The sequence below is a fragment of the Podarcis bocagei genome, assembly GCF_964188305.1.
Source record: "Podarcis bocagei genome assembly, chromosome: 8".
NCBI lineage: Eukaryota > Metazoa > Chordata > Lepidosauria > Squamata > Lacertidae > Podarcis > Podarcis bocagei.
The window spans coordinates 20,807,021-20,879,109 of NC_138133.1; the positions used below are offsets into that span (position 1 = coordinate 20,807,021).

Below are 72,089 nucleotides of genomic sequence, written 5' to 3' on the forward strand. Positions count from 1 at the left end.
CATCCTTTTATATATTTGAACATGGCTATCATATCACCCCTTAACCTCCTCTTCTCCAGGCTAAACATGCCCAGCTCCCTTAGTCGTTCCTCATAAGCCATCGTTTCCAGGCCTTTGACCATTTTGGTTGCCCTCCTCTGGACACGTTCCAGTTTGTCAGTGTCCTTCTTGAACTGTGGTGCCCAGAACTGGACACAGTACTCCAGGTGAGATCTGACCAGAGCAGAATACAGTGGCACTATTACTTCCCTTGATCTAGATGCTATACTCCTATTGATGCAGCCCAGAATTGCATTGGCTTTTTTAGCTGCCACGTCACACTGTTGGCTCACTTCTCCTGCTCTTATGTAGAAACATATTCCATGGTGGTATCAGTTTTGCAGAGTTATTGGTTTCCTTGAGGATGATGCAGCTTTTGTTCTAGGAACCTGGTACTATCTTACCTTTCCCCCTGCTCCATGCAGAGCATGTTTCATGCTCCATGTCCAAACAGTTCATTCATTCATTCATTCATTCATTCATTCATTCATTCTCCCAAGCTTTTCCTGGGGGGGGGGGGAATCCTGCACTTTAAAGCTGAATCGGAGCAAACACCAATTCAGGTTTTCCATGGATTGACGTTTTCTCTGATCTGACTGAGATTTAAACAGAGGATTTTCATAGTGAACGCTCTGGAGGAAAAAAGAGACAAAAAACAAAACAAAAAAAACCCCAAACAAACAAACAAACAAACAAACAAACAAACAAACAAACTGGAAAGGGGCACTCAGACACAGAGGTTTAAATCACAGACCATTCTTGGAAGGAGTGGAGGAAAGGTAAGTGTGGATAAGCCCTCAAATGCTTTTCTACAAGGTGATGCCAGCCTAAGAAAAATGGCAGGGCCTCTTCAGTGGTGGCCCCACATTTGTGGAATTCCCTCCCCTGAGTCCTTGCTTTGGATCCACTTTTATGTAACCTTTATATGTGCCCTAAATACCCCCTCATTCCACCAAGCTTTTTATTTATCTTATTCCTGGATCTCTATTATGTTTTGTGATCTGATGTTGCTTTTATAGGTTTATGCATAGGAAAATAGGTTAGTTTGTTTTGTTTTTATTACCACCTTTATTGAAAGTTCCCTGTGAAGCCTTAGCTTGAAAAGATGGGACAGAAATAATTAAGTACATTAGAGACACATGAGTTAGAGTGGGGAAAATCCATCCCACTCCCACCCCCACCCCACCTGTCATCCAGTACAAACCATTTTATTGCACTTGAAGAACTGTAACTTTGGTGCCACAAATTGCTGGCTGCCCCTGATGAAAACTATCGTTTTCTAAGTGCCATGACAAACTTTATGTAGCTCCATAAACTAGGAATGGTCCTCTAGATGTTGTTGAACTCCAACTTCCATTAGACCCAGCCAGTCTGGCCAATGGTCAGGGATGCTGAGAACAGAAGTCCAACCACATCTGAAGTGCCACAGATTTCCCATCCCTGTCATAAATGAAGACTCTTTCTCTGCATTAAGCCACAACAGCTCTGTGTCACGTCTAGAACTGTTCAAGACTTCTGTCTTCGGTGTGGTTCTCCACTACTAAAACCAACTGGAGTTCTTGCCCAGATAACAAAATTATGAATTATTTTAAAGATGTTCCTGTGTCTTAGACTTCTGCTTTCCCAATGACTCAATCCCTGGTTCTTCTGGGTAGGGCTAGAAGTATTCCCTGCCCATTGACAGTCCCAGGCATGTCCAAAGTCTGTTTCGGGGGCTTAATCTGGCAGCTGTGGCAGCTTACTTCCTGGGGTAAAATCCTAAAAAAAAACCTCAACAACTTCAACCCTAAAAAAAGGTCGGCCCTTCCTTTAGTCAGCCCTCATGGTCCTTCACTTTATCAAATCTCACCCTCTTTGAAAGAAGTTTGGACACCACCATAGACAATATGGAGCTAGACAGAGCAATGGTCTGACTCAACATTAGACAGGTTCTTCTGCTCTTACTGAAATGAATGCAATCAAAGGTCCAGTGTCTTGGAGCTAAACTGATCAGGATCTTATGCATTGTTGTTGCAGCCTCACTCGACTGCTTTAGGGCAGAGCTTCTTAATGTGTCATTCCCCTACCATTTCCCCAAATTGCCACTCTCTGAAACTGCTCTTAACTCCATGGGGGACAAGGTACAGATAGCCAAGGGAGCCCCCTCTCACCTCCTCTTTAATGGCCTCCCACAAGCTGGTAAAGACCATTTTAGAAAGGCATTTGGGATGTGAATTGCTGTCTTACCAAATGGGTTTTTTAAACTGCCTCTGGTTGTCGAAGCATTTTTATTACTGCTGCACTCTATTATTTCCTATTGCTGTTTTAGTGCTCCATTGTAAGAGTTGTTTTAAAGTGTTAATTTATGGTTTTATCCTTGTCTTGAGCTCCATTGAGCTGTCTTGAGAAAAGGCGGGGGTGCAAATGTTTTAAACAAAAACCCATGTCATGTCTAACTTGATCCTTAAGGAGAAACCATTAGAGGAGCTGAGATCCCCGTACAAGAGGGGTGGCTAATTTATGGACCATAGGAGAGATCAGGCCCTCCAAGATCCCCATCTGATTGGGAAATAAAGCACACTGCCTGGTCTTTAGTGAGCACTCTCTAAAAGGCAGGACATTTTATCTCGCAAAAATCCCCTCTGAAGAGCAGGCAGAGAGATCGTTTATCTCCAATCTCGGTGCTAAACACCACAGTGCTGAGATCCGATATAAGCCTTCTCTGACTGCTCTTTTAAAGTAAAAGGCAGTATTCACCCTGCCCTAACTCACTCTGTGAGATCAGAGATAGAAGATGTCTCTGCTCTTTAGATACCCTTCAGAGCAGGAGTTGCCAATGTGGTTGTCTCCACATGTGGCTGGTCTACAATTTCCATCAGTCCCAGTCAGCATGACCACTGGTCTGGGCTGATGGAAGTAGTTCAACAATATCTGGAGGTAACAGCATTGACTAGATTTGCTTTGGAGTGTGATATTTGCAGAATAAAAGGCATCATTTCTAGCCCCCCTACCAGGGCTAGAGACTAACATGAGACTGCATGTCTGGTGAATGTGTGTGTCGTATGTGTTTGTTTTTGTGTGCGTACAAATGGTGATGGTGCATGTGAATTGAGTATACATGTGTGGCCTGCATGTGCAATGTTTGTGTGCATGTATCTGTGTATGTGCTGATCTTGGTCTTTCCCACTAGTGGCATGTGGCCATCAGAGGGATGCATGACTGTAAATGTGCCCCATGAGTCAAAAACAAAACAATTAGCTACCCCTGCTTTGTGGGTGCTTTGTGAGGACCACAAGAATTGTAAGGAACTTGTATTGCCTAGAATGTTATTTTTGTTCCAGACTTTGCAAATTCTGGATAAGATGGAATGTTTCAAGAGGTGGCAGAAAGATATTTCGAAATTTGTCTGGCAGGGCAAAAAGCCCAGAATCAAATTTAAAATATTGACAGATGCTAAAGAAAGAGGGGTTTTTGCCCTGCCGGACTTAAAATTGTACTATGAGGCAGCAGCATTTTGCTGGCTGAAAGAATGGATGCTCCTCGAGAACACAGACATTTTAGATCTGGAAGGTTTTAACAACGCTTTTGGTTGGCATGCATATCTATGGTATGACAAAATCAATAGTGCCTTTAAAAATCACATTGTTAGAAAAGCATTGTTCAATGTTTGGATAAGATATAAAGATCTGTTGGAAAACAAAACCCCTAGATGGGTGTCACCAGTGGAGGCCAAGGCAGTGAAGAAACTCAATATGGAGGTCGGATGGCCGAAGTATTGGGAAATTTTGGAACAGGATGGAGATAAGTTCAAATTACAAAGTCATGAGAAATTGAAACATAAAGTACAAAATTGGTTTCAATATCATCAGATAATGGAATTTTTCAAACAGGACAGGAAAATTGGCTTCCAGGTGGAAAAATCAAAACTAGAAACTGAATTGTTAGAACCCAGTACTAAGAATTTATCTAGAATGTATAACTTGTTGCTGAAATGGAATACACAGAACGAAACAGTCAAATCGGCTATGATTAAGTGGGCACAGGATGTTGGTCACAACATTATGTCAGCTGACTGGGAATGGTTATGGAACACCGGTATCAGATTTACGGCATGTAATGCCTTAAAGGAAAACATTATGAAAATGGTTTACAGGTGGTACATGACCCCAGTCAAGCTGGCAAAAATTTATCATTTGCCCGATAACAAATGCTGGAAATGTAATGAGACTGAAGGTACTTTCTACCACCTTTGGTGGACATGCCCGAAAATTAAGGCTTTCTGGGAAATGATCTATAATGAAATGAAAAAGGTACTTAAATGTACTTTTCCTAAAAAACCAGAGGCCTTTCTCCTGGGCATTGTCGGCCAATTGGTGTCAAAGAGGGATAGAACTTTTTTTATGTATGCTACAACAGCAGCAAGAATACTTATCGCGAAGTATTGGAAGACACAAGATCTACCCACTCTGGAAGAATGGCAGATGAAAGTGATGGACTATATGACATTGGCCGAGATGACAGGCAGAATCCACGACCAACGAATAGAGACGGTGGAAGAAGAATGGAGAAAATTTAAAAGTTATCTTAAGGACTATTATAAACTTAATGAATGTTAAAGTGTTGTGGTTCTCAGAAACAAAGGGATACAGTGATACAAGGTCAGAATATGGAGAGGACTAAGATGACAGAGGTTGGAAAGTAACAATCGGGAGTTGCTATAAAATTATGGACATTGGGATGCAGAAAGGGGGGGTATGGGGAAGTCCGAGAAAAGAGGTTTATGAAAATAGGTGATGAAATTATACATGTATGTTTGTCCTTTTAAGTGTTTGTTTGTTTTCTAAAATTTTGTAAAACCAATAAAAATTTTATAAAAAAAAAAAAGAATTGTAAGGAACTAAAAAGCAACCGATATGGTGGAATACTCTCTCTACATTAAAGTGCCCTCCTTTTTATTCTGGACTGCCTATGCTTAAGGACGCAAACAATTTAAATCAATGTGTGATTTATATTGACTTGCAGTAGTGTTGTGCTACATTTAAGAAAGATGTACAGTATCTCCGGTTACGTACGTAATTCATTCCAGAGGTCCATTCTTAACCTGAAACACCACTTTAGCTAATGGGGCCTCCTGCTGCCACCGCCACGCAATTTCTGTTCTCATCCTGAGATAAAGTTCTTAACCTGAGGTACTACTTCTGGGTTAGCGGAGTCTGTAGCCTGAAGTGTTTGTAACCCGAGATGTTTGTAACCCGAGGTACCACTGTACTAGGAATCTAAGGGAAGAGAAGAAGGGAAGAACTGAAGCCCATAGGAAGCCATAGAATATCTGGTGAGAGAATTAGGAGCACACATTCTTGTCCCACTGCATTTCTGTTGGTGTTCTATAAACACAGAACTGACATTGCTCAAATTCAGAACCACTTAACAATACAGAATGTTTGTGCTTCACCCTTCTCAGCTACCTAAAAGAAAACTTACCTGTTTCCTATGTGTAATGATGAATGAGCTTTGGCCCTCATTTACAGCTCACACAACTGCCCAAGGTATGGACGTTTCCTTTTACACATTGTACTATGCGGCACAAAGGTTTTCCAGCTAGATGAAAGGGTCTCAGCCTTAAGTGGTCATTTTCTATTGTTTTTAAAGCTATCTTCAGATTATTTTTTGTACAGTTTTCATGCTAGGCTTTTGAATCACCTTGAGACACATGTAAAAGGCAATTCATAAATCATACTTCATAATCTAGAAATTATAATAATAATAAATTTATGGTGGTAAAGAAGACATGTGAGTCAATTCACACATCTGTGCCATCCGCTCCCACCAGCATAAAGAGCAAAATAGTTCTCATTAAGTAGCACACACAAAAAAAGCCATATGGCTTAAGAAGTGTAACTTAAAGGCAGGCGTGGTGGCTGCAGGAAAGGGGGCAGTGCGTAAGATTGGTCATTATACTGAACTAGCGTTTTTGTTTCTTTCTTGTTAGAAAACAAGTGGACTGATTAAAAAGAGTTGCACAATAAAGATTGATGACTTCCTTGAGAATTTCACAGATAATACCCAGCAATCACTAATGACTCTGGATATAGAGGCTTTGGTTGGAAACGTAATAGTTATGCAGTAGAGAGGAAAGCAATCAAATGGTAAGTTACAAATTAGGAAGCTTTATTCATGAGGGCCTGGGAGACTAATACAGGAGTGGGAGACAGAGACAGAGAGAGGTGGGTTGCTGTTATTTAAAGAACTCAGCTTAACTTGAAATTTAATAACAATCTTACTAAAAACAAGATTTGGAAGATGATAGAATGGGGATGGTAGTTCAATTTTTTTCAGTATGCTGGCCATGCGCAAGAGCTCTGTACATGCTGGGGCTTTCTCATAGTTTTCTAGAAGGTGAAGTGCATATAAAGGGAAATGCCATTGGCCATGTGTTGTCGTTCAGCAACAGTTGCATAATCATGATTATTTATTAAATTTCTCTACTGCCCTTCACCCGAGGATCACAGGGAGATTTACAGTAAAGGACACTTAAGTCCAGTCAAAGGCGATTGTGGGGTGCAATGCTCATCTTGGTTTTCAGGCCAAGGGAGCCAGCGTTTGTCCACAGACAGCTTTCCGAGTCATGTGGCAAGCATGAATAAATCGCTACTGGTGCACAGATTCACAGTATAAAAGCACAAAAATACACATGGTAACAAACAAATTGGTACTGGAGGAGACTCTTGAGAGTCCCATGGACTTCAAGAAGATCAAACCTATCCATTCTGAAGGAAATCAGCCCTGAGTGCTCACTGGAAGGACAGATCCTGAAGCTGAGACTCCAATATTTTGGCCACCTCATGAGAAGAGAAGACTCCCTGGAAAAGACCCTGATGTTGGGAAAGATGGAGGGCACAAGGAGAAGGTGACGACAGAGGATGAGATGGTTGGACAGTGTTCTCGAAGCTACCAGCATGAGTTTGACCAAACTGCGGGAGGCAGTGGAAGACAGGAGTGCCTGGCGTGGTCTGGTCCATGGGGTCACGAAGAGTCGGACACGACTAAACGACTAAACAACAACAACAAACAAAAGCAATAAACCCTCCCCACACACAGCTTAAAAGGCCATAGACTGTTTAATTAACTGAAGGCTTGGGAGAAGAGGAATGTTTTTGCCTAGTGCCTAAAGATAGGTAATGAAGGCACCAGGCAAGCCTCATTGGGGAGAGCATTCCACAAGCAGGGAGCCAGAAACAGGGAGCTAGAGGCTGGAAACAGCATTTATAAGTAAGTCCAGTGCTTTTTTCTGGGGGGATGCAGGGAGACACATACCCCTAAACATTTTGTGGATTTAATACTGAGGAGCAGTATTTCAATAGGCGTAGGAAAATGAGAGTACCCCTAAACATTTTTTTAGAAAAAAGCATTGAGGAAGTCATTGTTTAAATGCCACAGGTTTCCCACTCCTGCTGTAAAAGAAGGCCCTAAACACAAAAGTGCATGCTAGAGCAGTGATGGAGAACTTGCATCCCTCCAGATGTTACTGGACTTCAACTCTGTTTATTCTGGAAAATTGGTCCAGCAAGATCTGGAGGACCACATGTCCCACACTGCTCAAGTTTCGAGTCTTTCTAATGCACTCTGTTCGAAGGCATTTTGGAAACTGCAGCTAGTAAAAAACAACAACAAGGCAGACTGATTTAATACGTATCTCACATTAGCTGCAGATAAAACACATGCCACCTGTTCTTCATGAGTTCTGGTGGTCAGTAGCGTAGCGTGGGTTGTCAGCACCCGGGGCAAGGCAAGTAATTTGCGCCCCCCTAACCCATGGATTTTAGCACTCGAGTGCGAGCGCGCCCCCCCAGATGTTGCGCCCGGCCCCCTGCACCCCCCACGCTACGCCACTGGGGCTGGGGGCGAGCGAAGGAGCCAAGGATCCCCCCCCAAAGGCTCAGCAGGAATTTATTAAATTTATTATTTGCGGAGCCCCCGCGGGCTGAGGCAGCCGAAGCCCCCGCCCCTCGGGCGCCTCCCCGCCCCCTCCTCTCCTTGGGCTGTAGGTGGAGCTCCAGATCCGGGCTTGGCGAGCGCCTCTCCTCCTCCCGGCCGGGTCCGGGGGCTTCCAGCCATGCTCCGTCCTCGCCCCCCCCCCCACGGCTGAGACTTGCGCTGAGAGCCGGAGCCAGCGGCGCCCCCTTCTGCCGGGAGACCCTCACCCGCCCGCCGGCTTCCTCTCGGAGGGTTTTGGGGAGCGCAGGGTGCGGCGAGGCCCCTCAGAGCTCGCCTCCCTCCCAGTCAGCAGAAGCAGCCGCCGCCTGTGGCTGGGCCGAGGGGATACTCTTTCCCCCTCTGTAGATTCTAAAGCGTTGGTAAAAGTGATTGCGCTCTTTCACAGCATTGGTTTTATGTCCTTCACGTTCATTGTAGATTTATTGGATACCTTATTTGGGTCACTTTTTCTTCCCGATTTATGAGGCTGCTGGCAAAGGATCAAGGGTGCAGATATATATTGCTAGATATGAATGTTATTAAGGTTCAAGGGGGCAGATATGCATTGCTATTATATTAATGCTACTAAAACCAATTGTACAAAATAGTCCATTTCACATTCTAGTAGATAGAATGGGAGAGCATGGAAATACCATTAATACCAAAATGTCATTTTTTAAAAATGTATTGAACTTTTCCCCCTATAGTATTCCAATCTGTGTAAGTTTTATTTTGGGCAGGACGTGTGTACATGTTTCACTAAAGTGTTTGGAGATACACAAAACACTTTAGGTTGGGGGCTTGTGCCCATTTTAATTGCCCCATTGAACCCAAACCCCTTTGATGTTATATACCTCAAACCATCTAGAGTCCAGTTCAATCATTCTCTCCCTACACCAAGGATGAGGAAGTCTTTGGCCTTCCAGATGCTACTCAACTCCATGTCAGGATGCTGTCAGCAGCTCCCGGCTGGTTGCCCAGGAAAGTATAAAGACAAGGAAAAGTTTCTTTTTTATTTCAATCTTTACAGAGAGAGGCTGTAGAATGCAGCCTCTTGGATAACGGTGGTGTCCCAATTGAATCTTCACCCCCTATCTCTCCCACTTCTTCATTCGTCTCTTCCACGGATGCTCTCTGCCTTTGAGCTCTTTGCTCTCCTACTTTTAAGGCTCTCTGGGTTCTGAGCGATGGAGGGGCTGAAATGCTTTCTAATGACAATGTGTCAGCCGGGTGTTGTTCTGGCTCATCCATGATTTCCCAACTTTCCCCCTCATCTGCCTCTGAGCTGCTACCTCCCTCAACCCCCTGTTGTAAATCTATACTGTCTTCCTCTTCCCCCTCCCTGGAAGTGTCAGGATGGTGAGGAGGTCTCCACCATTCCTCCTCTGCCCAGTCCTTAACAATTAGTTTTCTTTAACAGTGGACACAGGTTTTCAGAATATACACAGCTCTTCTCCAGGCTTTGATTATGAGAGCAAAAATTAAACAGCCAATAGTCTCGATAAGAACTGGGTAGTGAGGTTGATGGTTGCAGAAGTTTACTGGCCATTGCTGTTGGCATGGAGATAGTCTAGGTTGAATGCAAACATGTCATTCTGATGTCATGTGTGATGTCACAAAGAGGATATGCTTTAAGTCTTGGTAAAGCCAGAAACAGTTAACAGTCAGACTGCATCTCAGCCCTGTCAAGATGGATCTCCATAACAGGTGATGAATAGTTTTATTTGGGGGATATATTAACTTTTACTACTGGGAAAAAGTTTTAGATTGGTTTGCCAGTTTGTAACCCATCAAGTTGAGGCCAATAGATATACATTCACAACTCTGTATACATCAAATAATCAACTTTATGTGTGACTTTGGGACGGATTCATACAACCACATTTCCTTTCTCAAGAAAAGTTGGAAGGTGTGTAATTTGAATGGCGATTGCTCTCTGCTCCCTGCTGTCAGGGTGCTGTCAGCAGATCCTGGCTAATTGCCCAGGAAAGTATAAAGACAAGGAAAAGTTTCATAGTCCTTTTAAATTTCAATCTTTACAGAGAGAGGCTATAGAACCCAACCTCTTGGATGACGGTGGTGTCCCAAGTAAATCTCCACTCCCCATCTCTCCTACTTCCTCATTCGTCTCTTCTATGGGTGCCCTCTGTCTTTGAGCTCTTTGCTCTCCTACTTTTAAGGCTCACCGGGTTCTGAGAGATGAAGGGTCTGGAATGATTTCAAATGATAACACCTCAGCCAGGTGTTGTCTGCCTTTCTCATGATTTCCCAACTTCCCCCCTCATCTGCCTCCAAGCTGCAACCTTCCTTAACCCCTTGTTGTAAATCAATACTCTCTTCCTCCACCCTGGAAGGGTCAGGATGGGAAGGCGGTCTCCACCATTCCTCCTCTGCTTAGTCCCTGACACTCCAATATCATCACCCTTGATATATATAAACTGTGCAGCTGAGAGAAAAAGAAATTTCTTATTGCAAAGCCCCTTTGGTTAGACTGTAGCAACATGAGACGTGTATATAAGACAATTTGCATATGGGGAATTATTCCATATAAATAGCAACCCTAAATGCATCTGTGCAACAGGTTCTATTGATTGCAGTGAGATTTACTCATGAGTAAGAGGATTTCAGCCTGAAACTAGTTAGTCAATTTTATTGGAAGCTATACAATCCAGTTTCCCGCCCCGACTGCAGTAGCACAGTCAGAAGTGAATGACAGTGCTGGTATATTGCACTATAAATAAATAATAATGTTAATCTTAAAGAGAGGGGGAGAGAGGCAATTATAGCTTAGCCTTTACATTTAGCGTGCATAGCCTGTGGCATTTTAGAATCCATTGGTGTATGAAGGATAAATTGCATTCTAAAGCTGTTGTTCTTAGCTTATAATTTAGGCAAGAGTCACATATACGTTAAATAAAACAGAAAGAGAGGGGGAGCATACATGCAGGACCAGATTAAAACAACTGAAGGCTCTGGGCTGGGAGACAATGGGAGGCCCAAACTTAATAGCATCTGACCGTGAGAAACAAAACTTTCTTCTTTTCTTTATCTACTCAACAAAAGTAGAACATTGCTGAAATTTTAGGACTGATAAAAAATTGTTTATAAATTTATAACCTTTACTATATTTGCAAAAGTATGGAATTATTGAAGACACATATAGGGGAATCATATCTTTGTTATGACATTATGTCATGTACGAAGTCGGAACAATTTCTTTCAAGCACTTTTGGATGCAAAACTAAAGTATATCATTAAAATCAGTTAAGTCACAGGTTATCATTTTCTGTGCAGAGAATGCTTAGTGCAGACAACCAATCTTGGAAATTGTTACTCTGGAAATTGATATAATGCCTGTACAGTTTGTAACCATTAAACACAGGAGCAATCTGCCCCCCCCCAAAAAAAATTCTCCTGGAATTTTATTTGTTACACACCTTGGGGGCTGAAATTTTCTTCTTCAGGTGAGCTTGTTTGACGTACAGGTGGAAGTGCAAGAGTTAATTGACTAGACTAAGGTCAATATCCTTTGGATACTCTGGCTCAACATCACAACACCATTGTGAATCTGTTCCTTGGTTGCTTGCAGGTTCACCATGTTGAAGAAGGTTTATTCTTGCCCAGGAAAAATGTAAGTGCTGATTGCTTCCACCTGGCCAGATCTCCATGGTAGCTGCTGAACCTGTAACTGGTATCTGGCCAGGATGTGATTGTCTTGGCTATATAAGGAGGGCTAGACCAGCTGCTGCTCAAAATTTCTGCTGTGTGATTCCTACCTCCTGGTTACTGCTGGACTATGTGTTGTGCATGGAACTACATTTGAACCTGCAGCCTAGATGTGGACTTTGCTGTGAGTTTTGCTGTGCAGGACAGGAAGGTGCCAAGTCTCTATCTAAAGGAGCACAGTGGTATCTTGATTCTCAAATACCTTGGTACTCAAACGCCTTGGTTCCAAAACACTGAAAACCCGGAAGTAAGTGTTCTGGTTTTCAAATGTTTTTCAGAAGCCAAACATCCAATGTGGCTGTCGGCTATTGTTTCTGGGGCACCTGCACCAATCAGAAGCTGAGCCTTGTTTTTCGAACATTTCAGAAGTCAAACAGACTTCCAGAACAGATTAAATTTGGCGCTTTTGTTTTTGCTATTTATCTTGTGTTTTTGTTTTTGAGGCTTTTTCGGTTAATTTGTTTTTGTGACTGTGTGGAACCCTGTTCAGCTACTGTTTGTTTGTTTGTTTGTTTGATTGATTGATTGAGTGAGTGACTGCAGAAATGGATAAAACCCCCTTCATCCAAACAATAACTATCATCAGTGCAGGTAATGAATTATTTTTTTTAAAATAAAATTTATCATCTACAATACTGTCTTATCTTGTCTTGTGAAATAAAATAAAATACTTCCTGCTTAAGTAGTTGCACACATAGGCTGTTTTACCATCAAACATTGCTTTGAGTGAAGCCCGTTATACTTTTCATACCTTTCAAAACTAGTTCATTGTGTTTGGACTTGGACTTGCAGTTATGCATCTTACATCCATACCATCATTCTTCATTTTCCATAAAACTAAGACACTATTTCCCTGTGTGAAAGCCTAGTTGTCCATCAGCACTTTTACTGTCCAAGTATTTTATCTGACTTGATTGACTTGCTACATCTCTCTCTCTCTCTCTCTCTCTCTCTCTCTCTCTCTCTCTCTCTCTCTCTCCCTGAAACATAAAAAATGACCTCTTCTCCATCCCTCTGGGAAGATCTGGTGAATCTGAAGCGCACATGCATTAGCAATTCAGTCCATTACTTTCAATATTGCTTTTCGAGGGTGAACATTAATATCCTGTGAATAAAATAAATGAAGTCCCTTATTCTCTAGTTCAATACTTAATGCTGTTTTTAAAAATTAAATAACTTTTGCACATGTGGTTCTTCTGCACTTACACAAATACCAACCGCAGGGAAAATGCAGTATATCATTCTAAATGAGAAAACATAAAAGGTACCTGGAATGCTAAGAACATTACTAAACAAGAAGGATTCTTCACAGTTCTCTTAAAGAGCCATGAATTTTAATCTATATATCCATATCAGTAAAGGGAAATTATGAAACTGATAAATTCATGCTGTCTTTTATCAGGGACGAAAAGGAGCCACGTTAGACAGCCATACATCTTCTGGAGTTGCCGGCAGTCTCATTAGTGTGCTGTGATATTCATTATATAGAACATCATAAAGATGAAAGCTTTTAAATGAGAAAGTAGCTTTCAGTTCTATCACCATAAAGCAACTATGATTTATTATTCAAATTGATATAAGTACTACGAAGGGTAAGTCAGGATGCTGACTTGCAGGGAGGACTTGAAGGTACTAAGCTAGAACCCAAACAGTTTGCTTGATTGACAGGAACATTGGTGCAATTCCAGGTCTTACTGTGCCATTAACACATTTGCTGACTGTGGCAAGCAATATATTTCCTGCCAAAGAAAAGAACAGGTGAACAACTGGCAATAAATCCCAGTATAAGGGAATACCCTATGACCGGCCTTTTAAAGGATAGAAAATCACAGAACATTCAATAAGAATAAACTCTGGAAAACCACATCACCTTTAATATTTCTTTTGACCAAGGTGCATAGGACATCCTCATGATTCTCTTTCTCTCCAATAATGCTGTACCCATGCTGTGTTCTCCATTAAAAGATGGCAGGGGACTTTATTATTAGGGCATTGTAAAATATATGGTATGCCAGACTCACATTATTGGAGAGGGATGCGGGCGGCACTGTGGTCTAAGCCACCAAGCCTCTTGGGCTTGCCAATCGGAAGGTCGGGAGTTCGAATCCGGGGTGAGCTCCCGTTGCCTTGTCCCAGCTTCTGCCAACCCAGCAGTTCAAAAGCATACCAGCACACATAGATAAATAGGTGCCGCTGCGGCAGGAAGTTAAATGGCGTTTCCGTGCTTTCTGACACTCATCATGGTGTACTGTTGTGCCAGAAGCAGTTTAGTCATGCTGGCCACATGACCCAGAAAGCTGTCTGTGGACAAATGCCGGCTCCCTCAGCCTGAAGCGAGATGAGTGCCACACCCCATAGTCAAGTTTGACTGGACTTAACCATCCAGGGATCCTTTGCCTTATTGGAGAGGTCATAACATAAAAATATCATGCAGAACTTTATATAGTAAAATCTTTGAAAGCATACAGAGGCTTACTTGCTAATGTTGCTAATGCTGCAGTTTCTTCCATTCCTCTTAATTAAGGGCTATGCTTAATTAATGAAGGACAAGGGTTTATTTCTCTCTCTTGCCTTTGTACCAGGCTTTTATATCCCCCTCCCTGGATCCTCTTCATTAAGCCTTTGCTGATGCTGCAGTGCAGCTCATGATGTCATTAGCATGCATAAATGTGGACTGGGCTTGGGCCTAGTGAGATGTGCCACTGCCATCTTTTTGGAACCCACTGCTTGGGATGGGTACATCAGTTCATTTTGGTTCCTCTCCATTTCTCATTTGCCTCCATACCCTCCAACATCCTGCTTATCAAAATTGGGACACTTGAGGGGGGGGGGTTGTCCCAATCTCTGGCAGGAGCCAACTGGTTTTGCTTAATTTTGTGCCCAACTATTTAAGGTTTACAATCTTGCCATTCTCTGGGTCTGATCACCTGAGCACCTGGTGGTGTTTAACGTTACATAGTATGATGCTGTCTCTGTTACCTGCGTCAGTCAACTTTCTGAAGGCACATCTTTCCCCCCGTCTTTCCTTGATTATTAAAAATAGACACTGTCTTGTGTACATTATAATGCTTTGTTGCATTTCTGTACCTTTCATTGCTGTTCTTAGTAGTTGGTATCAATGGTTTAATTGTCTATTTTGTGATATTTGTGCTTTTAAAATGTGCTATACACAACTTAGATATTATATATATATTAAGCGGTATCAAAATAGTCTTAAATAAAGGAATAAATTATTATGATATCATTGATCTACATCATCAAGCCACAAATACATTTGAAGTTATTAAGGGGTCCCCTTTACTTTGAAATAGCCTTCTATATATTCCACCCCAGGGTTGAAGTGGTTTTGCTCACCAATACTTGGGGCATTTTGCCTAAATGGCTATGATGGTGCTCCATCTATGAACACCATCAGTCTAGTGTGATCCATCAGGAGCTGCTACATGTAGAGTCATGACATAGCAGACAGAGTGTTGGACTAGGACCTGGGAGACCATGGTTCAAATATCCACTTGGCTGTGAAGCTCACTGGGTGTCAGGAAAGAGCCAGCTCCAAGCAAAGGTTTGCAGCCAACTGCAGCAAGCAGCCAGGAACAGAGAGTCTTTGATATTAGTCAGGCAGGAGAGAGCCGGTAGCTGCAGACTTCAGCTCTTCCTGACCTTGATATTCCAGCTGATAAGATAGTAGCTGAGAGCAGGCTAGAACGCAGTCAAAGCTCACCAGAAGCACAAATAGGCATGAAAGAATTCAGAGACAGCCTGTCGGAAAAGGAAGTGGTGGGAGACGATCCATTAATTCCGAGAAGTCGGCGAATGGGAGGGTTGCAAGATAGGAAGCAAAACAAAAGACGTATGGTTCATAAGTTCAGTATCTTCTGTCGACATCATAAGGAGTCTTCAGAAGGCTCATCTTGAGTAATGGTGCCAGAGGCTTTGTAGAGCTGTCCGGAGCTACCTGTTTGTTTTTTTGCAATAACGCCATCCTTTTAACTAGCTATGCTTACTGTGTTATCAAGCTGGGAACCTGGACTCCTGACACTGGGTGACCATAGGCCAGGCATAGGCAAACTTGGCCCTCCAGATGCTTTGGGACTACAACTCCCATCATCCCTAGCTAACAGGACCAGTGGTCAGGGATGGTGGGAGTTGTAGTCCCAAAACATCTGGAGGGCTGAGTTTACCTATGCCTGCCTTAGGCCAATCACTGCCTCTTAGCCTAAACTACCTCACAGTTGTTGTGGGCATTAAATGAGGGGGGAAACCATGTATGTTGCCTTGAGCTCCTTGGAGAAAAAGGGGGGATATAAATGTAACCAATCAATATTTTCAAGAAGTGTCAAGATGGGCAGGGTATAAATAATAAAATTATTATTATTATTGGGTTTCACAGATACCAATAAGAAGGTGATTCACCCTATGGAGGAAACAGGTCTCCACAATCTAACCTTGGTATAAAGAGGAGAAGCCCCATCACATCTTTCCAAATCTGGGCAGCTGAATTATACTAATGATGAATCAATATCAATCGGATTACATGAAACACATAGGCTCCAATATCACAGCTATGTTCAAAGGACAAAGCTGAAAGGAGGTTGAAAAACTGAAGGTCTGGCTGATTTCAACTGCAGGGGAGTGAACACAAATTAGGAATTGGTCCAATAAGATCTTTATAGCCACTCCTCGCCAAGTAATCAAGAGCTTATATGCTTAAAATCTCTGTTCCACTTCCCAATTAGAAAAGAGGTAATTTTATTCTAAATCTTACTCTAAAATTGGTTCATATTACAAAATCTCATTTTTGCAGCAGCATAAGGAAAATTAGCTATATGAATAGTAATATCACATTGCTACAACCTACAAAATCACAGTAGTTTTCCAGCACAGAAATATGGTTAACATTCCTCTTACCTAGGGTCACCTCTCTCACATATGCCATTTTCATACATATTGCTTATAAAACAAGTGAGGGAATAAGTGAATTTTAACTAGCCCCAACAGTAAAGTATGCCCTTGCAAGAAAACTATAGCAAAAAGTCTGTAAGTGGGCAGGATCCATAACCCCTTGGTTCTCAAGCCTGAACTTTAATCAAATTCTGGCTTTCTATAAAAAAAAAAGTTAGAGAAACCCTTTTGGGGGTGTGGGGGAGGGTCTCAAATTTTAAAGCTGTCCAGCACAAAAATCCAGTTTGGCAGATGATATCCATTGTGTGCCAAGGCCCCGTAACCTGCAGTTCCCTAGTGGATAATAAATACACGGACACAAGTATTTAGGTTTATAGGTTCAAATAGGCCACAACTTAATTGCTTACAGATGTGTGTGGTTTGGCTTAGGCACTGGGTGAAGCCAGGCTATATCTTGACTCCCACCCATCTGCAGGGAGTCCATCTAAGGGTAAACCACCAATAGGGGGATCCCTATGACTTACATCAAATAGGGTCACCCTGAGAGGTCCCTGTTGGGGTTGTGGCATGGCCCTAGCCCATGTCTGGGCTTCAGACAGAATCCACACCCCTAGATCCCTTTAACAGGGTACCCTTATTGAGGAAGGGCAGGCGGAGACTACAACCTCCCCTCCATCCAAACAAAGGCTTGCCCAATGTCTAACCTCACAAAGTTATGACAATTGCTACAAGGTAGGCGAAAACCAAATGGCTGGTGTCAATTTGCCAAGTGGGGAAAAACCCAACAATATGGCAGCTGTCAATTGTCCATAGCAAGGTCATATCAGAGCAAAGTATGAAAAGAGGGTGGGTGGGTTGGGAGATCTGGCGAAGGGTGCAAGGCAAAGGCTCCACAACCACACTGCAGTTTAAGATTCCTGCGGCCACACCTCCCACCGGCATTGATTGGGCAGCAGGGCCACCCCTGGGCGGGGTGACGGCAACACCGCCTGGACAGTGATGCAGGTGCGTCAAACTCCACCCGCCCTGCACCAGATCACTGCAGGGGCCCTGACGCCTGGCTGCAACACCGCCCACCCAAAAACGTGAGTGGACCTGGTGCCGACAGAACTGTGGAAGGTACATACCACAGAAAGAGCAGGGTGAATAATTGTTTCTGTACACTCATAGTTCTCTCTATAACAGAACAGACAGCAATGATGGGTATTGGTGACAAAGTATTGTTGGTGCTGGAAAGGCAGGTCAGCTGCAAGGGTGAACCCAGAGTGATTCTACCTTACCTTTCCTAGGTATCTGTTATGCTCTAAGGGAGCAATCCTGAACACAAGAACCGGGCTTGGAAATCCACTCCACTTCCCAGTGGGGAGGAGTTGTGGTTGACCACGTGGCCACGCACTTCCCTCTGGGGGCGCGGGGACGAAGTCCTGTGTCCCCCATAGGTTCTCAGCCATGTCATTCACCTGCCAGCCAATCAGATGGCTGGGGGGGCATGGCCGGGCCCCATTTAAATAGAGCTGGAGAGCTTCCTTTTGGCTCACTTCCTTGATTGCCTAAGCCAATACCGCTCACATTCTGTAACCAATAAAGTTGTGGCCTAAATTTGCCCAATAACATTAACCTAATATCTGTGTCCTTGTGTCTTATTCATCAACGAGGGGGTGGTCTCGGGGTCCCCACATGCAGAAAGCAGGCATAAATTTAGCCAACACAAAGTTACAACAGATCCAAATTCCATTTCAGAGAAAGGGTGCTGCTAGCTGATCTGGCCCACGCCTGTCTGATGGAAAGCAAGCCTTTGAAATATAGTTTGACTTACACCACTCCTGTTGCCGGCTTCACCTAAAACTTAAGTTCCCAGATCACGTGCTCATTACTTTTAAAAAAAGCAATGCAGAGGAGACACATTTTATGAGATGAATATGATAAGATGGAGATCAATCAAAGTGCAGATTCGAGAGTAGAGCCTAATCTGATCCGTGAACTGGTTGAGATGGTGCAGATCAGGTGATTCTGCATTGCTTTTTGTCAAACTGGCACTCTGTCCCTACTGAGATTGCAAGCTAAATAAGCCATGACTGCATCATTCCAAATTGTGAAGATTGTCCATCACGCTAATAGCTGGGGAAAAAATGCTTTCTGTGATGAGGATGGAAAGAAAGGGGAAAGCAGTTACTACTGCAGGAGACTGCACATCACATTGAAACATAGAAGCCCAGAGTTAAAGGAAGCAGTCATTCCAGGGGCCGTCAATGTAGCTATTCTTGTGCTCATTGTGAGGTGTGTGCTTAAGTACCTTTGTGATCTGTGGCCATAAATTGGACAAGAACTGTAGAATTACTGTCTTTGTTTAAATAGTTGATTGTTACTCAAAAAGCATTAACTGCATTTTTATGCTGATGGCAAAAGACTTTATAGAGATAATTAAAGTGAAGCTTCAATTTTCATTATCTCCTTAAGCATCCTCTTTCTGCAATCCAGATTAGATTTAATAGAGCTATTTGCATGCACATTTGATTGATTTGAAGTTTTCAACCTAGAAACAAATTGCCATTGTTAAAAGTTATTGACATGCATGTCCAATCATCAAAGAGCGCCAAAGGAATGCTCTGGTTGAAGCTAATGGGCCAACCATTGGTGGGGAAGCTGTGAGGATTACACGTCTCCCTTCCACAGTTTCCCTCCATTTGCTGACCTATTGAAATATCATTAGCATTCTAACAAGACTTCCCCCCTCTGAGCTTTAAAGTCGAATCAATAGCTTTACTCCTGTACTAGTCACAGATTGACTCAACTAAGTAGTGCTAAAGGGATTTTCATTGAGTTTATGAATTGCTAGACGTTTCAGCAGAGGAACAGCCAGACTGGTTCCAGATATTATCACAATCAAATAAAAAACCAACTGATGGGTTCAAATCATGCTTGCCAGACTTGTGACACACCAACACAAATGTAGCCTGCTGGTTGAGTATTGTTGACTTGCCTGACTCTACCTCCACCCTTTTGTCCCCTCAAGGAGGCAGAATAATGGGAATCTTGTTGGGCCAGTCGTAAGCCATGCCTGTTTCTTTCTAGTTCAAAATATAATTCCCAAGGTCACCATCCTTCATCCATTTGCCTCCCACACTTCCTCTACAGGGTCTTTCTTTGATGTTACCAATCAATCACCTCTGTCACTCTTGTTGGCAGTGGATCTAAGCCTCTGTCAGATCTCATAGCACATTTTAGAGTAGAGAGGGTGGTGTGGGAAAAGGAAGGAACAGACAACTGCATGTTTTCTCATCTACTTCCCCATTGGCTCCCCTACTCTGACCTTTGACCCCAGCTTCCACAGAAAAGTGTAGTGCTGTGAAATGGTACATATGATTCCCCCCATGGTATTTGATCTGTGTTAGTTCATGGACATATGAAAGTCTCCTGAAGATAATGCCCTCATCAGCTGAGGAGCATGCATCTGTAGACTAACCCACAGACTAACAAGAGATAACTCTGGTTTGAAGGACATACAAAATGCAAGCCTCTTCCTGGAACCTTTCTTCCCCACTTATCACAGTCATTTGAAGTTCTGGCTGTGGTTACTCTTCTTGTGGATCTACTGTGCATCTCATAATTCCTGGTCATAACAATGTGCAGGGTTCTAATTGCACAAGGAGCTGTACTCCTTGCTACAGATGTTTGCTTGCTGATGTGTGAAGCAGCATAGATTTAAGGGAGGAAGTGTAGCTAGTGAGATTGGTTCTGCTTTCTTCCTCTTCACACGAGAGAAAAATACGGTATATCTAAACTGGGATTCAGTTACCCTATTATTTAAATATAGATAAAATAAACATTTTTAAAAACAAACAGACATGATAAAATGTCATTTTACCTAAGCAAAAAAGTTTTAGACACCAAAAACAAGATCCACATGAAACATTAAAAACATATCCAACCAGGGATTCCCTGGTCCTGAATGGGGTAACCGTGCCCCTGAAGGACCAGGTGCGCAGCCTGGGAGTCATTTTGGACTCACAGCTGTCCATGGAGGCACAGGTTAAATCCGTGTCCAGGGCAGCTGTGTACCAGCTCCATCTGGTACGTAGGCTGAGACCCTATCTGCCCGCGGACTGCCTTGCCAGAGTGGTGCATGCTCTGGTTATCTCCCGCTTGGACTACTGCAATGCGCTCTACGTGGGGCTACCTTTGAAGGTGACCCGGAAACTACAACTAATCCAGAATGCAGCAGCCAGACTGGTGACTGGGAACGGCCGCCGAGACCATATAACACCGGTCTTGAAAGACCTACATTGGCTCCCAGTACGTTTCCGAGCACAATTCAAAGTGTTGGTGCTGACCTTTAAAGCCCTAAACGGCCTCGGTCCAGTATACCTGAAGGAGCGTCTCCACCTCCATCGTTCTACCCGGACACTGAGGTCCAGCACCGAGGGCCTTCTGGCGGTTCCCTCACTACGAGAAGCCAAGTTACAGGGAACCAGGCAGAGGGCCTTCTCGGTAGTGGCGCCCTCCCTGTGGAACGCCCTCCCACCAGATGTCAAAGAGAACAACAACTACCAGACTTTTAGAAGACATCTGAAGGCAGCCCTGTTTAGGGAAGCTTTTAATGTTTGATGTATCATTGTATTTTAATATTCTTTTGGAAGCCGCCCAGAGTGGCTGGGGAAACCCAGCCAGATGGGCGGGGTATAAATAATAAATTATTATTATTATTATTATTATTATTATTATTATTATTATTATTATTATTATTATTATTATTATATTTCAAGCACATGTCTATATTTTAAGGGTGTTGAGGAGGAAAGTACAGTTTCCAGGAAGGCATGTGCTTTACAGGAAGTTTACAGCAAGTCATGTGCTTTGAATATGCATTCAATACAGTGGTGCCTCAGGTTACATACGCTTCAGGTTACATACGCTTCAGGTTACAGACTCCGCTAACCCAGAAATAGTGCTGATATTGGCTGAGATGACTGGCAGAATCCGTGACCAGAGGAAAGAGACGGCGGAAGAGGACTGGAAGAAATTTAAAATCTATCTTAAGAACTATTATAAAATTGAGGAATGCTAAAATGTCGAAGTGTTGAGAGAAAAAGGGATACAGTGACATAAGTTTTAAGTCAAAGAAAAGATTAAGAGAACACATATTTGACAAAAATTGTTTAGAAGCTGCTGAAATAATTTAGTAAATTGGGATGCAGAAAGGGGAGGTATGGGGAAGTCCGAGAAAGGAGGGTTATGGAAAAAAGGTCATGAAATTATACATGTTTGTTTGTCTTTATATTTGTTTGTATTGTTTAAAAAATGTTGTAAAACCAATAAAAAAATTTATATATATATAAAAAAGAAATAGTGCTTCAGGTTAAGAACTTTGCTTCAGGATGAGAACAGAAATCGTGCTCTGGCGGCGCGGCAGCAGCAGGAGGCCCCATTAGCTAAAGTGGTGTTTCAGGTTAAGAACAGTTTCAGGTTAAGAACAGACCTCCGGAACGAATTAAGTACTTAACCCACGGTACCACTGTATATGGTGTGGATTCATCCCAACCTGGACAATGCCACTGACGTGTAGCATGCCAAGCCAATGGCTTCAAGTCACAAGAAATCGAGTCCTCCTCACAGAGGGCACGCGTTGCGGTGAGATCATTAGGACTGACCTCACTGTTTGAGTGGGTGGGAGTGATTGGATAGCCACAACAACCCAATTGGTGGTCCCTCGGTTGCTGGGCAAATCTGGCCAATGGGGAATTTTGTGTGTTAACCGAGGGACCTTTATATTCTGATGCACGTTGCATTGAGCTTCCTCTTTTCACCTTGTGCATCGGATCACCTGCGCACCCTCCCTATACTTAGGGTCTTGCTATTACCTTGCTATGCCATCGTGGGTCATCTGCTGTTGGGGCAGGGGCCCAGTAGGAATTTTCCCATTTGGCTGATTTGCCGATGCCACTTGGGTTTCACCTGCCACGTAGCAAATCGTCACAACTTTGTAAGCTTTGGCGTTTCGGCATTGGTTCAAGGTTGTCTGGAGCCTCCAAAGTATTCTGTTAAAGGAATCCAGGGATTCGCCATTCTTTTGTTGACCCCTTTCGGAGGGTAGGGCCACACACGAGTCCCTGGGAGCATTTGGGGTGAGCTTGAGTCTGATTTTGGACTATTGCTCCTTCACGGTGTTTACCTGTACTGACGATATGGTGGGGCCCAGTCGTCAGTGCTGCCTTGCAGGTGCAGCTAGTCAGGAACCAATGCCTAAAGAAACCACTAATCAATAAAGTTGCGGCCAAAATTATGCCAATAACCTAAAACTAAATTCCATGTCAATTGTGTCTTTATTTATTGGGAAGCTCCTGGGGATTTTAACACGCAAAGGAAATTCCAACTAAACATGAGGAAGACCTTTCTGATGGTAAGAGCTGTTCAACAGTGGGACAGACTCCCTCAGAAGGTAGTGGACTCTCCTTCATTGGAGGTTTTTAAGTAGAGGTTTGGTGGCCATCTGTCATGGATGCTTTAGTTGAGATTCCTTCATTGGAACCCTTGCAGCCTCTTCCAACTCTTCAGTTCTATGATTCTATACTTCTAAGTATGATAATTTCTGATCCCATCCCAAATACCCCTTCAAGCACTGGGTTCCCTGCTGTCTTAGGTTACTCTGTCCACTCATCCTTACTGTTCCCTCTGTATGAAACTACCTTCCTGGACATGAATGCAGAACACTGTTATTCATTTCCTTCAGAACCTTTTCCCGTTGCCAAAAAGCCAAGCTGCCGATCTGTCTTAAAAGCCGCTTGTTTCTTTGGCATCCAAAAATACTGCAAAGGAAAACACCAATCCATTTTTGGCTCTCTGCATAGTTTCTTCCAAAACACACTCACACTCAGTTGTGGATCACAGAAATGCTGTATTTGGTCTGTATGGATGTTTAAATATTAAAAAGAGTCCCAGGGCACCTTGCAAAAACAAAACGAAAAGCAATAAAATCCACACTACTGTGAAAGAAGTTATTAAAGGTTTACAGTCCTTCTGTATGCAGGCATAGCTACCTAATGTAAATACTGCAATTCTGCGTGTGTTTATGCAACGTATGGACTAGGGCTTACTCTCAGGAAAGTGTGCATATGACTGTAGTCTAAATGCATGATTTTGGACTAAGGTTATACAAACAGTCCTTGATATATATATTTTCTTTTTTACTTCTGTTGAAAATTTATCTTTCTTTTAGTGGAATTCAGAGTTTGGTTTAAGTGCTGCTATACTCTGGTGAGGAATTGGTCAACTTTGGTTTATCTCAGCTTCTCATTTCAATCCTAAATTCAGTTCTCCACATTTCAAACAAGAGTTTCCATTTTTAAAAAGACGCCCCCATAAAAATTATTCCACATTTTAGTGTGAATTTCTCCTAACACACACATTTTCCCAAAGCAACTTCCCCTGATATAATGTATTTTAATGTCATTTATTTATGATGTGTGAGTCTTTGTACCCACTTTAGCCTAGTATATGCATTTGTGTCCACGTTACTTAGCTGCAGAAAAATCAGAGAAGTGTGCAAAAATCAGAGAAGTGTGAATTAGGTATCTTTGGTCTTAAATGCAAATGGAATCCAATTTCCTCTCCACTCCTAGCCATGGCCTTTTCTCAAGCTGCCCGGTAATGGTGGAATTCGCATGATGGAAGTCCCCACATTGGTTTCTTCTAAGAGAATTTCATTTGGGCTGCATATTAAAATGAAGAAACTTAATTCATAAATCCTTGACCAGAAGTGGCCCATCCCAATTTGCAAGGTGGGAACATGGTGCCCTCTGCCCTTTCTGTGCCCTCTCCCATCACAAAATTCCACTGGAAAGTTCCCTGTCTTGCTGAACTCAGTGAGATGGGGGAAGTATTCTGCAAGGTGTGGAAATGGTGGGTTCCCACCTCTTGTACTTCCACCACCTGAGGTGAGTGTTTCACCCCACCTCATCTGCCCTGGACAAATACACTGCTAGCTCTATGTATTTGTCCAGGACAGATGAGGCTCTGTCCTGGACAAATACACAGACTAGAAACTTAACTATCACCCTGCTCTTGCACTTCTATGAGCAAGCCACTACACTGTGTCCAAAATGCAGCCTTTGGGAAATAATACATTTAGAAACACAGATTTAACATATCTAAATACATAAAATATTTAGCCACACAAAGTACATTTGGAAATTCATAGACAGAGATATAAAAAATACATATTTAAATACAAACGTTTAATGTGGGCATGGGACAGACTTATGAATGAACTGACAGAGAGAATAAATTGGCAATCTGTCCATCCCCATGTTCTCCACAGTATTCCTCCTGTCAGAAACTGGAGTCACACTGTAATAGGCTCCTCTCCCATGATCACAGACTTACAACATTACCAGGCAGCAGAGAAAGAAGCTGCCATTCAGCTAATTCTGTACTGCTAAAGCCAATGCTAAAAATGGTCCCTCGGTCTAATGGAGCAGACAAGATCTAATACAAGATGAATCTCTCTGATGCTATGCTTCCCAGAAAGGCTGAAACCTTCCAATCAATCAGGATTACACAGTTTAATAATGACCCCTGTATATTTCCTGGCAGTCTTTCATCCCATGCTAATAAGAAAATATGTTCATCAGATTTATAAAAACAACAACAACAAGCTATTAAGAAATATTGAAGGATTTTGTCTTCAGCAAAACAAGAAGCAATCGGTTAGCAGGCAATCAATAATTTATTGGAAGAAAATCCTAACCCCCCCCAAAAAAATCCATAATGTGCTAGCTTGGATGTTGGCAATCTCTGCTCATTATGGTCCCAGGTTCTTATTTAATGTGTTTTTAGCAGTCTGACAAATTAATCACTGAGACCATATTTTTGACAATGCCATAATCACATTCAATACAAATGTGTCTTTTGGTCATAGCTGCATCCTCTCAACTATCTTTTGCAAGCAGCACATGAAAGTAATGACAAAAAGGGTCCTTATTCAGTGAAGTCATTGCGAGTTACTTTCTTTGTGGCCTAAGAGCTGGGGAGGGGAATCTGGTTCATTCAGTTAGCATTCATATTCTTGTAGATTGCTTGGATTTCTAAGTTTTGGAAAACTCTGCTCAAAACATAACCAGGATGCCCTAATTAACCAAGTCTTGGATCTGATGCTATTAGAATTCCCATCTATTTGATGCTGCAGATGATTGACCAGCCAATAAATTGACCTGAACAAATAGTGGAATAGAAGTGCCTAGTAGCAGTGATCATCAAATCACACAACCACAATATTAAAGATAGTCCTGTTCAGAGCTTCAAAAGTCTGTTTTCAAAAGCACCTATTTCAAGTTTGACAAATCCAAAAGGGAACTAATTCAAGTTCATGTTTACCCTGAGTTTGGTTCACCTTAGTTCACGGTTTAGTTGAACTTCATCCGAATGATATTTGGCAAAAAAACAACAACAAAACAGCATATTATTTGCTTAAAAATATTAATGTAAAAAGTGTGAGTGGAAAATGTGTACAGTGGGATGGAACAGCGCACAACAGGACAGGATGGACATATGATCAAGTGTCGGCAAGGCCAAAATGAGAACTGTTGCTCTGTAAGTTTCCAATCACATAAGAGAATAAGGCCTACATAAAGGCAATTGTGCCAAAATGTGTCAGTTGTACTGAACAATAACACCGTTCATAGTTTTGGCATCCTCGAGTCATATTTATCTTTTTTCATTCTACCACATTTAGCCATGCAGCTAGGCCAGTATATCTATTAGTTGCTACAATATTTTGTGTGTGGATAGAGTACTAAGGTTTTGATCTGAGAAACGTTGTTCAAGGTACTTACCAGCTTCCCCCCCTTTTCTCCCAATAATACCATGTGTGATGTGATTGCATAGCATTTTGTGTCCTCCTTCAGTTTATATTATGCATTGGTGCTGGGGCCAGTGGTGTAGTGTGGGTTGTCAGCACCCGGGGCAAGGCAAGTAATTTGCGCCCCCTAACCTGTGGATTTGCACCCCCTAACCCGTGGATTTGCGGCCCCTAACCCTAACCCCCAGATGTTGCGCCCAGTGCGGCCGGCCCCCCCTGCACCCCCCACGCTACGCTACTGGCTGGGGCAGAGGAGCACACAACCCAATCCCATCACACTGTGAGTTTACCTGACTAAATGTTATGGGAAGAGAAAGCAGAACTGGCTGCTGGGCTGCTGCTTTCAGCAGGTGCCCCATGGCCCTAAGAAGAAAATAATACAATGCAATCTTCTTCTTCTTTGGCGATCACTCGTAGCCAAGTAAGATTGTCTTCCATAAACACGATTTTAACAATGAATCCATAAGTGACTGTGGAGGCCAATTCTGAACCCACACGTCCTTCCACAGTGGGGACAATGGTTCCCAGGCAGGAGTTGATCATGGTGTGGATTTGCCAAGCATGCCTTCCTTATAGCACATTTCTCCCTTGCATTCTGAGTTTGAGTGTCTTCAAAGTCCATGACACCTTTGGTAAAGGCTGTTCTCCAACTGGAGCGCTCGCAGGCCAGTGTTTCCCAGTTGTCGGTGTTTATACTACATTTTATAGGGAAACCCCCTTTAAGGGTATTATAAGGAAAGTGGGAGCAATATGTAGATGCCAGAATCATTATTTTTTACTTCCATAGGAGGCTATATCATAATACTAGAAGTTGGGACCATCCACTGAAACTAAATAATGGAAGATTCGGGACAGACAAAATACTCCACGTAGTGCATAGCTAAAACTTTAGAATATGCTCCCCCAAGAGGTTGTGATGACCAACAGCTTGGCTTGAAAGAGGATTAGACAAATTCATGGAGGCAAGGCCTCAGTTTCTGGTGGCACCCTGTGCAATGCCAAAATTTGCCTCTCACTCTCCATTCTAAATCATAGCTGTGGCATCCCCTGTGGAGCCCCTAGAGCTCTGCCTGTGCCCAGTGCGATCGAACCAATCACACTTCCCTAAATCCACCTCTGATGGAGGACAATCTTATCAATGGCTACTAGCCATGACACCCATGTTATAACTCTATCTACTGTTGGAGGCAGTATGCCTCTAAATAGGGGCTACAGGTGGCGCTGTGGTCTAAACCACTGAGCCTCTTGGGATTGCCAATCAGAAGGTCAGCAGTTCGAATCCCCATGACGGGATGAGATCCCGATGCTCTGTCCCAGCTCCTGCCAACCTAGCAGTTCGAAAGCACGCCAGTGCAAGGAGATAAATAGGCACCACTGTGGCAGGAAGGTAAACGGTGTTTGTGTGTGCTCTGACTTCCGTCACTGTGTTCCGTTGCACCAGAAGCGGTTTAGTCATGCTGGCCACATGATCCGGAAAGCTGTCTGTGGAGAAACGCCAGCTCCCTCGGCCTGAAAACAAGATGAGCGTCGCAACCCCATAGTCACCTTTGACTGGACTTAACCATCCAGTGGTCCTTTACCTTAACCTTTGCCTCTGAATACCTGCTGCTGGGAATCACAAGTGGAGATGGTTCTGTTGCTTGTGGGTTTCCCATGAGCATTGGGTTGGCCAGTGTGGGAACAGGATGTTGGACAAGATGAGGCTTAGATCTGATCCAATAGGGCTCACTTCTTACATTCTTACATTTGTTTCCTGGTAAGAAGCGACTTTGAAATGCCAGAAGAGTGCAAATTCTCACTTATTTTACAGCTTACATGCCTGGATGAATTTACAATGCCAAGTCTATCCAAAGTCCAAAGGTTAAGACCATGTTAAGACCTTTATCTCCATTTGCATATTTTATAATGGCTATCATTAGCTGATAATGAGCTGTTAGCTTTCATTAGCTCTTCAAATTATTGCCATTAGCTTACTCCAAGTCCTTCCCATTCCAATGTAAATCACTATTTTTGGATCCCCTTTCCTACTTTACAGGTCACTCCCAGGAATATTTGAGTCCCTGCTTGCTGCCGCCCTGGGAGGATTCCCACTTCATGCCAAAATGGATCGGCGGTATAATACGCTGGCAAAATAGAACAATGACTTTCTCTCTTGGTCCAGTAAAATTATCTTCAAATTAAATCACATTTGCAGTGCATGCCATGAAGACAAATGGAGAGCAAAATAATAATAATAATAATAATAATAATAATAATAATAATAATAATAATAATAAATTTTATTTATATCCCGCCCTCCCCCGCCAAGCCGGGCTCAGGGCGGCTAACAACAATCAAATAAACAATCAAATAATAACACATTCTAAAGATATTTCATTATAAAAATTAGTTAAAATCAAATTGATGGCAACCGATTAAACAAAATTCTGTGCAGGTTGCCAGCGGAGGGAGTCAGGCTGCGCCCTGACCAAAGGCCTGGTGGAACAGCTCTGTCTTGCAGGCCCTGCGGAAAGATGTCAGGTCCCGCAGGGCCCTAGTCTCTTGTGACAGAGCGTTCCACCAGGTTGGAGCCGCAACCGAGAAGGCCCTGGCTCTAGTTGAGGCCAGCCTAACCTCTCTGAGGCCTGGGACCTTGAGGGTGTTATTGTTTGCAGACCGTAGGTTTCTCTGTGGGGCATACCAGGAGAGGCGGTCCCGTAGGTACGAGGGTCCTAGGCCGTATAGGGCTTTAAAGGTTAAAACCAGCACCTTAAACCTGATCCTGTACTCCACCGGGAGCCAGTGCAGCTGGTATAGTACCGGATGAATGTGATCTCGCAGCGAAGACCCCATAAGGAGTCTCGCCGCGGCATTCTGCACCCGCTGGAGTTTCTGGGTCAGTCTCAAGGGCAGCCCCACGTAGAGCGAGTTACAATAATCCAGTCTGGAGGTGACCGTCGCATGGATCACAGTGGCTAGGTCAGGGCGAGAGAGATAAGGGGCCAACTGCTTAGCTTGGCGGAGATGGAAAAATGCCGCCTTTGTTATAGCTGTAATCTGCGCCTCCATAGAGAGGGAGGTATCGAAGATTACACCCAAACTCCTAACGGCCGGTGCTGGCACTAATTGCACTCCCGCAAGAGATGGGAGTTGCCCCCTCGATCCCATATCGTCCCGCCCCAGCCAGAGGACCTCTGTCTTCGAAGGATTTAACTTCAACCGGCTCCCACGTAACCATCCAGCCACAGCTTCCAGACATCTGGTCAGTGTGTCTGGGGCCGAGTTAGGATGGCCATCCATCAACAGATAGAGTTGGGTGTCATCAGCATACTGATGGCAACCCAGCCCAAAACTCCGGACAAGCTGGGCGAGGGGGCGCATAAAGATGTTAAAAAGCATCGGGGAGAGAATCGCACCCTGAGGCACTCCACACACCAAGGAGTGACGCGATGACAATTCCCCCCCAAGCGCCACCCTCTGTCCCCGATCAGAGAGAAACGAGCGCAGCCATTGAAGGACTGTGCCCTGGATCCCCACGTCGGCAAGGCGGTGGTCCAGGAGTTCGTGATCGACCATGTCAAAGGCTGCTGACAGATCTAGAAGAATCAGCAGCCCCGACCCGCCTCGATCCAGCTGTCTGCGGAGATCATCTGTTAGGGCGACCAGAGCCGTCTCGGTCCCATGGCCAGCACGGAAGCCGGACTGGAATGGATCCAAAGCAGATGTTTCATCCAGGAACCTACCAAGCTGTTCAGCAACCGCTCTCTCAATCACCTTACCCAGGAATGGAAGATTCGAGACCGGGCGGTAATTGGATAGATCTAAGGGATCTAATGATGTTTTCTTTAAGAGCGGACGCACCACCGCCTCCTTCAGTTCCCCTGGGAATATCCCGGTGCCAAGGGACAAATTGATGATATCCCCCAGGGGGGCCCGCACCTCGTCTGGACACGCTCTAATCAGCCATGACGGGCACGGGTCAAGAGGACAGGTGGTGGGCTTTCCAGCTTGGAGGAATCTGTCCACATCGGCTGGAGATATCCGGTCAAAGTGGTCCAATACTGGACCCGAGGACAGTCGAGGGGCCTCCAGTTCCTTTATTGTATCCAAATTGGCAGGGAGGTCATGGCGGAGCAACAGGACCTTCTCCGCAAAAAAGCTCGCAAATGCCTCACAGCTGTGTGTCGAATTGTTATTTAAATTTGGCTGTCCTTCGAGGGACGTTAAAGACCGAATTATACTAAATAATTGTGCCGGGCGAGAGCTAGCGGATGCAATGGAGGCCGAGAAGTAAGACTTCTTAGCGGCCTTCACTGCCATCTCATAGGTTTTCATAAAAACCCTATAAGATGTTCTTGAGGCTCCGTCACGGGCACCCCGCCATACTCGCTCTAGCCGTCTGAGGTCCCGCTTCATTTTCCGAAGCTCCTCGGTAAACCAGGGGGCCCGGTTTCTGCGGGGTCGCAGAGGGCGCTTAGGTGCGATCTCATCGATGGCTGCCAGGAGCTGGGTATTCCAGCCCTCAACAAGCTCAGTCAATGAGTCGCTAGGGGGAGCAAGGTCCCGCAAGGCCTGACGGAATCTATCAGGGTCCATCAGCCTCCGCGGGCGAGCCCAAATTGGCTCGCCACCTAAGCGGGGTGGGGGTGGAAAATCAATCCTGGCTTTCAGTGCGTAGTGATCAGACCATGGCACCTTCATTGAGGGAGACATGATCACATCTATACCGGCGCCAAAGATCAAATCCAGCGTGTGGCCTGCTTGATGTGTGGGGCCCGAAACAAACTGGGAGAGCCCTAGTGTCGCCATGGAAGACACCAGGTCCAGAGCCTGTGAGGAGGGAATGGCATCAGCATGGATGTTGAAGTCCCCCAGTACCAATAGGTTGGGGAACTCCAAGGCCCAGCCGGCCACCGCCTCCAACAGGCCTGACAGGGTGGCTGCTGGTGCGCTAGGTGGCCGGTACACCAGCCAGACAGCCAAGCTCACCTCGGAGCCCCACACTAGGCCAACACATTCAATGCCGGGGATCGATGGCGATGGCAGAGCCCTGAAAGAACAATCTTCTCGGATTAATAATGCCACCCCTCCCCCCCGGCCCACAGTCCGCGACTGGTGGAGGACGGAGAAACCTGGGGGCGCCATCTCTCGTAAGGTACCAGTTTCCCCTTCGCGCACCCAGGTCTCCGTCACACAAGCCAGGTCAACCCCCTGCGAGGTGAAGAAGTCTCGCAGGGTGGCGGTTTTTTTGCCTATAGACCTGGCATTGCACAACACCAGTGACGGAGGTGAGTAATCCTTGCTCACCCTACCTTCGTCCCTCGGGATGGGGCGCAGATTGGAAGGGGTACGAGCATATCCATATCTCGATCCCCTTCGCCTATGACATCTGCCCCCACCGCCATACCTCCCTCGCCCCACTACGGTAGCAATCCCAAGCCTCAAACCAACCTCCATTTACAGAATAGAAACAAGTCAAATCAAAAACAATTGTACCAACACAACAAATCCCCACCCCACTCAATAGCCAACCCCAAACCAAACTAAAACAGAACAAAATAGAAATACATCAATAAAAACCACCGTTCACGGTGGGACAACAAAGTAAAAAATAAAAACCCCTATAAAACATTTTAAAATATATAAAAACATATTAAGCATTTGCCGCGGCAACATCAGTGTAGGAATAAAATGGTGAACAATCAATCCTGCCTCTCCCTACTGCACTGTTCTGGGGTGGGGTGGGGAGTCTCCTATCAAGCCAATTTGGAGGGAAAGGAGTGTGGGAAGAAGAGGGAAAGATAGCCCGTCACATAAGTGGAAGGCCTTGCATTGCTACTGTTAATGGGACTTGTTAGCAGATCCTACAAGTGTCCCATTTTTCAGGGACAGTCCAAGAATTACAGAAGCCATATTGGTTTCTGATTTGATCCCAGAATGTCCTGCTTTTGCTTTGGATATCTTTATTTTCATCAGAGGGTATATAGTTATGTGACTCCTGAGCCAATGAGATACGTAACTATGCAACCTTTGGAAGACATCTGAAGGCAGCCCTGAATAAGAAGTTTTTTTAAAAAATGTTTAATGCTTTATTATGTTTTTATATATGTTGGAAGCTGCCCAGAGTGGCTGGGGCAACCCAGTTAGATGGGTGGGGTATGAATAAAAGTATTATTATTATTATTATTATTATTATTATTATTATTATTACTAGCATAGAATAGGACGTCCCTATTTTCATCAGAGAAATGTTGGAGGGTATCTGTTAGGTCAATCTGGTTATAGGAAGCAGTCATAGCTCAAGCTATTTTTTTCATTTAGCCCTGTCCACTCTGAATGGCAGGACCTCTTTGGCACTTCAGATAGGAGCTTTTTATATCACCTATTCTCTGGGTCTCTTGTAAATGCAGATGCCAGGGACAGAACCTGGGACTTCTTGCATGCCACTGAGCTGTGGTACCTCTTGACGGCATTCATGAGGACCAACATTTCACCATGTAATATATTTTTCAGTGCACGTGAAGCAAAAGTACTAAGTACAAAACCCTACATAAATGTGAGCCTGCTGGATCAACCCAATGGCCCATTTAGTCCAGCATCATGTTCTTACAGTGGCCAACCAAATGTCTGTGGGAGGCCATCATCATAGCCATCATGGTTAGGAGATTATTTAATAATCTAAGATAGCCAATATTTTTGTAAATCAAATTTGAGTGATTCTAATCAGTTAGACAGCATCTTAAAAAGCAGAGACATCACCTTGCTGACAAAGGTCCGTATAGTTAATGCTATGGTTTTCCCAGTAGTGATGTATGGAAGTGAGAGCTGGACCATAAAGAAGGCTGATCGCTGAAGAATTGATGCTTTTGAATTATGGTGTTGGAGGAGACTCTTGAGAGTCCCATGGACTGCAAGAAGATCAAACCTATCCATTCAGAAGGAAATCAGCCCTGAGTGCTCACTGGAAGGACAGATCATGAAGCTGAGGCTCCAATACTTTGACCATCTCATAAGAAGAGAAGACTCCCTGGAAAAGACCCTGATGTTGGGAAAGATTGAGGGCACAAGGAGAAGGGGATGACAGAGGACGAGATGGTTGGACGGTGTCCTCGAAGCTACCAGCATGAGTTTGACAAAACTGCGGGAGACAGTGGAAGACAGAAGTGCCTAGCGTGCTCTGGTCCATGGGATCACGAAGAGTTGGACACGGCTAAATGACTAAACAACAAAACCAATAGTACAAAATAGTCCATTTCACATTCTAGTAGATAATTGTTGGTTATGGGAGAGCATGGAAATACCATTAATACCAAGAGGTCATTTTAAAAAATATATTAAACTTTTCCCCCTATAGTATTCCAATCTGTGTGAGTTTTATTTTGGGCAGGACGTGTGTACATGTTTCACTAAAGTGTTTGGAGATACACAAAACACTTTAGGTTGGGGGCTTGTGCCCCGTTGAACCCAAACCCCTTCGATGTTATATACCTCAAACCATCTAGAGTCCAGTTCAATCATTCTCTCCCTACACCAAGGATGAGGAAGCCTTTGGCCTTCCAGATGCTACTCAACTCCATGTCAGGATGCTGTCAGCAGCTTCCGGCTGGTTGCCCAGGAAAGTATAAGTACAAGGAAAAGCTTCTTTTTTATTTCAATCTTTACAGAGAGAGGCTATGGAACCCAGCCTCTTGGATAACGTTGGTGTCCCAAGTGAATCTCCACCCCCTATCTCTCTCACTTCTTCATTCATCTCTTCTACTGGAGCTCTCTGTCTTTGAGCTCTTTGCTCTCCTACTTTTAAGGCCAGGTTCTGAGAGATGGAGGGTCTGGAATGCTTTCTAATGACAACGTGTCAGCCCGGTGTTGTTCTGGCTCATCCATGATTTCCCAACTTTCCCCCTCATCTGCCTCTGAGCTGCTACCTCCCTCAACCCCCTATTGTAAATCTATACTATCTTCCTCTTCCTCCTCCCTGGAAGTGTCAGGATGGGGAGGAGGTCTCCACCATTCCTCCTCTGCTCAGGCCCTGACAATTAGTTTTCTTTAACAGTGGAAGCAGGTTTTCAGAATATACACAGCTCTTCTCCAGGCTTTGATTATGAGAGCAAAAATTAAACATCCAATAGTCTAGATCTGAACAACTGGGTGGTCAGGCTGATGGTTACTTGGTTGCAGAGGTTTACTGGCCATTGCTGTTGGCATGGAGATAGTTTAGGTTGAATGCAAACATGCCTTTCTGATGTCATGTGTGATGTCACAAAGAGGATATGCTTTAAGTTTTGGTAAAGCCAGAAACAGTTAACAGTCAGACTGCATCTCAGTCCTGTTAAGATGGATCTCCATAGCAGGTGATGAATAGTTTTATTTGGGGGATATATTAACTTTTACTATTGGGGGAAAGTTTTAGATTGGTTTGCCAGTATGCAACCCATCAAGTTGAGGCTAATAATTATGCATTCACAACTCTGTACCCATCAAATAATCAACTTTATGTGTGACTTTGGGACAGATTCATACAACCATACGAAGAGTCAGACAAGACTAAACAATTAAAGAACAACAAATCAGTTGTGTGCATTTCTCATCTGACCTAATAACCAATCTGTTGACAGGTATCTACACTCTTAGTTGTGAGAAACAAACATGGACATTTGCTGGATCATCTCTAGATGATTATGATTATGATGATTGTAGGACACCAAATACTAGATAAGGTGGGCTGCAACTGGATGTGCACTATTGCTTGTGATATTTTGTTCTGCATGGTATATTTTTCCAATGAACATATTTATGAGAAAGTGGTTGATACAGAGATCATCTTGGTAGGGATGGTGCAATGTGCATTTCGAGTTTCTGAAAGACTCTGACATTAAAAACTTGTACATAGTATGCCATTTCTGTAATTGTAATGCTGTATTTCAGGAATCTTCAGCCCCCTGTAGAAAACTACAGCAAAATATAAAGAAAGTTGCGAGAGCTATTTATATTTTCCTCCAAGTCATTTGCAAAGCTTAATTAAAAGAAATCCATCAAGCCCTCTTCACTCTTTAAAAAGTGATTAACTACAACTCCAACCTAGTATAATTATGTCCTTCAGACTGTCTTCTTGGTGATTGAGACTTCTCTGAAATATATTAGAGAGAGAAAAAATCTCAAAATCCTTAAAAGATTTAAGGAACATTTAGCTCACAGATTGATTAATCAGAGTTCAATTCCACTGGTTTACACATATTTGAGAAAGTTCCCTTTTTTGTAGATGATGATTCCATTGATTTTTGTGGCGCTTCACAGAATAATATAGATGGGATCTGCTTGTTTCAAATGATTCTATCCTTCAAACATACGTCCTTGGATCAAGAAATAGGAAGTGAGCCCTACAAATGAATCAGACATAAGGGCATAACTCAGGAATAGGCAATAATGGAGAGTAGGCCATAAGGGGGTGGGACTCTGCTGATTACCTGGTTTCCCAAAATGGGGTCACTGTCGGTTACCAAGAGAAATAGGGCTGATCTGAAACTCCTGCCACTTACCCCACACTGAGTCAACTTTGATAACACCTTGACCCTCCAACTCTTGATAGCAGACAGTGACCCTACCCTGCATATTTTTTTATTATTATATGCAGAAGATAGGAGCTTTGATTCCCATCATTATGGGGCTGAGATGCCTACAGAGCTACCATTTCCAGTTTAGTTTAAGAATAAATCATTCTCCCCAGGGAATTCTGGCAATTGTAAGTCTGTGAGGGCAATAGAGGTTTCCTAACAACCGACAGCATGCTAAACAAACTACAGTTCCCAAGATGATCTGGGGGAAACCATGGCTGTTTAACATGGTATGACATTGCTTTAAATGCATAGTGCTGATGGGGCCTTAGGCTAAGGTGGGAGCAGGTGGCGCTGTGGTCTAAACCACTGAGCCTCTTGGCTTGCTGATTGGAAGGTTGACGGTTCAAATCCCCATGATGGGGTGAGCTCCCATTGCTCTGTCCCACCTCCTGCCAACCTAGCAGTTCAAAAGCATACCAGTGCAAGTAGATAAATAGGTATCTCTGCAGTGGGAAGGTAAACAGAGTTTCCATGCACTCTAACACTCATCACGGTGTCCCGTTGCCCCAGAAGCAGATTAGTCCTGCTGGCCACATGACCTGGAAAGCTGTCTGTGAACAAATGCTGGTTCCCTCGCCCTCAAGCAATTCTGCACCCCATAGTCACCATTGACTGGACTTAACTGTCCAGGGGTCCTTTACCTTTCTTAGCTTTAACTAGACTAAGGCATTTCTTTTATTTATACAAGGTATGTGATGAGTTTACAGGATAATATTAATCCTCCAAGCACTGTGAGAAGTACACAGAAGAACAAAATAGCTTTAGAAGTTTGCAGGGGAAATAGAAGACAGAGGGAGAGAAAGAGAATGTCAGCAGTATTGCTCCTACTACAATTTACCTCTCTTACTGCATTATGTTGGATAGAGTCCAGACTCAGCGATATGTCTTGGAAAAAATGTTCCACATTTTGTCTTTAAGCTAACTGTGAAAGCAGCAAGTTTCTCAAGGCCTTTATCCCTCCTCTTGTGCTGTACTTTTAAAAGCGTCTTTGCTGTTTTGGTGCACCCCAGTGCACCAATTTGATGTTATTATCAAAGTCTCAAAATAAAAGCTGCATCAGTCTGCACACAGGAGATTTGATCTCTGACAAATAAGTTTGTGTCACCACACTTAAAAAAACACACATCTCTTTCTTCTCTGGTCAGCTCTTGGTAGGCTTATTTTCTGATTTCTGGAGAATGGTTGCGAGCTATGAAGATGTGAAGAAATATTGTAAACAACATACACTGAAACTTGTAGTACATATTTTGCTTTAAAAAGCACCATTCTTTTTTTCCCCTTTTAAAAAAAACAACAACCTTATCCTCCACAAATTTGTCTAACCCCCTTTTAAAGCCATCTGGATTGATGTCTATCATCTCGTCTTGAGATAGCAAATTCCACATTTTAACTATGTGCTGTATGGAAAAGCACTTTCTTTTGACTTTCCAAAATCTCCTGTCATCCTTAGATTGTCCCATAGAAGGTACCATTTGCAGCATCCTGAAAAAAATGTTCACCACCACCACTGTCAATTGCAGGGGTCAGCAAACTTTTCCATTGGGGTCCAGTCCACTGTACCTCAGACCTTGTGGGGTGCTGGACTATATTTTGAAGGGGGGAAAAAGTAACGATTTTCATCCACCCTGAAGGCCTGAAGATGCTTCACTTTACCTGTCCCAGTTGTTATCCCAATAGGCACAGCTGGTGAAGGCAGCCCTGGTGAAGGAGCCACAGACAGAGGTAGGTGAACTGGGGTGTCGATAGAGCTTTTACCCACCACCTGCTGCTGCTTCCCATTCAGATGCAACAACCCACCTGAACGCCATGTGTGGAATGAAGGAGAGAGGCAGGCAGGCAGGCAGGTGGTAACGAAGGAAGCGTGCGAGGAAGTGGCGTGGAAAAGGGGCATGGAGAAAGAAGGAAGGGCGGACTGAAGGAGAGGGAGGAGGAGCAGGAGGAAAACGCAGCAGCCAGCAGCCAGCATCACACGCCACCTTCACAGTGCCACCCTGCTGAGGTGAGCAGGTGGGTGAGCTGACTCCCGCCATTCACGGCGCCCAGCGTGGGACGAGATCGCTCTGCCCCCAAGGAAAAAAGTACCACCGTGTGAGGGAGAGGGAAAGAACGCGTGTGCTGGTGATCCACACGGTGATTCCCGGACCCTCCACGGGCCGGATCTAGAAGGCAATCAGGTCTGATCTGGCCCATGGGCCTTAGTTTGCCGACCCATGGTCTATTGAAACTACTGGTACTACTGCTTTCTCCTTGTTGAGAACTTTGGTTGAAGGGTGGTATACAAACTTAATAAATAAATATCGTATTGGCCTGAATATAAGCCACACTTCCCCCCCAAAAAAAATTCCGACCGTGAAAAGTTAAAGTGCGGCTTATATTCACAACCTTACGACATCACTTCTGAAACAGCTGCTCTAGGTCTGTGGCCCTGCCTTGCCTTACAAGGCCGGAATGGAGAGCGCCATCCCTCCTGCCCAGGATGCCACCACAGGGCGCGGGGGGGGGGCAACAGTGCCCATCCTGCCCGTTGCTCCCAAGCCTCCCCAGAGCCGTGAGAAAGAAGGGAGGGGGGGAAGGCTGCCAGCAAAGAAGTGCTGCTCCCCCCGCCCCAGGAAGCAGCCCGGGAGCATGAGTGCCTGCAGAATTTTAAGGGAGTGGCTTATATTCAGGTATGGTCTCTCCCCTTCCCCCCCTTGATTTTTTTAAGTTGTGGCTTATATTCGGGTGCGGCTTATATTCGGGCCAATACGGTAAATAAATAAAAATTCAAAAGTCATTGCATGGTGGCACTGTCTCACTGGGTGAGTTCTAATAGATTATTTATTTAGCAAATTTTATATAGCCCCTGTTTGTTAATACAACTGCTAAGTGGGTTGCAAAGTCAACAAACCAATGTTCAAATTGTCCATGAAAGTCAAAGGTGCAATTTAATTAAAATCAACAGTTAAGATAAGAACAGATTAAAGCACACGTCAACTTCTGTATGTCTGGATAGGCTTCCATAAACAAAAGGAAAAATTAGCAGGTGCCTGCTTGATGCCAATCGGTGTCAAGGACTGGAATGAAGAGGCAGGCTTAATGGTGGAGATTGCCTCCCCATTCTCCTGTATCTGACAGGGGAGAGAGAAACAGCATTGAATTGCAGCCAAGCCAAGAGGGAGATAATGAGGCAGAGATGGGCAAGCAGCCAAGCTATGTGGAGTTAGGAGAAGTGAAGGGGGGGAGACAGAATAGCCAGGGAACACTTCATTAGACAGCATAAAGGATCCCCCATCCCCTAAAACACGACCGTCTTAAAGGGTACAAGAGCAATGTATGCAGAGGCGTTTGTCAATGGGAGGCTTCCATAGGGGTCATTGCTGTTGGAGAAGGGGAAAGGAGGAGGAGCCAGAGTGAGCAATTTCATTATGGAGGAAAGACTGGGATTGTTTGTCTGTTACTGCAGTGACTGAATAAATCATAAGTAAAAGCTTTCTTGTTTCCTCCTGGCTCCTTGAAACCATCGGGAGGGGAGGGGGAGAATTCTGACAGTAGGCTGGGTATTCTAAAGTTTCTTCCATAGCCATAGCCTCAACTCAAACAGTGCTCTCAAACATTGCCCTGGCTCTCTCTCCAGTTTGTAGCTTTACCTTTAGGTCACATCACTGCTACCTTTGCTCCAAACTCTAGCCTTTTCCATGGAGGGAGAGGGATCCACATATTTACTGTCTCTCACGGAGCCCATTAATCCTCTTTAAAGCCTCGTCACCCAGGCTACCATCTCACCAGAATAATGAAAAGCCTTCTAACACTTGCTAGATAGAGGGATCAGATGGGTCTGGTACCTAGCTTAACATCCCAAACTCATAACATTATCTTTAAGTGTCAGGCAGAAACATTAGTTTATAACCAGGCCTTTGGGTTGATTAAATAATCTATGGCCTATTAAATGTGTTTGAGGGAGAGGGGTTATTGGTTTATCTTTGTTTTTCGTTATGTATTTTGTGTTTTGTATTTTTATGTTGTGAACTGCTCAGTGATCTTCAGATGAAGGGCAGTATACAAAATTAAGAAGAAGGAAGGGAGGGAGGGAGGGAGGGAGGGAGGAAGGAAGGAAGGAAGGAAGGAAGGAAGGAAGGAAAGAGTTTGTGCCTAGGAGAGGAGAAGGAATAAAATATTGAGTTGTATGGAGATCTCCTTTCATGAACATTACCCTATTTGTGAATTTATTGTGCCTACCATTAGTTACTTTCAAAAATTACACCATATAAATAACATTCCCCACACAATGGGGTTGGGAACCATTGCAAAGTTGAGATTATTTGGAGGGAATGCACTAGCTTGTCAAGTGAATTTCTTAGAGTATCTCCAACGGAATAATTTGAATTGGCCCAGCTTTCTCTTTGGGAGTTAGGAGCAACTTGACATCTAGCTTAAACTATAGAGACAAATGAAAAAGAACAGTGAAGCATGTCACAGGTTTACAGATTCTGGACCATCAAAATGATGTTCAGAAATATTTCAGCCTACCTGGATCCTTTTGCAGTTATTTTTATCTATGTTTGTAGATGTTTCTGATGTGAACATGTAAGCTGAGCACAGTATTTTCTCCCTGTGGTATAGAACCTAAGTAAAGATCTAAGTCCATCCAAACCATTCTCCTTATCTCAGGTATATTATGATAGTTAACTAGGTGTTTGCCCACAGAAAGAGCAAAGAAACACTATTTCCTCATGCAAGAGGCTGAACAAATAGCAAGATCTTTCTTTCATCTCAGTAACTATTTGAAGTCAATGTGGAAGACGTTAGAGCTACATTTAAGGATGTAAGAAGGCAACATCTTCCATTCCACGCTGAAATTGTGGCATGAAGCCCTGTTTCTTTTCTGCTGCAGTTCATCTTCCATAAAAAACCTCAATCAACTAGATACTAAACTTGCTGTCTGCTGTGGCAAAATTATGTAACATGTAATTCATTGTGTAAAAGACATTATTATTGTTATTCCACTCCATTCATTTCAGTGCAAAGCAAATGTACCTGTTGGACTGATTTTTGTTCCAGACATGGCAATTTCCACTCTTGTTTCTGTCAGAATTTTCCGACATCCCTTACACATCATGAATGCATAGTCTTCCACCTATTACATAACCCTTTGCTTTACATTTCATTACTTTTGCCAAACAGTCCACATACCCTTGTGTCAGATTTCTAATTATCATGTGCTCATGATGATAACCTGGAGCACTCTGAAGACATGCAATGTTAGGGTGACTGAATAAGGTCATTTTCAGTGGGAAAAAAAGCCACCTGAGTGATTTTTAATTTCTCTACATTGTGATACTCTCCAAATGCCTTTTGACTGGCCGGTGTTACACATGATCTGGTTGATTTTGCCACGGTCCAGCACATAGGTTAAGAGCATGGATCTCTCTATGAATTGGACCTCATACGTAACAAAAGATATTGGCTCAGGGGGGAAGTCCATTCAAAACCCAAGATGCATTTCAGTCAGCATTGTCATGGGGCCATCCACTTTACCCATTGCTCAGCACCAGCAACATAGGGACATAAAATGATCCTGCAGGATCAGGCAAATGGCATATCCAGTCTAGCATCTTGCTCTCACAGTGGCCAGCCAGATGTCTGTGAGATGTCTGCAAGCTGGAAATTAACCCAATAGCACTCTGCCTACCTGAAACTCCCAACACTGGTATTCAGAGCCACACTGTCAAATCCAGCAACCCACAACAATCTCGCTTCCGAGCACAAGTCATAGTGTTGGTGCTGACCTTTAAAGTCCTAAATGGCCTCAGCCCAGTATACCTGAAGGAGCATCTCCACCCCCATTGTTCCAGCCAAGTCCAGCGCCAAGGGCCTTCTGGTGGTTCTCTCATTGCGAGAAGTGAAATTACAGTGAACCAGGCAGAGGGCCTTCTTGGTAGTGGCGCCCACCCTGTGTAATGCCCTCCCATCAGATGTCAAAGAAATAAACAACTATCTGACATTTAGAAGACATCTGAAGGCAGCCCTCTTTAGGGAAGTTTTTAATGACTGATGTTTTAATGTATTTTTAATATTTTGTTGGAAGCCGCCCAGAGTGGCTGGGAAAACCCAGCATGATGGGTGGGGTATATTATTATTATTATTATTATTATTATTATTATTATTATTATTATTATTATTATTATATATCACAAACAGGGGAGATCTTCTCACGTTGCAACAAGACTGCAACAAACGGTTACACATGAGGCCTTTATCTCTTCACTGGCATTTATTTATCTGCTTCCATAATGAAGAGTAATCAGGAGAAGAAGAAAGAGACAGTAGGAAGAAGGACAATTATCTTGCTGCTAGAAACTCCTGAGTCTTCAGGCTGTATTAAACTTGCTGCCTCTAATTAGTATCAGTCATACTTCTTAGATTCCTTTGTAGATCTTCAAAAAGAGCCCCTACTTCATGTTGCATTTCCATCTCTCTGAGAAGCTTCAGGTGGTTCTGGGAAAGGTACATCTCAACTGATATGACAGGAGGCTTTACAAAAGGAGAGGTAAGTATCACAAACCAGCTTGAAAAAGGAGGAGAAGAATGGGGTGGATGGTTATGTAGTTGGATGCAAGAAAATGAGAGAGATGGGGAGGAAATAAGAAAGAATAATAGGCAGGTAGCTAAAAAGTAAATGAAAGGCAAATGAGTACTTGCTGCTTCCTGATAAATGCACAATAGAAATGTCTCCAAAATAAGAGCAGTTTTTATGATATCACTATTTATAAAGTCCCCTATTAAGTCAGACGTTTTGGCTAACCTTTATTATCCTATTTCCAAAGCATCTTTCTGCTTTTCCCATCCAAATTGCCCTCAAATGAAATTTCAGAAAACAGGTATATTACTACACCTATTTGTGAGGGTATAGCTGTTCTGTTTTTTTTACTCACTTTTGGAAGTTTATGACATGTCACAAACGGGTGTAGAGCTGTCCGAATATTATCCTGCTTCCTTTCTGTTATCACGATGGATGATTTCAGTAGTGTGTGTGTGTGTTTCCTTTTTTTGTAAGGCATTGTCAATGTAAAGCAGGAGGATATTTTGTGTGTGAAGACAAAACAATACCTCTACTCAGTTGCTCTGGACCAGGATGCTGTGATTGAAGGATCTTAGGCGCCCAAGTGGTTTCTAGCAAGCTTAAAAACCCAGAGCACCTCCTTATTTAAAAATGACATCTTAAAGGGTCTGTCAAACTGCTCCAGGCATTCCATTCCACAGTACATGCTGAGTTACTTCCCTGTCGTTTCATCTTGAAACCAGTCAGAATTTTTTGAAGCATATTCTGCAAACAAACACATGTGTTCTTGCCCTTGATCTTAACCGGGGGGGGGGGACGAAGGCGACGAAAACAACTGCAACAGAGTACTGTGGATTTACAAGCAGATGATAAATAAAAATTTAAAATAATATTGGACCCACACCCTAGGCCAATCCCAACCTCTCTCACCACCAAAGGAAAACAAGTGAATAGCAAAGAACCTGTGCAAGTGACGCTGACACAAAACCCCACATATATTAAGTAAAATAGAAACATCACCACCCGACCCCCACTCACCTCTCCCCTCCCCTTCACTCCCCCTTTTCTTCCTAATGTCTCAACAAGCAAAACTGGTCTGTAAAAATGTTACTTGAAAAGAGAGAGAGAGAGATTGCACATACTTTTTTAGACCAAGAAAATATTTAATAAAAATACATTTTAAAAAAGAAATAATAATAATGATGATGATGATGATGATGATGATGATGATGATGTGGTACCTCAGGTTACAGACGCTTCAGGTTACAGACTCCACTAACCCAGAAATAGTACCTCAGGTTAAGAACTTTGCTTCAGGATAAAAACACAAATTGTGCGGCGGCAGTGCGGCAGCAGCAGCAGGAGGCCCCATTAGCTAAAGTGGTACCTCAGGTTAAGAACAGTTTCAGGTTAAGAACAGACCTCCAGAACGAATTAAGTTCTTAACCCGAGGTACCAATGTAAATAATAATAATAATAATAATAATAATAATAATAATAATAATAATAATAATAACAGACGCAAGAGAAACAACTGCAGCCTTATGTGTGTGCTGTTGAGATGGTCATATCTGTATTTTCATCAACTGTGGTGCTTGCTTAGGATAAAATGTATGAATGCCTCTTTCAACAACAGCTATCAAAACATGCACCCCTCAAGGGCCAGTCACTGCTGTGTGTGACTCCTTCTTGGTCATCTATCAGCAGCAGATGGGAATGCAAGAAGGCATTGTTCCTTATCCCATCCTGTATTCCTTGCACTGCTGCCATTCTGTTGCAGCTTGTCTTCCACCAAAAGCTATATTATTCATCTCACTGTCTATTGGGGCAAAGTTATATAAATTATGTCATTATGTTGTTCCACCTCATTCATTTCAAATCAAAGACAATGAAAATGGGGTGTAGTCAGTTGGATATCATTTGTGTACTGATAGCAGCAGCAGCAACAACAACGACAAGCAATTGCATTTGCTGGATTGATTTCTGTCCCAGATATGGGACAAACAAAGATATGTTTAATTGCTTTTTAATGATTATTTTTTCAATGTTTTTAGTTGTTTCAGATTAATCTGCTAGCCACCTTGGGTTCTTCTCTTGGAAAGAGGAGGGGTATAAATATCAACAAGAACAAGAATGATGTATAGATGGTACTTAACTCCTGTAAAATTAGCAAAGATTTATCACAATAGTGATAATCTCTGCTGGAAATGTAAAGAAAAAGAAGGTACCTGTTTCCATATATGGTGGACCTGCCCCAAGGTGAAAGACTTCTGGGAGAAGATTTATAACGAACTGAAAAAAAATGTTGAAATATACATTTATTAAGAAACCAGAGGCCTTTCTTCTTGGAATAACAGGTTTGGAACTGCCCAAGAAAGATGTTAAATTATTTTTGTATGCCACATTTGCTGCTCAAATTTTATTAGCTAAGAATTGGAAAACACAAGAAGTACCAACTGTGGAAGATTGGTAGATGAAGATGATGGACTTTTCAGAGCTAGCCGACCTGACTGGAAGAGTCCACGACCAGAAGGAGGAGGACTACCAGGAAGAATGGATGAAATTTAAAGACTATTTAGTTAAATATGTTAAATTAATTGGAAAGCTTGCAAGTACCAGATAGGCTTAGGATTTAAATTTATAATGTGATGAATTAATATGTTTAAAGTTGAATTGTTAAGAAAGAAAGATGTTAAGTCATTAAGTTAAACTTTTAAGAATTTAGGTTTTGGAAAACCGTTAAAATGATTTATACTGAAATTCAACCATGGGGATACGAGGAAGCCACTTAACAATGTTATGAAGTTTGATTTAATTACGGTGGAGATGTATATTTTTCTGTTTGTTTGTTTGTTTATTTGTTTGTTGGTTTTAAAAAGAATTTCTGGAAAATCAATCAATAAAATTTCAATAATTTTTTTGGGGAAAAACCCCAAGAACAACAAGAGGTAAGAGCTGTTCAACAGTGGGACGGATTCCCTCAGAGGGTGGTGGATTCTCCTTCCTTTGAGATTTTTAAGCAGAGGTTGGGTGGCCATCTGACTTGGATACCTTAGCTGAGATTCCTGCAATGCAGAGGGTTGGACTTGATGACCCTCAGGGTCCCTTTCAACTCTATGATTCTGTGACTCAGACGGGAGAGAAGGAGCTTTAAATGTGCACTCAGCCATGAAGATTACTGAGGGTCTTGTCCACAATTCCACTTGTCTCTTGCCTAGACAGCATGGGTCTGAGCAGTTTTCTACATAGGTCTAAGCGGTTTTCTGTTAGCTGCACAAGCAATTCTGACTTAAAACAGGAGCATTTTCCACTTTAAAACATCCAGTCTAGAGAACAGCATCGGATTCCTTATTATAAATCTTTCACCGTCTTATTTAGCTTTTCTGTTTGCAAATCAACTCCACCCCCACCCCCTGCCAGGCTTGATTTTTCACAAATTGGTCAAGTCTATCCAAATATATTAAATATATTTACAAGGGGATGATGGAGAAAAGCATTTTAAAATACAGTACGGTACCCAGGAGTAACATTCTGCTCTTTGACTCGTTTCTTATAAGCTTGGAATTCCTCATTCTGTCTTTTGAATTCTCTAAGCCTATTGCTGGTTGGAACAACTAAAGCCTTCTGGGCGAAATCACCAAATGTAATCTATGATTGCCGTCTTGCTTTCCAGTTCACTTTGTTGATGTCCTGCAGTGGAAGCATCATCCAATTTATATTCATGCATCAGTTTATCATACCTTTCTCTCATTTACTGGGATGCCGTGAATGTGAAATGAATACTTGGTAGGTGTTCTATACGGCGTACCTTTTTCCTGCTCTGTTTAGGCTTCTGGGATGCTGAAACCAGATGAAATTTATATTACATTTCCTCCTTGGATATTCTGAATTATGCAGCCCACTTTAACATCAGGATGATAGAAGAACTTAAACAGAGTGGATCATTCTAAATAGAAAGGACTTTGGGCTGGTTTTTGTCATTGTTGTTGTTATGTAACAAATATATATCCTGTCCCATGGCAAATTAAATCCACAGGGTGACTCACAATACAATAATCTGAACACCCAAATTAGCATTAAAGTTTGAGTTGTTTTAAGATCCATCATTGACAAACAAACAAACAAACACAAAACCCTGCCATAAATCCAAACAAGGGCCAAGGCTCCACCTCAAAGGCCCTTTTCCCATTTTCAATGTGCCAGGAATCTATAACTTAGACTGCTGTAACACACTTTAGATGGGTCTGCCTTTGAAATTCCAGAGGGAAAGCATGGCAAGTGTCTCTAAAGCAGGAGTTGGCAAGGTTTACCTCACCTGGGCTAGCTCACTCCAGCAGAGATCCCTTCATGGGCCGGATTGCGCCCGTTCGTTAGCGTGTGTGATTTCCATCTCTGTCTGCGCAGATGCAATTTCCAATGCTGCAAAAGCCAGTCCCCGCACTGCACTGCGCTGGTTTACTGCAGCCTGGGGGGACTCGCTGAGCAGGCAGCTCGGTTCGGGGGTGGCTCGTGGGCCCGTTAAACAACCCTCGTGGGCCCCTTGTAGCCCATGGACCTTAGGCTGCTGACCCCTTCTCTAAAGTATAGGGTGATCATGTGTCCTACATTACAGGGAACAATCCTATACAGTGGCACCTCAAGTTACAAACGCCTCAGGTTACAAATGCTTCAGGTCACAAACTCCGCTAACCTGGAAGAGTTACCTCAAGTTGAGAACTTTGCCCCAGGATGAGAATGAAAATTGTGAGTCGGCGGCGCAGCGGCAACAAAAGGCCCCATTAGTGAAAACACACCTCTAGCTAAGAACAGTTTCAGGTTAAGAACGGACCTCCAGAACGAATTAAGTTCATAACTTGAGGTACCACTGTATTTGAATGAGTCCTCAGTTTGAAGAACTATCCATCCAAATCTGTTTTAAAAACAAAGAAGACTTATAAGAAGGAGAGCAGAGGTCCTGGCACTGCCCATCAACAGTTAGAACCAGGGATATCAGATTAAACAGGCACACAAGTCATCCGGTCAGAGTTTTCCCTACCATGATGAGATGTGTTGTATTCCTATCAAACGCACATGCATGTCTTTGCTTTGGGGAAGTTACAGTCTCTCAGCCCAATGGTGGTTGAGAGGATAAAATACATTAATTGTGTGCAGGCCTCTTCTGTGAGATCTTCAGCACAAGGCAGGATAAAATACAGCCAACAATTTACTTTATAGCTTGCCTTATCCCCCGCCCCCTTGCTTGTATGTGGTTCCTCAGATGACACAGTCGTTGCTACCTGGAAAAGCAAAATAAACTGGCACGGCAATTTGGAATGTAAAACCATTAGGCAGGGAACAGTTTTAGCACCCCTCCCTCACTGCCTCTCCATTCTAAACTCATTTTATTTCTTTTTAAAAATCCATCAGAGCTTCCTTAGTTACATTTGCATGCAATGCATTTGTTGCTTTTTAGATAACGCAGTGACTTTGCAGTTGGTATATACTGACTCATCAGTCAACAACAATACTTGGTCATGCCCTAATTATATTTATAATTATAAGATATAATATAATTTCGAGCATCTCTCTCTGGTGACAAAAAAAGGTCAGTCAAAATATATGGTGCAGTCAGATTTCTCACACATTCCATTTTTAATTTAGTTTATCCATGGCACATTTATTCAAAGACAAAAAGACAACTACTTTCTCGTCTTGGCACTCTTCAGAAATAACTTTTGCTTTTAGGCCGACCAACTTCTTCCATCTCTCTTTCAGATTGGGGATGATGAACTGTATCAGGTATGCATTAAAAAGAGAGTTAAAGAGTATGCATATATTCTGTTTAATTCATCACTCTCTTCTCAGCGGAGTAAAACGTAAGAGAATGAATGCTCTGTCGAAATCAAACGTAGCATAATTTACAAAAGTTCCTTCACCTTATATTGTGAATCACGACACTTATAGTCAAAGCCTACATTTGATAAAATCTCAAGAGTATTTCAAAGCACAGCCACATGCAAGTCCATACACGCCAACATTTCTTTGATGAAAATAGGGACGTCCAATTCCATAATGATAATTTGACTATTTATGCCCCCCAACATCTTACTGGGCTGCCCCAGCCACTCTGCGCAGCTTCCAACACATATAAAAGCATAATGAAACATTAAACATTAAAAAACTTCCCCATACAGAATTGCCTTCAGGAGGCTCAGGGGTCGGAAAACTTCATACCCTCCAACATTTCTCCAATGAAAATAAGGACATCCTAAGGAAAAGTGGGACATTCTGGGTTCAAATCAGAAAGTGGAACGGCTTCTCAAAATCCAGGGCATCCCTGGAAAATAGGGACATTTGGAGGGTCTGTAAGTCTCATAAAACACTGAACTCATTTCAATGTGCACAGTAGTTTATTCCACTATTCTGGCATTCCCTTAACTGTTAATTTCAGCATTACCGGTATATTTGCACTTTCAAACAATGCAAAAGCCAACATGAATAACACAAGTTTAGCACTCATTTTCATGTTATTTGTAAACTCCCCCCCGGAAGCAAATAATGCCGAAATGACCACTAAACTTACACTACATTTTGCTGTTTCCAGAAGTGGCTTTTACAGCATGTGAAAACTCAGGTACAACGTGGGAATTCACAGTTATGGAAATGTTATGGAACTGGAACACCTGGCTATGTGAATGCAGCTCTACACATTAGGCATTGAGACTAATAAGATTTATGACCAAGTAGGGCAGTGAGGGGGACTGGAGAGATTGCAAAAGATCAGATAGAGGGGTTTGGGGGGGAGGGGTATTGTTCAGTTTCTGCATAGCTTTTGCGTGTTCAGACCCAGAGATCTCCCCCCTAAATAAAGTCACACTTGACTCAAATTTTAATATTGGCTTTTGGCAGAATTTAGGCTACAACTTTATTGATTACAGTAGGTAAGTGGTTGCATAGGCTCTGGTTCAACTAGCTCCCTGCACCCTTGCAGGCAGCGCTGACCCAGAGCTCTATCATAGGTCAGCCAAGGTTGAACATCTGGGTAGGCAAAAAGCCAGGAATAGACTATGTTCACCTCCTAGATGACCCCCTGGACTCAGACACAGGCACAACCCCCTCTCGGGGGTTGACCAAACCAGGTGAGTCCCTGGATTCCTTTAACGGAATACCCTTCACATAGGGATGGCGAGACCGTTCTCCCATCCCTGTCACCTGAACCAGTGCTTATCCACAACCTTACAAGTTGTGACAATTTGCTATGTGCCAGGCGAAACCCAAATGGCAACTGCCAATCAGCCAAGTGGTGAAATTCCTGCCGTGCCTCTGTCCCAATGAAAGACGACGCACGACGGCATAGCAAGGTCAAGCGCACAATGCCCTAAAAGTAGGGTGAGGTAGGCGGGTGTTCCGAATGCACGAGCCAAAAGAGAAGCTCTGGGTCATGTGCATGTGTATATATAGATCCCTCGATCCATTTAGACTGTGCCCCATTGGCCAGGTTGAACCCAACATTGAGGGACCTTCCAATTGGGTGTTGTGGCTGACCAATCTTACTCACCCACAACACAGGTGGTCCATCTCCAGGTCTCACCGCAACACGTGCCCTCTTTTAGGGAGGACACAATTTAACTATATAGTGCCTATAGATAAATCCAAAGCTAGCCTGTTGTCGTTTCCTTAATGTTTTTTGAATAAGCATTCTAGACTTTAAAAATAAGCCAGAATAAAGCTGGCATGTTTCCTTTCTTAACCAGGAAGAGTTTTAATTTAAAAACAACAACAAAAAGCAGATGGTGGATACCCAAAGGGGAAGGAAGGGGGGAGGGAGATAATCTTCTTGCCATCCTACTAGATTTAAATAAAGCAGTTGGCTGGCAGCAGTTGCAGAAAGAAAATATGTTGTTTCTTGGGCTGTGTAGCATATGTTCTTTTTAAGGCAAAACATCATTCCAGAAGTGGGAAAACAAGGATCCATTATCCTACTACCTGAGTTAAAGAGGTGACAGTCCATAGGGACATATACTAACACTTTCTAAATACGTCCCAGTATACATATCCAGGAATATTCCCTCTCCCTGTATATGGAATTTCTCTGGACCAGTTCTATAAAAGTACTTATTCTTTTGGAAGCTTCACATGCCATGAAATCTGTTGCTGCTCAAGCATCAGGGAAATTGAATATATGACAGGGATGAGGAACTTGTGATCTTCCCCGTGTTGTTGAACTGTGTCTCATATAATCCCTGACCATTTTCATGGCTGTCTAGGTTTACTCCAAAAAGATATTGAAGTCTTACTTTGGTAGGGAGGAGATTTTTTTTGGGGGGGGGCAATTACTCATGACACTATATTTATGATCATAAATAAAGACACATATAGCAATATGGAATGATACATATCTACAGTACAGTGGTACCTCGGGTTAAGTACTTAATTTGTTCTGGAGGTCCATTCCTAACTTGAAACTGTTCTTAACTTGAAGCACCACTTTAGCTAATGGGGCCTCCTGCTGCTGCTGCATTGCCAGAGCACGATTTCTGTTCTCATCCTGAAGCAAAGTTCTTAACCCGAGGTACTATTTCTGGATTAGCGGAGTCTGTAACCTGAAGCATATGTAACCTGAAGCGTATGTAACCCAAGGTACCACTGTATTCCGTTACATCCCCTACCCCCTACTTTTCTGTCTCCCCCCCACCCCACATCACCCTAATTTCCACTCCTGTCTCTGTTTGATTTCTCCAACGTAACTAATGCTAATTTAAATAATGATGATCATAAAGAGAGCACAGGGAAGAGAAACATTAGTACCAAAAAAGGTGCAAGATATTTGTATATGAGAGATTTAGGAATGTCAGGAATGAACATGGCGGATGAAACATTGTCATATAGATTTAGGGGATTTGAAAAGCATCTTTGCCTGTGTGTTAAAATGGTTTCTAATAAACTCATCCCACAGGCCCTGCAAATATGGACATTTGCCCAGCATTTTATTTGATGAGTGCTTATATTGAGTGAGGCAACATCTAGTAAGTATGCTGTTTTATGGAAATGGAACAGAGTGAAAAAAGTCTGCTATAAAACTAGAATTTTACTGCCACGATGAATACTGCCTACCTGTTTGATAACTCAACTTTCTTGAGGTACATTTGCACATTTGCTTTGAAAATTTGGGGATGGAATTCAACATCATGCTAAATTAAATGTTGCTTATTGATGAGCTAGTTACCCTAACAGTATCTGTTGTGCAACCAATTGTGCAGCTAGACACAAGGGGTTTTTTGTTTTAAAAAATAGCACATCAGTTGGGGAAGGAAAGAAACATCATGCATACACAAACATATGGAATACCTTGATGACCCACAATAAACAATGCTTCTGGTTGTGCAAGCTGTTGCACAATGAAATCTACTAGCAAAACTGTTGCACTGAATTTCACTTTGCCCAACCTCTTTTTGCATCTTTGTGCTAGAACAAAAGCCTTTGCACAGGTGGTCCAAGAACACTGAATTTATGTACTGCTGAAGAGACAAGCTGACGAGACAAGCTTAAAAAAAGAAGTTTGCCTCTTCCGCACTGAATTTCACTTTGCACAACCTGTTTTTGCATCTTTGTGCTGGAACAAAAGCCCTTGCACAGGTGGTCCAAGAACACTGAATCTGTGGCACTAATTTTATGTACTGCTGAAGAGACTAGCTGATAACAACAACTTATTATTTATACCCCGCCCATCTGGCTAGGTTTCCCCAGCCACTCTGGGTGGCTTCCAACAAAATATTAAAATACAATAGTCCAACAAACATTAAAAGCTTCCCTTAACAGGGCTGCCTTCAGATGTCTTCTAAAAGTCTAGTAGTTGTTTTTCTCTTTGACATCTGGTGGGAGGGGGTTCCACAGGGCGGGTGCCACTACCGAGAAGGCCCTCTGCCTGGTTCCCTGTAACTTGGCTTCTCGCAGTGAGGGAACCGCCAGAAGGCCCTTGGCACTGGACCTCAGTGTCCCGGCAGAACAATGGGGGTGGAGATGCTCCTTCAGGTATACTGGACCGAGGCCATTTAGGACTTCAAAGGTCAGCACCAAAACTTTGAATTGTGCTCGGAAACGTACTGGGAGCCAATGTAGGTCTTTCAAGACTGGTGTTATGTTGTCTCGGTGGCCGCTCCCAGTCACCAGTCTAGCTGCCACATTCTGGATTAGTTGTAGTTTCTGGGTCACCTTCAAAGGACTCCCCACACAGAGCACATTGCAGTAGTCCAAGTGAGAGATAACTAGAGCATGCACCACTCTGGCGAGACAATCCGCGGGCAGATAGGGTCTTAGCCTGCGTACCGGGTGGAGCTGGGAAACAGCTGCCCTGGACACAGAATTGACCTGCACCTCCATAGACAGCTGAGAGTCCAAAATGACTCCCAGGCTGCACACTTCAGGGCAGTGGCGTAGCGTGGGTTCTCAGCACCCGGGGCAAGGCAAGTAATTTGCGCCCCCTAACCCGTGGATTTTAGCACTCGAGTCTCTTCCGCGCCCCCCCAGATGTTGCACCAGGTGCAGCAGGCCCCCCTGCACCCCCCACGCTACGCCACTGCTCCCACCACAAGTCTTCAGGACAGCTATCCGAAGGCTGGCGCGGGGAGAAGGTCTCTCCGCCCCACCGCCAGGCTTCGGAGCAGCCTTCCGAAGGCTGGCGCGGGGAGAAGGTCTCTCCGCCCCACCGCCAGGCTTCGGAGCATCCTTCCGAAACCTGGCGGTGGGAGGTGGTCTCTCCGCCCCACCGCCAGGCTTCAGAGCAGCCTTCCGAAGGCTGGCGGCGGGAGGAGGTCTCTCTGCCCCACCGCCAGCCTTCGGAGGAGGTCCGAGGACAGTGGGGTTCCTGCTTCCTCGAGGAGGGCCGGCCAAACGCGCCCCCCCAAATGTTGCGCCCGGTGCGGCCGGCACCCCTAGCACCCCCCACGCTACGCCACTGCTTCAGGGGCACAGTTACCCCATTCAGGACCAGGGAGTCCTCTACACCTGCCCACCTCCTGTCCCCAAAAAACAGTACTTCAGTCTTGCCAGGATTCAACCTCAATCTGTTAGCCACCATCCATCCTCCAACTGCCTCCAGACACTCACACAGGACCTTCACCACCTTCACTGGTTCTGATTTGAAAGAGAGGTAGAGCTGAGTATCATTCGCATACTGATGAACACCCAGCCCAAACCCCCTGATGATCTCTCCCAGCGGCTTCATGTAGATGTTGAAAAGCATGGGGGAGAGGAAGAACCTTGAGTCACCCCACAAGTGAGCGCCCAGGGGTCTGAACACTCATCCCCCAAGAACACTTTCTGGACACGGCCCAGGAGAAAGGAGCGGAACCACTGTATAACAGTGCCCCCAGCTCCCAGCCCCTCTAGATGGTCCAGAAGGATGTTATTGTTATGGTTTGCCTCTCCTGCAGTGGGGACTGCACCAATGTTCATGTCACCACATGCATGGAGGACTTTAGAGCACTTGTACAAAGATGTTTCCTCCACCTGCAGTCTGCAGTGCTACAGTCAAAAGTTTTAATGCTATAGTCTACCACCCTATTTTAAAAGTGCACTGCAGAACACTCCTATTTTGCCCCTTAGACTTCAATTTTCATTGGATGGTGAGTAATTGTGGGCAAAGTGCCTTTCAGGGCAGTGGGTCTACCATAAACTCAGCTTCTCATTGAGAAATCACTGATAAGCTTCCAAGGGATTCCATTCTTTCCTGGAACATAGCTTGAGAACTATTGGTCCACACAAGGTCCTTATCTGTAAATTTGTAAAAGAGGTATATTCTACTCCTGCAAAATATTATTAATTCACATTTCTCTCCCTTAAGATAGAAAGCTGTTTTATGCAGGAAAGTGATGGACTCCCAGTATCTGTTGTTACCGTGAACTTGCTTTTTTCAATATGAAGAGATAAGAAGCACATCTTCCATATTTAGAACTTGGAACACAGTAGATTGGTACTCAGAGCTCAGAGTTTGATACAGCCAAGATAGTGATTAATAGCACCTACCAAACCAGTCTCTCAAATCAATATAACATAGATGCTAATCAGAGCATTTATTTAACCACTACTGCACATAAAAGTGCAGAAGAATGAGTTGATGCACGGTGAGCTTCATTAGTAAGATTTATTTTATATTATATCGGCATTTTCTATCTTGAGATTGTTTAATATAGCATTTTCCAATATGTTAGCAAAAATATTTTTTTCCCTGTACTTAATTAGCTTCATTCCAGAATTTGTGAATGAGCTTGGGGACTGATACAGGGAGTCCAGAAAATATGAAAGATTACAATGTAGATGGTCCAGATTCAGACCTTAGGGTATTTCTGTATGGGCGTTTCCCATATTGCTGGTTTGATACCTTATTGCTAAATCAGACATGCCAGAAATATTGCCTGTTAAAAGGATTATGTGCTGTGGAATTTCAACACCACCTCACCATGTGAAGTAACAACAACAAGAAGAACAAACCAGAAACTAGGCATACCTCAAATAGATGTCATTTTATTTCTTGGTCCACAGAAAAAGAAAATAGCAGCTGGATGTACAAGCCAATTGAGCATGCAGTGTGTTACAATGAGTCTAAGCATGCTTACATGGAAATAAATCTTACCAACTTCAGTCAGAGTTACACGGATTGTTGTCTGTGTTTCGAGTGAAGATTTTGATATGCAGTTAAGTGAATTTTGTGAATTGTGCACATGGGAAGGAAAGCAATGATTTTACAATGGAAACAAAAATTGCACAGGGTTATGAGGCAAGGCCTTTGGTCTGATCAAGAAAGGCATACCCTCTTCTCATACCTGTGTAACCCAACTGAATAAGCCACCTATCGAGGATGCAGCCCTGTTGAGTGTCGGGATCTTCTTCACCGGCATATTCCTCTCAGGGTCTCTGAGACCAAAGAACAGTGTTTTTGCTTTTGTTTAGATACAACTGGATTCCATTTTGAATCTAGGGGGTAGACTGAACCTTTCAAGACTGCTCTGATTTTAACTAGTGATTTCAAAATTGCAGTGAGGTTTTTTTGCTTCGGAGAATTCCAAGGAATGCTGGACAGTGACTTATATACAGTAAGCCTGTAATTTAAAAAAGGTAAAGATAAAGGACCCCTGACAGTTAAGTCCAGTCGCAGACGACTCTGGGGTTGCGGCGCTCATCTTGCTTTACTGGCTGAGGGAGCCGACGTTTGTCTGCAGACAGTTTTTCTGGGTCATGTGGCCAGCATGACTAAGCTGCTTCTGGCCAAACCAGAGCAGTGCAAGGAAATGCTGTTTACCTTCCCGCCGGAGCGGTACCTATTCATCTACTTGCACTTTTTGGCGTGCTTTCAAACTGCTAGGTTGGCAGGAGCTGGGACCGAGTTACGGGAGCCTACCCCGTTGTAGGGATTCGAACCGCCAACCTTCTGATCGGCAAGCCCAAGAGGCTCAGTGGTTTAGACCACAGCGCCACTGGCATCCCAAGCCTGCAACTTACACACATTTAACTTGTGCACATTCAGCTTTATGTGCTTGGCAAACTTTTTTTTTTAAAAAAAAAAAAAAGATTAAAAGGGGGGGGGGAGGTTTGGCAAGCCCACCCATCATTGCATCCAATGTGTTTTGACTATACACAATTTTGCTTTTAGGCACCATCCCCGGAACATAACCCCCAGTTAAGTTGTGGCGTTAATGTACAGTGGTACCTCAGGTTAAGAACTTAATTCATTCTGGAGGTTCGTTCTTAACCTGAAACTGTTCTTAACCTGAGGTACCACTTTAGCTAATGGGGCCTACCGCTGCCGCCGCACTGCCACTGTGCGATTTCTGGTCTCATCCTGAAGCAAAGTTCTTAACCCGAGGTACTATTTCTGGATTAGCGGAGTCTGTAATCTGAAACATCTGTAACCCGAGGTACCACTGTACTGCTTTTCATGAGAAAGGCAATTGAGAGAGAGAGAGAGAGAGAGAGAGAGAGAGAGAGAGAGCATGCAATAAAAAGCCAGTGACAATAAATTAAAATATCCAAAAAAATTCAGAGCTTCATGAAAAGCATAAAAATCCCTGAATAAATTTTCAACACAAGCACTGTAGGTGCCTGCCACACCCCTGTGAAGCTGATGAATGTTGCGATTCTGGCTGTTCCTTGGCTGTTCCTGTCGTGTCCCTGGAAACATATGCAGCTTCCCCTTAGGATGAAAGCTCAGGCAGATTGTGTGATTACATGTCATTCTAAGGACACATTCCCCTAGTGGGGTCAGCATCATTAGCATGGTATATAGCTGTGCAATCTGCCCTAGCTAGAGCTGTTAGCAAATGGCCTTCCAAAAATTCTCCACTCTATTAATAGGCAGAGAAAGTGGGATGGAAGATTTTATTGAATTTATTCTGGGGGCAGAAACATTCTCCAACATCTTCTTGGATGTTGGGGGGGGGGGGAGAGGTGCCATTAGCAGGGAGTTAGCACAGATTCTTAATTTGTTTCCCAATGTTTATTGTTGCCACTGTGAGTGATAACAGTAGCACTTTCATTGGCAGCCAGGCTGCCATTTTGCATCGCCAATGATATAGAATCATTCTATGGAATGGGAGTGGAGGAAATTGGGAAGGCAGAACACCACCCACCCACCTACACCTGGGCAAGATTTGTAGAAACTATGCAAAATTGTCTTCTTTTTCTTGGAGAGTGAGAAAGAGAGAGCAAAAATCTCAGACGTTTGCTCATGAAAGAAAAGACTTCTGAGAAATTTTGGCTCAGCTTTAGCTTTAGCCACATGTATAGAAATTGACTTTGTTATCAGATGTGGCATGGGGGCAGCCATGTGATGGTGGTCAAAGTGGAACTCAAGTGGAACTTACCGCTGCTCCCCCTGCCCTAAAGAAAAGATGGTATGAATTCATATTGGGCTATATGTCATTTTAACAAGTAAGCAATCTGCTATCTGGGCTGGGGACCAAATCCCCAGTGTCCATTATTTTTTGCTATCCACTGATGATCTGATGTCAAGTTTATCTGAAATACGATGGCATCACTGCTGTCTACCTGTTGTTTCCCCAAAGACAATGTATATATTAGGGTAGGAGTGATAGCTGCCTTGAAACTCGAGACAAACTTGTTACACATAGAGACAGACAAACACAAAAGGAGCTCCAGATCAAATGCAAATAAATGAAATATTCAACTGGCTCAGGTTATATGTGTGTTTGTGTTAAAAGCCCTGATTTGCAAAATCTAAAGACACTTTCTTTCAGCAGCCGTCTCTCCCTCCCGTGTGCCCAAATAAATGGAGATTTCCATATCTGAAGAATCTGATACTTCCTGCTGCCATGGAAACAAAAAGAATAAATCCCATGCAAGCCCGTACAATGCATGCTGATGACAGCAGGGATGAAGGGTGAGCTAAGAACAAGCCTAAGAATATAAAAACCAACAAGTACGGAACAAAGGAGAAGTTACCTGTTGTATACAAGGTTCTATATTTTGGAGGAAGCATGTCTTATTCTATTGTGAGGTGAGGAAGAAGAATGAGTAGATGGGTGATATAGATGCTCCAGGATTCTCAAAAGTGAGCAGCTATCCTAAACAGAATTGCCTCTGGATCAACAGAAATGTCTTCACACCTTCCATTGCTCTGATGACTCTTCCATCATGAGTAGTAAGGCCCAATAACAAGGCAAGTACCTCATTTCTTGCCTGTCTTCCGACGGCTGCCATAAATCTGTGCTGTTATTACAGGACTTCTGTTCTCACCTGGTACTAGAGGAGAATGAAAGAGCCTCAGCTTCCTTAGGAAGCTGATTCAGTTACAATTTCTTATGAGCCCCCCCCCCCGTAGGAGGAGGAGGAGAAGGAAGAAGAAGAAGAAGAAGAAGAAGAAGAAGAAGAAGAAGAAGAAGAAGAAGAAGAAGAAGAAGAACTGGATTTGATATCCCACTTTATCACTACCCGAAGGAATCTCAAAGCAGCTAACATTCTCCTTTCCCTTCCTCCCCCACAACAAACACTCTGTGAGGTGAGTGGGGCTGAGAGACTTCAAAGAAATGTGACTAGCCCAAGGTCACCCAGCAGCTGCATGTGGAGGAGCGGGGAAGCAAACCCGGTTCACCAGATTACAAGTCCACCGCTCTTAACCACTACACAACACTGGCTCTCATTTTGATCATCTGTATCATCTGGTTCAAAAGTGAGAAGGGTGTTACCTCACATAATCAGATGCAGCTGTACAGTAAAATCAGATGCCCAGCTGTACAATAAAAAAGCTGTACAGTATCTATCTATTCCACAGTTTTCAGAGGAACATTAGATTGAGGGATAGCATAATATTCATTGAAAACTCTTATAAGTCCATTGTGGACATGCCAGTATTGAGTCAGTGGCTCATGTGAGGGCCAGCTTTAGGTTTGATGGGGCCCTAAGCTACTGAAGGTAATGGGGCCCTTTATATGTCCAGCTGTCCTTTGTCAACAACAAATTGTCGCTGTTTTTTGTGTTGAATATATGCTAGATGGTAATTTATGGACCTAATAGGTCCATATACAACACAAAATACTGTTGCTGTATGTAGATTTTAATTTACTGTATTTGTTTTTTATCTTATATTTTGGAAATGTACATCCAGGTTTTTTTCCTTTATTTTTTGGGGGCCCCCAAGAGTGGGGCCCTAAGATATAGATTGTTTAGCTTATACGTAAATCTGGCACTGGCTCATGTGCTTCTGGCTTGCACTCTTTATAAAGATTTGAGAAGTGAGATTATTGCCCCTCTGTTATTGTCGCTCAACCATTGCTACTGTGTGCTTTCTTTTAGCACAGCCTTTCTCAACCTGTGAGTCCCTAGATGTTGTTGAACTACAACTCCCATCACCCCTAGCTAGCAAGGCCAGAGCTCAGGGGTGATGGGAGTTGTAGTCCAACAACATCTGGGGACCCACAGGTTGAGAACCGCTGTTTTAGCAGATCAAGATGATCAGCAAAAACTGCAAGGTTTGTAGCGGGGGAGATTAAAATAAGATCTATTATTTGATTATTGATGTAAACCCCAAAATGTATTTTCTATAGTTAAGTTTTTACCTCTATCTTCAGTGCATTTTACTTTATTTTATTGCTATGGCTTCTTCTTCTTCTTCTTCTTCTTCTTCTTCTTCTTCTTCTTCTTCTTCTTCTTCTTCTTCTTCTTCTTCTCCTCCTCCTCCTCCTCCTCCTCCTCCTCCTCCTCCAAAGTAACTCCAGGAAAGAAGGTTAAAACTTTGAACTTTAGAAAATCCTAGTGTGCTAGGCGGCTAGCCAGCCACCAAGAGCATCTCATTCAAATAAATGAACAAACAAACAAAGAGAATTGAAAGGCATACAATTCTAGAGGGTGGAAATGTTAATGGTGTAGGTGGGAAGATCAACTGAGTTGATAGAATAATGAGTTTTGAGTGTCTCTAATGAAATGCAATGGGGGAGTGGGGGCGGTAGCTAGCAACAAAGGATCCTCAAGGCACTGTTCCCTTTCCTTGGACAAGGAAATTGTAAAGTCATTCTTGACTACCATTCCTGACTACGCAAATGATTGGAAAATGTTCTCAAAAACAAGAATGTGTGTGTGTACATGCTCACTTGCATATAATCTCTAAGGGTTGCTACAGCCGTATCAAATCCATTAGCTCATGCACTGCTGAAACAGAATTTGGAGCGTGATCTCCCCTAAAACTAGATCAGTTTTAGAAAAGGCAGGTAATTATGGAATTTGCACTTTCCCAATGAAGTCTAACACCATTCAAGAGATTTACCTGATTAGCGACCTTTAAAGACATCTTTGTAGAGCTGTAATTCTGCTCCAATTTATGCCCAGGGAAGATTGATGCGTTTCAGCTGGCAGCAGACCTTGGGATAATTATTTTTTTATATAATATGTTTCTTGTTAGCTCATATGCTAGAGATGCTCTCATGGGACAACCCCAGATTTATTACAACTTCTACATGTAAATGCGTATCGGTGTTGCCATCTTTTTGTGTATGACAGGGATCCTATGTCCTAGAGCAGTGGTACAAAATTCAGGAGACGGTTGTAAGCATTTTCTTTGTATTCCTATGCTGAAGTAAAGTTTCAGATCTAGAATCTGTGCCCATTGAGAAGCTGTTGAAAGTACATTAACTCCCCTTGGGAAGGAGGGTGGGCGATGACAGACCCAGTGTGCATGTGTGCAGTTGAGAACATTGAACCAATTTGAAAGGAAAATGGCTCACATATGTTGATTTGTTAAAGGAACAAGATGGAAAGTGGAAATTAAGAGATTATGATGAGATCAAAGACCACTTTCAGAGTTGGTTGCATTATTGACAACTATATGAAACACATAAAGAAGACAGCAAGAAAGGATTTAGTTATACTAGATCTAGATCTAAGAGTGTTCTCCATTGCAGTTTTCTCCATTGCAGCCTCTTTCCCCTGCTCCTAAATGATTAGAATGAGGATAAGGACCTGCTGTTTTGGCTCCATCATATTTTCATCTCATTACTACACTGTTTTGTCAATTGTACAGGGTCTTGGTTCATTACAGGGCCAAATCCCAAAGTACTAACTTAGAATTGCCTGCACTGCTTACTCAGATGAGTCAACAGTGCATAAAAATATTTGCCAAAACTTTTTAAAGGCTTCACATTCAATACCATTTGCAAGGGACCATGACCTCTGTGTTGCCCTTTAAATAAAACTCTTCATAATGTGGGACCAGTGTCCTTGACAGCCTGCCTATTCCTACATACGGATGGATGAATATGCCAATTCTGGTTTCTCAACATTCCTCATTTTGTCCACTTTTAAGTTCAGTGTGCCTAATTTCCGCATTGGTCATATTTTCATATGAAGGTTCTCACACATTTTCACACACATTTCTCCTGATATAAACATTTTTCCTATGCAATTTTACCTTATATGTCATTTTGCTGGCAAATTACACTAATATAATAATATTTTGCCCCTTTTGTAGATTATTTTCACTAATGTGTGCTCTAATCTATATGGGATTTATTTCTGCTAATAATGCATTTTATATACCAGTTTTGTTTAGGGAACTGCATCTCATTTAGAGAAATACAAATTTCAAACGACAGCTGTGTTTCAGTTTGTGTATTAGTTTGGGAAGTGCTAATTTGAAATGCATTAAACTGCAAACCAAATAAATTTACCCCCATCCTATCTGGACGTGTGCTTGCCTATATACTACAATATTAAACAGCTCCTTCTTCTATTATCATCTGTGCTAGCTGAAGTTTCTAATTATGAAATGGTCTCCTAAGAAAGATCCACCTGGCACCTTCTGATGGGGGTGTGTGTTATTTTATTGTATTTTCTCTTATTTTTCTAAACAGGTATTCAATTAACTCAATAGGGTATAACCAGAACATAAGAACCAACCAATGAAACAAACAACAACGAAAAAAACCACACACATGCTAATTTCCAGGAAGGGGTGGAAGGTTCTATCAGTTTCAGTTCTCTCAGTTTCTCATTTTCCCAATCTTAAAATTCAGTTCTCTATATTCTACAGGAATTCTTTTAAAAAAACAATTTTTTAATAAAAATATTTTTTGTAAAATTCTCAGGGAAAGTCATCAGCATTTTAATGCAAATTTCACCTAATTTATAGGTCATTTGGTTGAATGTTCTTGTTGGATCTTTCAGTACCAGGGACAGATCCTTTTTTTTATTTCTCCAGACCTTTAGATCTCTGCTTCTTTTACTTCTGCTGAAGGCTTTGGTGCAATCTTTAGATTTTGCTGTGCCTATTTTCTCCCATATGCTTCGTATCTAATTGATTTGCTGCATTTTGGTTCCTCCACCTCTCTACTTTATGCACCATCCTGGGAACACTTTGAAGGGTAAACTCGCACTAAGGAATAAATGAACAAATAAAGTCAGAGGAAGCATGAAAAGTGCCTCACACTTCCTGCCCCTCAGGCTTCTAGATCCTGATATCTCCTCATTCATTGGCGTTTGTGGGAAGTAAACAACTACACTCCTCTCTCTAGGACTTTAGCTTGAATTCTGCCGTCCCAAGCACTTACTTGCCCTGTCTACTGAGCTGTGCTAACCCTGTATAAAAATATTCCTGCCCCCCCCCCCGCAAGACATTGCATCCCATAACATTTATCCGAGTCCATGACCTCCGATTGCCCTTTTAATACACACCTTTGAAAATGGGACTATAAAGCAAACATACATACAAGAGAGAAATAAAAGTTGACCTGACATCAGCCACAAAATTTGTTCTAAGACGAAAGACAAACATTTCTGGCACTGCCTTTGCTCTGTGTAAATCTTCATGGCCAGAAGAAGGTAGACTTTTACGTTACCCTTCTGATGTTTCTGAGCTTCTGAAATTTATGCTTTCCAAACAACAGTCAGCACACACAGCTATGAGCACGCAGTAAATAACCAGTCTGACTGTGGATAGGAGTGCTACATTTTAAAACTGTCATGTTCAAGTGACCCTCTCCCCATTCACCTTTTATGCTGCACTTAATATGCCCTTCCCAGCTTTCTGTCTGGATAGCGTGTCTGAAAATGAAATGTGAAAAGGCACTTTAAAGGTCTGCAAAACACTTTATTACCTGACCAGTCATAGCAAAGCTATTAATTTGTCACAAATTGAATTGAGAAACAAAAGGGAAGGGGGGATGGAGAGAGGAGAGGGGAGAAAGGAAATGTAATTCCAGATCTAACATTAGCTCCAAACCCTGGTTTGCAAATTAGGAGCCAGCCTCAGGGGAACGCATTGCCTTTTCTTCCCTCCTCCGCTTTCTGAAACAAATTGTGTTGGGCCAACTTCAGTATCGCGTGGAATCCACAGTATCAATGATGGCCCCATGTTCTGGCCCCTGAACCTTCCATTAATTGGACTGGTGGGCTCAAGGGGAGAGAGCTTTGGTTTTCCAACAGTAGTTGTGATGCTCCTCCATCTCCTCCTCCTTGCTTCTCAGTGAGTTTAGAGTAAAGGGAATGCTGCCATCAGTTAAGTATGCATGCATGTACTCCCAAAACTAATTTTTAAAAATGGCGCTATCTAGCTGAAATTTTGAAGGCTCTTGTTTTGACATGTTGTTTTGACAGGATGACATCTTCCATTTTCTAGCTAGGATTTAACCATGTACTGCTTAACTGATGCACTGATGCAAACTATGGCTAATGCTAGCCATTCTTCCCTCAATACCTATGATTTGAAAAGCCACACTCAATTTCTTTAGAATTACAGGGGGCATTAAAGGGAGACGGAACATGCCTTCCTGAGCTCAGCTCCTGATTTGCCATTCTATGCAGGAATCCAGTATTTCATCAGCTTTGAAACAAAGTCAAAAACCTGCTGTTTATGCATTTCCCCCAAATTTATTTCAGTGAATAACAGCAAAATTTCATGCATGTTTTCTCAGGCATTAGTCATATTTTCAATGGGGCTCATTCCCAAGTAAATGGACATAGGATTGCAGTGCAATTTATGCATCCAAGTCATACCTGCTGTCTCCAAAGGATAATGATTTGGAAGTCCATGTTGTTCCTTCCTACAAATAACTCAATGGGACTGAAATGGAGAGGTGTTAAGAGGCAGCAAGCTGAAATGAGGATGAAGATGCAATAGTAGATAGAGACAATGATCTAGCTATGCTGAAGAAATTTGATCTTTATGAATTCCAGTACAAACTGACTTTATTCTCACATCCTGCACTGATGTACAGATTGGAATGTAGTTACGTCCTGGATTTCATACATTATTCCACCTTTTTTGTTTTGTTCTGCAGATTAATATGGAAACAGGAGGAACTTATGTAGAAGTGTTTTGGAGTGATTTGTCTCTCCCTGAATAGGTGCAAGGCAGGCATGGGGAACCTGCAGTCCTCCAGATGTAAAATGTGGGCTGGATCAGGCTACTGTGAGGTAGAATTTCACCTGGTTGGCTGATCAAGCCCAAAGAATGCTCACTAATGGTTCCTCACCATCCTGGAAAAAAGTGACAAGTGGGGTTATGCAGGGTTCTGTCCTGGGCCCGTTGCTGTTCAACATCTTTATAAACAACTTGAATGAAGACATTGAGGGGATGGCCATCAAATTTTCAGATGATACCAAACTGGGGCTGGTAGCTAATGCTACAGAAGACAGAATTGGGATTCATGATGACCTTAACAGATTGGAGAACTGAGCATAAACTAACAAAAAGGAATTTCAGTAGGGACAAATGTCAGCTTCTACACTCAGGCAGGAATAACCAGCTTTACAAATATAAGACGGGCAACACCTGGCTTGCTAGTAGTACATGTGAAAAGAATCCAGGGGTCTTAGTAGACCACTGGCTTAATATGAGTAGACAGTGTGACGCAGAAGCAAAAAAACTAGGCTGCATCAACAGAAGTATAGTGTCCAGATCAAGGGAAGTAATAGGACCACTCTATCTGCCTTGTTCATACCACAACTGTAGTACTGTGTCTAGTTTTGGCACCATGATTTAAAAAGAACAATGGCAAGCTGGAACATGTGCAGAGGTGGGCAACCAATATAAAGGGAATGAAACCCAAGCCTTATGAGGAATGGTTGAAGGAGCTGGGTATGTTTAGCCTGGAAAAGAAGAGCCTGAGATGAGATATGATAGGTATCTTCAAAGATCTAAGTTGGAAGATGGAGCAAGCTTGTTATCTCCTACTACGGAGGGTAGGACTCAAACTAATGACTTCAAGTTACAGAAAAGGAGATTCCAACAAAACATTAGGAAGACCTTGCTGATTGTAAGACTTGTTAGACCAGGCTTCCTCAACCTCAGCCCTCCAGATGTTTTGAGACTACAATTCCCATCATCCCTGACCACTGGTCCTGCTAGCTAGGGATCATGGGAGTTGTAGGCCAAAAACATCAGGAGGGCCGAGGTTGAGGAAGCCTGTGTGAGAAGCAGTGAAATGGACTCCCTTGGAGGGTGGTGGAATCTCCTTCATTGGAGATTTTAAGCAGAGATTGAATGGTCTTCTGTTATTGATGCTTTGGAAGAGATTCCAGCAGGGGGTTGAGACTAGATGTCCCTTAGGGTGTCTTCCAATTCTATGACTCTATTATTCTATGTGGTTTTGGTTCTTTAATTTTGGAAGTGCTGACTGAGGCTCAGGAGAGGCCAACTACATTGGGGGTGGGGGATGTGTTCCTGCCACCCCACCCCACCCCAGAAAAAGGGACCAGCAGGAGCCAAAGGAAATCATTGTGGTAAAGCCATCTGGGAAGGCAAGCTGAGCTGGCCCTTCTTTGCCTAGTCAAATGCCATGAATTTTTATGGACAAATTTCCACACATGTCCCAGCCATTTGGTGACCTTCTTGCTCGTATGCAGCAACCTTATAAAATAATCTTATGCCTCCTGGCCTTACTGGCAGAACTCCCTGCAGTCATTTACTAAAATCCATTCTCTATTTATCTGCTGCAAGCTTAATTTTCTTTCAGAACAAGTCTTCTCCTTTCTGTTTACTTGTTTTTCAGTTTATTTATATCTCTGCCAAGTCCTCATTTAACCTTTAAGTGACTTCAAGACATGCTGCTCCCTTTATTTACGTGGTGGTAGGGTACCAGAGGCCTTTTGCTTGGCTTAGCAGGACTGACCTTTACTTGAGTAGTCCTCACTTCACTGTTTCCAGCTACTGTGCTACCAAAGTGATTTACTATGTCAAACTGGAGAAAAAAAGAATTCAGCCAGGCTGGCTTCTTCATTTCTTGCTGGGTTCCCCTCCCATTTAAATGAGCACATGTGGATTAAGGCTCAGCCTACAAGGCCAAATGTATTTGGCTTGCCACAGAGTTTAATAGCTATAGAAAGCACAGCACACTAGCGGGAAATTCCAGCCAGTTTTGATGAGGTGCTGCTATGCAGCCACCTCTGTCTAAGCTTTGAAGCAAAACAACAACAAAGGGTGTCCTTTACAAAGCTTCCCCCCCTTTTAACGAGACTTCTGTACAATGAAAAACAAAACAACCGACTCCACTCTTCCCTCCAGCATTTAATTGTGTGATGAAATCAGTTTAAACCCAACTAGGGAACCTAGAGGGATTTGATCTCCCTGAATGATTTTGATCTGCTGCACCTCGTGGACTAATGTGCAGATTGAAATGGAGTTTTCAACCAGTTTTCACACTTCCTGAATGTTCTGATGCAGTTCTTGCCTAAAACACAAAACTGAAATATGTTTTTAAAATGATTGCTGGGACAAAGCAGGTGAGGGTTGTGCATGTTGAGAGACAATCCATTAAAATTATGTATTTAACTTATTTGTGGATTTCAGTGCAGACTTTAAATATGGGAATGGAATGGAATGGAATGAACTTACAAGTGAACACATGCGCAAGGAACAAAACTGGATATCAACAGAATCACCCATTCTAAATCCAAATATTCCATCCCTCTTAAATTGTCTGTATTTTAAAAATGTAAGCTTCAGAATAATCTTTCTTATTTACTTTTCATCAAATTGATATATTTTGGCACACAACAGGACAGCAGAGTTATGGATGCCACTAAGTTTTCACTATATTTGTGAATTTAAAAAGATGATTGCTCTATTCCTAAGGAACTCTTGAAACTTTATGGCTTGAAGCTATGTATGGTCACACTGTTTCCGGAATTTTCTAACTAGTCCTTTATCCCTCTTTATGACAGGAAAATCAAAACCCATTGAATATTCTGCTTAGAGTTCCAATATATGACTACAGTGGTGAGACTGTTTTATGCACAAAGATGGAAAGATACAGCCCAACCTACTACGAAAGAACGGTTGATAAAATTATTGGACTTAGCTGAGATGGCAAAGTTAACATGTTTAATTAGAGAAAAATCATTACTGATATTTATTAAGGATTGGAAACTTATGGACTTTTTGTGTTAAAGAGAAAATGAACTTGTAATATCTGGATTTGAAGATGGAGGGGGAAGTTTATAGAAGATAGAATGGGTGGAAGTTAATGAGTGAACACTATATTTAATTGCAAGACAGAGAAATGCCTGCTTATTTTTAGGAGTCTTTCCTATGTACCTATACAAAAGCTCCAGTAACCTATAATGGTAGCCAGGCAGAAGTTATCTGAGGGAAGGAACCATTATTGGTTCCTGATAAACGCTCTTCTCACACATGGAGGTACTGACCCTCTGACTTGGCCTCAGAGGTAGAGATTTGATCTAAAATGTAATAAGAAAACTCCCACTGAACCCAAGTCTGCAAATGTGCTTACTCACACACTTAGAGAGGCGAACTGATATTTTTCCCTTCAGAAATTAAAACCTTCAGGCAATTTCCTAAAGGCAGTCTTTGAAGTGGGAGGAAGTCTTTTTGAAATGTCCAGAATGGTGGTATAATACTTAGAACAAAAGAAGAAGAAAAAGCCCAAACCCCAAAAGGATTTTGACCTACATTAAAACAAGTTAAAACATCCCTTCATAATACATTGACGATTGCAACCTGTTCATTTACAAAAATGAAATATTGTGTCAATACAACACAGAGTAATGTTCCATGATGGAAGGCTGGCCTAGAGCTTTATATTTCCATGATATTATTTGACACATAAAGGGGTGAAAAATGAAGGGCAAGAACTGAACCAAGAAACCCTTCTAAAAGTCCTTTCATTTTCATTGACATGATCTCACTACGCTCAATAGGGGGTATTTGCACCGCTGAAAAAGGACGGAAAGGTCAGCGACATCAGCACTACATGCCAGATCACCCTGCCTGCCCCACACCAGTTCACCCTCTCTAAGAACCAAGATGTGAGAAAACGACTCCTTAACCCTCTTTTCTGTAGCCTGAACTGCAACAGTTTGATCGAGCCCTTTTCTAAGGCAACTCAGCCACTTCTTAACTGAAGCAGGAGTGCAGCAGTGCTAGAGCTTTGCCAAAGCCTCTAAGCCTGACAAAACTGATTCTCTCACATGGCTAAGTCTGGTTTTGCTGCCTATTTCTGTTTGTTAAGGCGATATAGACAGCAGGGAATCACTTACTGGGGTGGAGCTGAAGGAAAAGCCTTCCAGCAGCAACCTGGCTGTTGCCTTCCAGGAAGAGGAGGAGAAGGGGCAGCAGCAGTGTAGCATGGGTTGCCTGTGCCCAGGGCAGGCAAACCGCCAATGCCACCAGAGTGCTCCCCACTGGAGCCAAGTGAGGCCACACTGTAGTACCTACGTGCCTGTGCAGGGTTTGATGTGGTAATTCTCAAGCAAAGCTCCCTGACACACACAGAGAGGAATGCCAGGCTGGGCCACAGTGGGGCTGCCCCTTGCCTGCTTCCCTCTGTCCCTGCTTGCTAACCATGGGTCTGACCGTGGATCTGACCTGCTCTACCACCTTTGCCAGAGTAAGATGGGGATCCCTGCGGAAGCTAGTGTTGAGAATTTCGTTCCACCTTAAGGAACAGACGTGTGGAATTGTTCCATGCCACATGTCTGTTTACATTCCAGCACAGTATGCTGGGAACTTCCATTTGTGTATAGCTTTTGCTGTTCTGAGACGGCATGAGAGAGAGGCGACATGTTTCTTTGTTCTGATTTATGTTTAATAAATTTGTAGTTAGAGTATGACTTCACAAGCCTCACGCCTATTCTCTGTGCACAGTACACTCTGCTAATTGCGTACCCTGGATTTTGAAGTCCGGGTCGCTGATTTACATCGGACCACGGGCCGATGGAAGGAGACGGCACAGCTGGGGCTTGCCAGCTGGCCTCCCAGCCCTCTGCATGTCGAAAGCTAGTGCCTGGGGGGGGGGAATCTGGTTAAATCCTCCCAAAATTTTGTGCCTGGGGCCATGGCGCCTCTACCCCTCCCACTATGCCACTGGAGGAGGAAAGTGGTGGCAAGGTCAGGGCTGAGTGAGTGGACCTCAATCCCCCCCCATACAGTAGCCGTCTCAAGAGAAATGAGGGCATTTTAATGAACAATTCTTGCAAATGATGTGCATCATTATATGCATTATACACAAAGTGTTATATGCATATTACACACACACACACACACACACACACACACACACACACACACATTCATTCCAGGTTTCCTAAAGTAACCAGTATAACAAATATACCATCAGCATAAACAAATATTCATGCATTAATCCATAAGAAACTATGCTGCTGTGATATAGTATTATATGGAGGTTTTTTTGGATATAATTAGAATTTTTTAGTTCTATCTTTAAAAAAGACACACACCTTACAATCAGTGCTGGATTTACTTATAAGCTAAACAAGGTATAGCTTAGGGCCCCACTCTCTTGGCCCCCCCCAAAAAAAACCTAAAGAAAATAACAATTGGATGTACATTTCTAAAATATAAGGTAAAAAACAAATAAAGTAAAACCTACATACAGCAACAGCATTTTGTGTTGTGCAGGCTCCTATGATGTAAGTAATTTAAGAAATTCAACACAAAAAACAGTGACAATTAGTTGGACATATAAAGGGCCCCATTATCTTCAGTAGCTTAGGGCCTCATCAAACCTAAATCCAGCCCTGCTTACAATGCCACTACCGAAATTCAGGAGGGGGTGGGGTTGCGGGCTCACGACCCCGCCCACACTCCCGCGAGGCTGGCCCCAGCCTCGCGGGAGCCGGGGATTCCCTTTATTAGCATACCCACACCCTGCCAGCCAATCGGCTGGCGGCGGGGGCGGATCTTCTAGGGCCATTTAAGGTCGGGGCAGCCCTCGGCTCGCCCCTTTTGTTTCCGGCTTTCCCACGCGGTTTCCCACCCTCCCGCCCTTTAGGTTTGCCCTTGACTTTGCTATGGGTTTCGACTGGTCGCCGCAAGGGGCCTGGTAGGAGTTTTTCCATTTGGCTAATTGGCTGGAATTTGAAGCCACTTGGTTTTTTCGCCTACCTCGTAGCAAAACGTCACAACTCTGGGTGTTGGCGGTAGGCATTGGCAGGGGTATTGTCATGCAGATGAGATCGGGGGGGGGAGGAGCGCCATCACCTCCCCCCAAGGCTTGGAGGGTAGTTCGTTAAAGGACTCCGAGGGGCGTCGCCTCGTCCGAAACCTACGGAGGCTAGGGCCTAAAGCGCCCCCCCGAGCGGTAACCCCTCGGGGAGCGCCTAGGGATATGCATCTCGGGTGGCTCCCCCTGTTGGTGCTTAACCCTCACCGGTTAGACCGGTTAGTCTGGTAGGGCCAATGCCTAAAGCCAATACCTCTCTTGCCTGTAATCAATAAAGTTGTGGCCATTTTCGCCCAATTAACTTAAATTCCGTTGTCCTGTGTCTTCATTTATCACATGTGGAGGGGGAGGGAATAGCCACGCAATACACAAGCAGCTAAGACATAAGTGGGTGTTTGAGACAAGAACTGTCTAATTCAAGGAAAACTCAAACAGATCACAACTGCCAAATTCAGTGGATAAATCCATTTACAACATATCCAACTCAACCCACAACCCACTGCACATGTCCACATGTTCAGTACATGTGGGAAGAGGATCAATGCACATACAATATATGTATGGCTAAATCAGAACCTCCCATCCCGTGGTGAATCTAAGCAAGCCTATGTCAATAAGCAACTCTAGGCCTTTTTCAGGCATGCTGAATAGGCAGTGTCAGGAATTCAGCCTACACTCGAGCAGGACTCTGGCAGAGACACATGCCCAACTGGCATGTTCCCTCCCTCTGGTTGATCGTTCAGGAGCTTCATAAGCTTTCTTCAGCCCGAACATCACAGCGACTGATGCCAACTGACATCGGCACACTTATGGATCTGCAGAGTTTGTGCAGTTGCGTAACAGACCTCAGCAACTCAGCATTTTGGCTAATCTACTTTATTTACATATAAACACACACAGAGCACTGTGACATGGCTCCCTCTCTCTCTAGCATCAGACAGCAAAGAGAGGGGAAAGCAAAGGACAATAGTCCCACTTCACAGAACACAGTAACAGAAACATCCTGTCTCTGTCACTTCCCACTCTGTGGAGTCAAAACATATACCTGTTAGGATATTTCCGTTCCACCTTAAAAGGGAGCAGGATGTTTGTGTCACAGTCTGCGCATGTCCTGTTCACAGGACATGTTTATGTTTCCTATTGCTTTCGTTTTCTCTCTCTGTGCTGGAGACTCTGTGTCGCAGGCAATCATGTCTTTCTTTGTTCTGATCAACGCTGAATAAAGCTTGTAAATAATGCTCTCCTGAGTGCGACTTCTGCTGTCAATTATCTGCTGATAAGAGTGTGCATGAGCTCTGGAATGTGGCAAGATATTTTCTAGAAACTCATGTCGCTAATCGCTGATACTGCGTGCCTACGGGAGATTGATGGATCGTCCAGCAGACGGCTTGGGGCCATGGACTTTGTCTCCCTGGCAGTATCCCAACAATGCCGCCATGTGAAAGACAAAAATTCCATGACTGCAATCACGGAGCAGGAATTCTAACAGGGAGATGGGGGTGGGTGTGGTTTGTCAGACACATCAACAATGTGCCCACACAGTGCCACAAACCTTTGAGCAACGAGGGGGTAAAGGAGGATTGCAG

At 43.2% G+C, this 72,089-nt stretch overlaps 2 long non-coding RNA genes across 2 annotated transcripts; both read left to right on the plus strand.

Moving 5' to 3' along the window:
- Positions 1-9,602: 9,602 nt before the first annotated feature.
- On the plus strand, positions 9,603-28,725 carry LOC308593953. The gene is made up of 3 exons (XR_014011135.1): positions 9,603-9,699; positions 11,582-11,623; positions 28,509-28,725. It is a non-coding gene; the product is annotated as an uncharacterized lncRNA (long non-coding RNA).
- An 11,423-nt stretch (positions 28,726-40,148) lies between these two features.
- Positions 40,149-51,797, plus strand: LOC308593990. Its single transcript, XR_014011194.1, has 3 exons — positions 40,149-40,710; positions 42,241-42,589; positions 51,537-51,797. It is a non-coding gene; the product is annotated as an uncharacterized lncRNA (long non-coding RNA).
- Positions 51,798-72,089: the final 20,292 nt, after the last annotated feature.